The sequence below is a fragment of the Acartia tonsa genome, chromosome 1 (genome assembly GCF_053477335.1).
Source record: "Acartia tonsa isolate MP-2025a chromosome 1, ASM5347733v1, whole genome shotgun sequence".
NCBI classification, from domain to species: Eukaryota; Metazoa; Arthropoda; class Copepoda; order Calanoida; family Acartiidae; genus Acartia; species Acartia tonsa.
In genome coordinates, this window is record NC_137260.1 from 33,579,633 (window position 1) to 33,639,849 (window position 60,217).

The 60,217-nt window shown below is 31.3% G+C and overlaps 2 protein-coding genes across 4 annotated transcripts; both read left to right on the plus strand.

The window, feature by feature from the left end:
- Nucleotides 1–1,643: 1,643 nt before the first annotated feature.
- Nucleotides 1,644–6,361, plus strand: LOC145332883 (uncharacterized). Of its 2 annotated transcripts, XM_080177987.1 has the most exons (9): nt 1,644–1,725; nt 2,047–2,110; nt 2,775–2,864; nt 3,797–3,895; nt 4,032–4,130; nt 4,317–4,415; nt 4,917–5,021; nt 5,174–5,242; nt 5,641–6,361. In XM_080177987.1, exons 1-9 carry the CDS (start codon nt 1,708–1,710, stop codon nt 5,685–5,687), a joined length of 690 nt encoding a protein of 229 aa, XP_080034113.1. In that variant the 5' UTR covers nt 1,644–1,707; the 3' UTR covers nt 5,688–6,361. The 2 variants fall into 2 exon arrangements, with proteins under 2 accessions (XP_080034113.1, XP_080034118.1); XM_080177992.1 differs by lacking the exon at nt 3,797–3,895.
- A 12,145-nt stretch (nt 6,362–18,506) lies between these two features.
- Nucleotides 18,507–49,067, plus strand: LOC145317453 (uncharacterized). 2 transcript variants are annotated; one of them, XM_080158550.1, is made up of 18 exons: nt 18,507–18,770; nt 19,171–19,276; nt 19,774–19,840; nt 20,119–20,170; nt 27,916–28,214; nt 37,037–37,078; nt 37,943–38,011; nt 38,190–38,249; nt 38,433–38,525; nt 38,623–38,733; nt 38,849–38,988; nt 39,066–39,158; nt 39,483–39,580; nt 46,406–46,497; nt 46,593–46,673; nt 46,849–46,897; nt 48,074–48,133; nt 48,806–49,067. In XM_080158550.1, the coding sequence occupies exons 1-17, from the start codon at nt 18,722–18,724 to the stop codon at nt 48,127–48,129; spliced, it is 1,557 nt and encodes a 518-aa protein (XP_080014676.1). In that variant the 5' UTR covers nt 18,507–18,721; the 3' UTR covers nt 48,130–48,133; nt 48,806–49,067. The 2 variants fall into 2 exon arrangements, with proteins under 2 accessions (XP_080014676.1, XP_080014684.1); XM_080158558.1 differs by having other exon boundaries at nt 39,495–39,580.
- Nucleotides 49,068–60,217: the final 11,150 nt, after the last annotated feature.

Here is a 60,217-nt window from a genome sequence, read left to right on the forward strand (position 1 = left end):
ATTGAATTATATCGAATTATGAATTAACTATCAGAGCATAGGGCTGATGTACAGATCAATCATAAACCTAGAACAACTTCGCTTTTAATAAGACAACAAAAAAAGAAAAAAATGTAAAAATTAAGGTGCACAAAAGAAAGTTTTTTTTGTAAGAAAAGTTTGTCTCATTAATTTAATTTCTTTTTAGGTTTGCTACAATAAAACTACAGAGGAAGGAAATTTGTGTGGTAATTTTTAACCATTTTATTCTTGATCTGCAAACATTTTTTGTGATTCACAGAAATTTATAGAGCTTAAATCAAAATAAAAATTATCTGTTTTTTTGTACTATATTCGCGCCAATTCGTTCAAATTTTAATTTTGTTTAATGTCTAGTTTCATGTTCTTATGAAGGTATACCCTCTCCCCCCCCCCCCCCAACACCCAAAGTATTGCCCACTTACTTTGCTTCTTTGGGGTAAAAGAGGGAGGGGCATAATGTTCAAAATTATTTGCATACCTATTCGAGTTGTTCTGTTTTCCAATTTCTATATTAAAGATTCATCAACTTTAAGACGACTTTTAGATAAGTTACCAAACCATGAAAATCATACCATAAGTTTATTTATTTTAGTTTGTCCTTAGAAAAGAAAATAATTTTAAGCCATATCTCCTTTCAAAACCTAACAGCTTGATGTATTCGACTACAAGATCTCTTGAAAGTATATGATAATCTACAACTTGGCTTATTTGATCGAAATAGTTTACGTTGAATTTATTCGAATATTAACCTTGATAAAAAAATAACATACATTGTATAATCTTTAGAAATTTTCAATAAAATCTAAAATCAAGTTCATGGCAATGAAGTTAAGAAATGCTCAAAATTTCTATAGAGCCATAAAATGTTAATTTATCGCATCATATTGCAGATAGATTTTCGCGTATATAATAATGGAATATTATAAGAGTAAAACCAATTTCGTTAGCCCCGAGGGAACGACGCTGTAAATAGTTTTTCAGTATATCTGAGAACCGGTTCTAATCCACCGGATAATAATCTTTTTCTAGGCCACACTGGAAATATTTACTGCGTTACAGCTTACATGCAAAGCTGTCTAACCACTTAATTCGATTTTTATGTGTACTAGTTGATAAACAGCACACCAACAGTCTAATAATGGCTCTGCTAATATTCTACTGCAATACAAGGATAATATACAACACTAGTAACCAAAATAAAGAAGCTATAGCAGGGATATAGCAGAGAGAAAACTGAATCTACAACTCTCTCTTTTCTTATATCTTTCAAGCAACTAAGTGAAGAGTATCTGAAGAAAAAAATATTTGTGAAAAGTTGAATGTATTGTTTTCTTATCCTTACATCCCTGTTTTAAAGAAGCTCTAAACATCTCACTAACACACAGACAACGAAACATCCAAACTAGAAAACCCACCGATTGGGTCGTGTTAAAATAAGAAACAAAGGACGTCTTAGCTTTTTTTTATATATATAAGTTAAATATCGAACACCTGATTTTTATTTGTTGTTAATGGGTATAAATACCAGGCTTATTCCTCCCTAAATGCCAATGACCTTTTTCAAGCTTTAGGAAAGCTGAAGTAGAACATGATCCAATCCTGTGGTTCTCTTTCTTACATATAGAAACTCAGCACAACCACACAGAAACTGATATACAGTGAGGCAATTAACATATATACAAAGTTATGAAAGCCTTAAGCATAGTAAGTCAAATTATCTTGGGATGAATTTAAACAAGTATCGTACAAGTACTTAAAGCGAAACACAATAATTTGTCTTTAATATGTCTAACATTATACGATATAGTCACAGAATATTTTTTGATCATTAGTATAAGATCGAAAGTATAACCTTGTTACGTAAATTCGCATGCAAGGTTTGAAATTGATAGGACAAATTTATGAGCTATCAAATTAAAGTTTTAAATAAAGGCCATGCAATTAAAAATATATATGATGATTTTACTGAATATGAGAAGAAACACTGCATTATGCAATCTACAATTTTAAGTTTTCTCTATTAAGGTGTGTTTGATTTTGCTAGTGGACAGTAGTTTAACATGCTCTCCAAAGCCATCAACTACTCAAGGTATTTTTTCCTTAAAATTGTATGTCCTGAAAGTATAGGAGTAACAATACCTTATCCATTTTATAGGGTGTGGTGGTTGCAATACTTGTGAAGAAAACAATTAAACTTGTGTAGGCAAACCCCTTTTATGGGTTTTATGTTAAGTATTCTCATAATGCTTTCAAATGAACCCTCCTCCCCTTTCTCTTGGATTCTGTTTGAAACTTATGAGATTTTTAGATACAACTAAAAGAATTTTAAATCAAATTAAAGCATTTTCTTTTTCTATTGTTTGCTTGAAACTTTAATCATCTATTTATTGCCTACTAGCGGCTACGCCCCCGCTGAAATGTTTTGGTTTTACCTGGAATCATCATGATTTTATGTCTATTTTTACCATACATAGGTCTCAGGGCTCGGCACTTACTTTTGTCTTGATTCAATTATAGCCCACAGTGTATCGGGACCCATGAGAAGCTACCCGAGCTGTTCAGCGGCTACCGAGATCATTCGGTACAAAGAGACAGAAACACAGACAGAAACGCAGACAGACACACAGACAAACACACATCCTGATTCATGTTACTTTATTATAAATATTTTTTGTTAGTTGAGTTACAAACAATCCATATTTATTTTTTTATAGTAAAACTACATATACATAAATTTCTATCTTTATTTATAGATTTGCTTGATGCCTCCAGACAGGGTGATTTCAGATTAGTTAGGCATTACCTTGCTACGGGAGTTGATGTTAATGGAAAAGATAGCTTAGGTAAGAGATTTAAAATTAGCTGTTCAAATTATGATTTCTTGTAATCCTATTATATAAAGTAGTAAGCTTTTTTGTCTGTATCGAAGGAACTCACTTACCGCTGAACCTATATGGATCTCACTTTACAGTGAAGATTCTTATATGTCTAGGGAATGTTTAACTAGTTTTTTCTTTCTAAATCTTAAGAGTGAAAAACGGAGGAACTGTCAACTTCTCCCCCCCCCCCCCCCCCCGACTTAATTGCCTCTAGAGTCTCCTAGGGGCGTAACCGCTAGTTGTATATAGATAGTATGTATTATTTCTAGTTTTATTCTTAAAAAAAAACAAATATATTACATATGGCTTTGCTACAAAAGATATAATTTACAAAAGATCTAATTCACAAAGGATATACCCATACCAAAAGCCTAATCATATAAAAGGAATAATGTTACAAAAGCCATAATTCACAAACGCTCTAATTTACAAAAGATATATTTTACAAAAGATAAAACCCTACAAAAGACCTAATCCTGCGAAAGGTCTAATATAAATATTCTGCTTATTCTACAAGTGTCTCATTCAGTCAATTTTAAAATTGAAAAATTCTTCATATGAGGCAATATCTACTAACAGTGAAACAATGTAAAACTCAAATCCAAAAGCCGTAGGCACCACCAAAATTTTTGTATTTGACACCCCCCCCCCATTTAAAATTTAAATTACTCCCCCCAAAAATTTTACCCCGGGGGGTAAATTTTTTTTTTTTTTTTTGGGGGGGGGGGGGATTTACCCCTGCCAATAGATTTCAGAGGGGGTAATTACCCCCCCCCCCAAGCAAATTTAACCCCCCCGGGGTAAAATTTTTTTATGTACATTAAAATATCTTAAAGCAAGAAAGTATCTTTTTTTATTTTGTAACATTTTCCTAACATATAAAAGATTTGTTATAGGACAGACAAGCCTGCAAGTAGCTGCTTTTAAAGGATATATAAAGACTGCAGATGTCTTAATTGATTATGGAGCTAATGTTAATACCTCAAGTTATGATGGTAAATTCCAATATTTAAATATAGTTATATTTATTGTGATCTTTATAAAACAAAATAAAAGATGTCAAGAAACTTTTTAGTAATGAAACATTGAAATACCACTTTTTTCAAAATCAATTTTAATCACTATGGATAGGAGGTACTGCTCTCATGACTGCTGCAAGTGAGGGACACTATGGTATTGCAAAAATGCTGTTAGAAAATGGTGCTTTTATAGAAGCAAAGAGTAATGGAGGTAATATCTAAGATTTTATGCTTTTGCTTGGAGATAAGTTTAAAATTCTATTTCTAGGGTATTTACAAACAGCAAACAATCAAAACTGAGTGAAGCTATCTCAAAAAGTTCTTAGTATAACTTGTTCTTTTTATGTCACTATCGATGGATTACATTATTAATTTATCTATTTGTAACTATTCTTAGGTTGGACAAGTCTTATCCATGCTTCAAGATACAATCATCCTAAAGTAGTGACTTTGTTGCTAGATAATGGAGCTGATATTGATGCAGTTAATTACAACGGTGAGCAAGATAGAATGTAAAAGTATATTTAGATCAAACAAAACAATGTCTGTGGCAGGAACTAATAAAAACACCAATCCAAAAATCTATGACTCTATTATGACACAGCCATGTCAGGTATAGTTGATTTGGGAAATGTTTCATTGGCTTATCAATGTTGCGACATAGTTCCTGAAACATCACACATGTACATTAGTTTCTACATGGTATCAAAGAATATTCAATGTTAAGGGTTATTGAATAATATTGTGGATTAAGATTATCAAAGTATAAAAATTAAACTTCTTAAAGCTGTAAATGACTACTATATAGTAAATATTGTAAGCAGCTTACAGTGCCTATATAAAAATGACATCATATAATACAAATGACCAATGATAGGCCAGTAAACATTTTACCATTGGTCAATTAAAATGTATACTGGCCTATCTTGTTCGTTTGTATAATATGACACCATTTTTTTATAGGCACTATAAGCTGCTTCAAATATTTTGCATGTAGGCGAAACCAGTTTAATTATGGCTACCTGGGGTGGAAATCTAGATGTCGTGAAAATACTGTTGGCAAGGGGTGCTGATGTAAATGCCAAAGATACTTATGGTGATGGTTAGTAGTCAAATTTTATTAATTACAATTAATCAATGCAAAGCTAATGATTTTCTAAACATGTAAACAGCTTATTTTGTACATATTGTAGGTTGATGCTTTTATAATGGAATATATTCTAGAAGTTTTTCCATTAATTATTCTAATTAAAGGATTTACAGCATTGGACCTGGCAATTGAGAAAAACCATACAAACATAGCTGAATTGCTCAAAGAGAAAGGTAAACAATAAAATCAAGGCTCATTGTTTACTATATTAACTTTGATTATTTAAGCATAAAATCTAAAAACAATAATTCAAAGGAAAGTTTATATTATTGTCATATTTTACTATTTGTTTCTACATCATGAAATGTTCATCTATGTTTGATCTTGCAATTTTCTCTTATGAAAACTTGTTTAAAACCCTAAAACAAGACTATTTTCTGTGTGGGTCAAAAATCAGGTTATTTTATAGATATCAAACATCCCTAAATGAAATTAGAAAGTCGTCTCTTTTCTTTAATCCTCCATATTTGCTCAAATACCCCTTCTTCCCTTTGCATTATTTTTCTCAGATATAAGCTTAAATATTTGAATTATTTGATTTCAGTTCAAATGTTTTTTCTCTTTTTTTTAGGTGCTAAAAGAGGAAGCGAAAGTGTATCCAGTTCAAACACTGAATAACTTCAATTTACTTATGCTGGATTATAAAGCATACTGAAAAATATATTTTAAGGTTTTGCAGAAATTGTCCACAAAACAAGAATGACAACATTCACAAAAGCGAAGAATTGAAATGGTAGGATAAACGAACTTGTTAAGTGTCAGTATTCCAAAAATCAGATGAATATTATAATTATTACATACAGAAATTTGTTGTCAAAAAAGTATAAAATCAGCATGTTTTAATAGACGTACGGACTTTCTGGTAACGATTATAGAGTTGCTACGATTCCTAAATTGTTCCTAATTGTTAATGGGATCATCATGCAAAGTTTGAAATCGATAATACAGTTCTAACCTGTTTAATTATCGAAAAATTGCTAAACGTTTTACAAAAAAGCTAACCGTTCCAGTAGACGAAAAAAGTTAACTGTACGTGATAGACGAACGGACCGATCCTAATTACAGAAAAGCTTCGATTTTAAAAAGAAATTAAAAATGTAAGGAATAATCACTATTTGACGTTGGCATGGGTAACTATTCGGATTTTCCTTCATATTTAAAATTTCCTATCAATGGACAACTATCTATTGTAATATACATATATTTTAGTCAGTAAAAAAGCTTATTAGTAATTTGTGTTTTATCAAATATTAACTTATTTTCAAATCAATAAAAAAATTATTTGCAATTAATGATTGATAGAATTTATTAGATGTATTAAAAGCAACACACTCTTTTAAGCTTGAAAATAAATCATCCAGAAAATGTCGTCTTGGTTGCTGTAAAATCAAAAGTTGTATCAAAGAAAGTTAAGAATGTAGCGGGTTTCGACGTATTTTCACAGTAGCGTTTGATAGGGGCTAGAAATACTTCCATGATCCCAAAACTATATTTATGGAGGTAAAAATAATTTAATGGTGTAAAATATCAATGAACACTATATGCAAGTGCAGCAACCTCATTAATGTTTAAAGGTTTCCTTGGGAGTCACATCCCCCTCCCCTTCCTACACCCAATACTTATATTTTAAAAACAAAATTTAGGGAGATTCATTTTCTCAGTTGTAGATATGTCCCACAGACAACTGCAAGACCTTTGTCTGGAAGTTCTAACTTTAGTAATTTACACTAACTATTAATATAGCGCATCTGAGATAGCAGCAGTAGGAACCATTTGTAATGTCTTTAGTTATTACGCACGGTGTTAACTCGAGATTCGAATTACCTCGTCGGCGCGGCGACTAGCCGATGCACTAAGCGTTGAGCCACAATATGGGTTTTCATTCAATTTTTACTTTTTACATTCTAAAGATGTTTGTTGAGCCCTTATAAGTAAAGATTGTGGCTCTAATACTATTTGAACATTTTAGCTGTAGATTAATAGATAATGGTTAAGAGATAATCCTATTTTAACAATTTTCTGGTGTCTTTAAAAATTTAAAAAGAAACAACTGTTCTTTTTAACGCAGCTTCTTAAACACTAATGTTTAATTAGGGAGTAAAATCATTGTTCAATTACAGTTATTATTGTCACGGTTTGATATATGCGTAATAATATAATTTATAATACATTTATAATGAATAATCACGAAATCTCTTTAAAGTTATGGATAGGTTGCGAGATTATAAACAAAAGCTTATCTATCCTCCTATTATATAAAGTAGTAAGCGTTTTTTGTCTGTCTCGAAGGATCTCGCTAAGCGCTGAACTTATACTTTTTATAATTTTTTATATTTTTAATTTATTTTCTTCTTCTTAAATTTCTTTTCTTCATTTAAACTTTGTTTTTTTCAAATTCAAAAAGATTGTGAAACCTTCCTTCTCCTGTAGGGGCGAAGCCCCATAAAGGCTAATGTCAAAGAAATTTTTAAAAACAATAAAAAAAAAATTCGAAGGGTTTAGAAAATATAAATTAATATAAATAAATATAAACAGTTATAACAAGTTATAAAGAGTTATAAAATGTTATAAAGAGTTATATAAAGTTATAAAATACAGAAAATATCTTTTAAAAATGTAAAAAAAAATTTTTAATTCTCCCCTGGACCTTTAGGGAAAAAGCCCCTAGTGGCTAGGGGCAAAGCCGCTAGTATTATATAAAGTAGTAAGCGTTTTTTGTCTGTCTCAAAGGATCTCGCTAAGCGCTGAACCGATATTGTTCTCCTTTACAGTGAAGCTTTTTATAGATCCAGGGAAAGTTTTAAACTATTTTTGGGGAGGGTGTCCAAACACCCCTTCCCCCCAAAAATATTTTTGTTACTCATTTGAAACTCAAATCTAAAAGGGGATGGGGTCGAGGTGTGTAGCCGATAGTATTATATAAAGTACAACAAATTTTGGTCTGAAGAAACTATTGATAATCTGATCGAGATCTTCATATTAGTATTTTTCATTCTTCAAATACAGAGCCGCTACCCCATCCAATAGAGAGCCTATTTACCTATGTAAGTAATACTATGTCTGTCTGTCCTTCTGAGGCTTAAGAACATGTTAATCGCTGACCGATTTTTTTGTGCTTTTCGTTTGTTTTATGGTGTTAATTTAAGCTACCCTCCTTTAAAATAATACCACCACCCTTAAGTTTTTTGACATTTCCAGCGCTCTGGAGCCACCACTTTAGACAGCTCTGCTCTTTATTCAGCTCCTATTTACGCCTCCATCCACATAGACTAAATATTAATTTTAAAAAGTTAACCATTACTTTAACGTAACAATGTAGTGGTTAGCATTTATCAGTCTACTTAAGATATCTATACAGACACAAGCGTCACACAAGATTAACATCTCTTAAATGTGTTACATGATCACTACTGGCGTGCATATTGTTTTACCAGAGGGGTTTGCAAAGTGCAATAAAAAATAACTTACACCTACGTTAAACCTAAATCTAGGGGGGGGGGGGTGTAATAAAGACAACAAGAGGGGTGTTATTATATTGTCGTGGTGGTGGATACAAATATCAATTAAAGAGTAGCTACACAACTAAAAAGAATATAAATCTTGCATAGAAAGGAATATATTTAAAATGACAATTCTGAAATATTTTTTTTATGAGATATGCCTCCCTGCTAGCTGAATTAATCTTAGTGTAAAAACATTTATCTTTTTTGTGCAAATAATAATAGTAAAAATTAGTCATAGTAGATCAAAGTTTGGGAGGAAAGATTTTTGGTGCAAAAAAACATGCATGTTTTTACAGACGATATTTTTTACTGTATTAAATTATAATAGATAGCTACAACCATGTTTAGGCATGTTTAAATCGTTTTATTTGACTTCAACCCCAATATTGTACTAATTAGGTCTGATTTTAAAAGAGTAACATCTTTAAAACCATTCGAAGGATCTCGCAAGTTGCTTGACCTATATGATTCTTCTTTACAGTGAAGCTTTTATAGGTCCAGAGAAGGTTTATGTTTATAACTATTTTGGTGGAAGGTTATTACATCCTCGTGAGAAAAATAGCCCCAATGACCCCAACCCCCATCAAAACATGTGTTTCTTACGTTTTCAAAAACAAGAAAAGCATCCAACCTACAACAACTATTCTCTCTCTCTCCCTCTATTCTCTTATCTTTCTCTCTCTTTTATAGCAAATAATGAAATATTAATATAGCAATTTGCACATCTTACAGAGCTGTTTCCTCTATGATTTTACCCATTGTGTGACAGCATATTACCCACATCCTCTAGTCTGCTACTGTACTGCTATACTTGTATGACAAATTGTCATATGAATCGTCTATACATTATACACTTGTTTTATTCACACCTAACACAGAATCATATTATATGGAGTGGACATATAGAAGTACCTTAAAGAGCTATTAGTTTAGAAAATATCAAAATATAATAAAAAACAAGGATGACAACATCTTTAGATAGCCAATCAAAAAATCATAAATGGACATACGAACAAATTAACCAAATATGACAATCCATGTTTTCAAAAATATCAAAGCTAACGGGTTTTAATTTGAGTCTTAATCTTGGCTGCGAGTAGACTATATAAGAGGGAAAGAATTTTAATGTAACAGGTAGATTTGAAATCTGCATCAAATTTTAAGGTTTTTTTTCATAAAAATCATTTTTTGTAAAATTCTTTTTTTAAAAGCGCAAATATAATTTAAGTTAATCAATATATATATCGCGCGCTCACTCTCTCTCTCTCTCTCTATATATATATATATATATATCGTGCTCTCTCTCTCTCCTCTCTCTCATTCTCTCTTTATCTCTCTCTCTCTCTCTCTCTCTCATTCTCTCTTTATCTCTCTCTCTCTCTCAATCTCTCCCTCTCTCTTTCTCTCTCTCTCTCTCTCTCTCTCTCTCTCTCTCTCTCTTTCTCTCTCTCTCTTTCTCTCTCGCTCTCTCTCTCTCTCTCTCTCTCTCTCTCTCTCTCTCTCTCTCTCTCTCTCTCTCTCTCTCTCGCTCTCTCTCTCTCTCTCCCTCTCAGGGGCGTCCAAGCTTTTTATTTTGGGGGGGGTAAAAAATTTGTAGGGGGGGGGTAATTCGTGTTTGGGGGGGGTAAAATGGCGCGCGAAGCGCGCCGCAAATTTTTTTTACCCCCCCCAAAATTTTTACCCCGGGGGTAAAATTTGCTTGGGGGTGCCTACGGCACCCCCAGGGTAGGGGTAAATTTTGAATGGGGGGGGTAAAATGAAAAAAATTTTGGTGGTGCCTACGGCACCCCCAAAATCGTTTGGGGGTGCCAATTGGCCCATTACCCCCCCCCTTGGACGCCTATGCTCTCTCTGTCTCTGTCTCTCTCTCTGTTTTTCCATCATATTTTGAAATATTTTGATTTCCCAAAGGGATAAAATTTAACCTTTTCTTTTTATATAAATTTTTTTAATATCGGAGCTTCTCTAATTTATTTAAACCGATATTTTAGTTATAACCCCAAATGAAAAATGTACAAATCTTGGACAAAATCGCACCATAAGAAAGGAAACAATATAAAACATTAAATACCAGAGTATATGGACCAAAATCAAGTTTTATTAGTAAACATTGATCGAAACTTTTTTTCTCCAAATTTTAATTATATTTTATCATTAAAGTGCTGATCATGAAAATATTTTACTTGTTTCGCTAATCTTTTAAAAATAATTTATTTCCCCTTTTTCGCAAATTTATCTCGTAAAGTTTTTTAAAAAATTAAAGGACATAATATGTTAGCAAGAATCCTTATAATAAAGTAACAGGATGTGAGTGTGTGTGTCTGTACAGAAAGATCTCGCTAACCGCTGAACCGATATGCTTCTCTCTTTAGTGGGTAGCTTCTCAAAGCTCCTGGAAAGGAATACATAACTTTTTGAGGGAGGGTACCACAACACTTCCGCCCCTAGAAAAAACAATTACCCTCTCAATAAAAAAAATTCAACATTTTTTTAAACCAAACAAAACATGAATCAAAATCTCAACAATGTAAAAAAAAAATTTTGAATCTAAAATTTAAAAATTAAATTATCGAAATTTAAACTCCGCCCCTCATCCGGTGCGTAGAGGCCTCTAGGGGCTTAGCCGCTAGTATACATATATTGGAATAGCCACACATTAAAAACAAAAATAAATCTTATTTCTCTTTTTTACAGACAATCAGATGAAAAGACAAATAGACAGATAGATCGAACAACAGACAAAGAATTACATGCAGAAATACACACAGGATTACAGACAGACAAATCCACACAGGATTACAGACATAAATACACACAGGATTACAGACAGACAAATAGATTGATGTACAGCAAAACAGGTAAACAAATAAACTATAAACACAAACATAAATCAGATGATCAGAAGGTCAATCGAAGAGATAGAAAGGCAGACTACTTTTCCATTTTGAATTTTTATAAAAGTTATGAACATCAAACCAGTTTAGACCATAGGAGTTTCGGTTGTCTACAGGTAGGTTAGCGACTACATCATTTATTGAGGAAGAATGACAAAACTAAATTTTTAAAAATATATCAGACATTTAATACATTCCTACCTCTTTTTGGTTCCATTTCCCCAAGGAATACTCTCTAGCGGATTAAATACGAACTAATTAAATTTACTTTATTATAGTTAGTGTTCTACAATATAGACAAAGCCGTTGCGACCCTAGCATTTATTACGTCAAAGGATACATTGGCCAAAAGGTTTCAAAGTAACAGGATGTTTGTCTGTGTGTCTGTACCGAAGGATCTCGCTAACCGCTGAACCGATAGGGTTCTCCTTAACAGGGTAGCTTCTCATAGGTTCCGGGAAGGTTTATAACTATTTTTTAGGGGGGTGGGACACCCCCAACTCCCCCAAAATATGAAAAATCCCCCCGCTGCTAGTCCTTATACCAAAGTAACAGGATGTTTGTCTGTGTGTCTGTACCGAAGGATCTCGCTAACCGCTGAACCGATCGGGTTTTCCTTAACAGGATAGCTTCTTATAGGTCCCGTGAAGGTTTATAACTATTTTGGGGGAGGGTACCACCACCCTCCCAAGAGAAATCACAATAAAATCGAGAAAAAAAATTAAAATATTTCCGCCATATAGTGTCGCTAGCATAGACGCGCTGCGTAGAGACATGAATTTAACAGCTGATAACATAGACAAATTATTTCTCAAATTAGATATTTCAAATAAAAAAAAACATTTAAATGCCACTAGAGGCCACTAGGAGCGTAGCCGCTATCCTATAATATAAAGTAGTAAGCATTTTTTGTTTGTCCCGAAGGATCTCGCCAATTGCTGAACTGATAATGTTCTCCTTTACAGTGAAGCTTCTTATAGGTCCTGGGAAGGTTTTAAACTATTTTTTGGGAGGTAGTCTTCACCCCCCCCCCAAAAAAAAATTTTTTTTTACTCTTTTGGAACTCAAATTTAAAATGAGATAAGGTCGACTTTTCCCCCTCCTACATTAAGTGCCCCTAGAGGCTTCTAGGGGCGTAGCCGCTAGTATAATACAAAGTAGCTTGATGTCTGTCCGTCTTTCCGTATGTCCGTCTGTCTGTCCGTCCCTTAAGATCTTGGTAACCACTGAACCGATCGGATTCTAGTCTTCAGGGTATATACCTATTTGTCCTGTGGTGGTTTTAAGTATTTTCTTTGGAGGTGTGACATCCTCAACCCCCCAAAAAATAAAAAAAATCCCCCCTCCATTTTTTTGTTTATTGGGATCTTCAAAGGGCAAGAAATAGTCTGAAACACGCCAAATGCATTAAGAATTTCAAATAAATAGTTAGAAACCATCCAGAGAGATATTTGAAATTTATCAAAATGGAATTATTTCAGTGGTTAGACAAATATGAGCCTTACTTGTATATATAGACTAATAGACTATAGAAAGATTAAAAATGAGAAAGATGGAATAATTATTTGATAATTTAATTAATTTCATGTAAGTTTGAATTTCGCAAAGCATTTGACAAAACAGACAAAAGTTATAAAGAAAAAAAACAATAAAAATAATCGACTTCTTAATTATAGTAAATGGATAGATATACAACTATAAATATTATATTCAGATAGATAGATTTATAATTCCCCCACCCATGAATATAATCGAAGATAATTTAATAAAAACTTCTGAATCATTTGATATAAACCATACGTGGTGGCTGTTTTTTTATGGCAGGGTTTTAATCTTGATTCTTGTTATAATGTTACACTGTAATACATGTCTATGTAGAACTTGCTTTTATACTGTGATGCTACTGCAATAGTTCTCTTGAGAACTAACCTTATACGTCATGGGTGTCGTATAAGCGTTTTCAAGATTATTAAAGCTATTTATTGAAAACGAAGCTTTTCGTCAACTATGGTGTGTTGGTGTGTTGGTAAGTCTGCCTATTGTAATTAAAGAGTAGGTTATATTATTTTATACATTATTTAAATCTAGCGTGTTAAGAATCAACAATTTCAGAAGATATTAGCTAGGAATGAGGCCAATTATAAAATCAAGAACAGAACATTAGTATAACAATTTGAAATATGCTAATTACAGTTTAATTTGTTACAACCTTGTTTACCTTCAGGCACAACCACAAAGTATACATTCAGATAATCTAGAGCAACCTTGAGTCACGCTAAGCCAAATCTACCTTTCCTACCACCCTGAGCCTAAGCCAGCCGCATCCATGAAATTTCAATACAGCCGCTCAATTGCCGAGCCCAGAAACCTGACATGCTAAAATATTAAATAAGTAAATTTCACAGTATTTTTAACCCTTATAATTCAACAATAATCAACTCTGAAATATCACATTTATTTGTAACCATCTGACACCTTTATAAAAAGAGTATAAAATATGAAATATTTATTGAGCAACAAAGAACCAAATTTGTACCGCTCTTATCCTTAATCTTGTTATATCATTTTTATAAGATCGTGATAGAAAGATAGATAAATAGATGAATCAATAAAAAAAAAGATGTACTATACAATAGAAGACAGAAGTATGGACAACACCATATCAGGCTAGAGGAGTCAAATTCTTTGTCAGGCATGTAAAATTATTAGAGTAGGGAGAATCCCCTGGCCGAACAAGTGCAAATCAATGTTATGCATAGCTTGGACTTCTAGACAAAGGTAGTACAATCAAAGGGTCATCACCTTACATAATATCCTCTGTTTTTTGGACACAAACGGAGGCATTGGTCCCATTCGTTAATTATCCTTGCTTGTTGGACCTGACTTTATTTTTTCATTGTCAGCAGCCTCGTCTCTGTAGGTAATATTGGTTATAGATGTGAAACTTAATTTTAAACTATGTAAAGAGTATAAGGTCCAATAACCTGTTTCATTATTGAGCTATAGCTTTACTCGTATAACTTAAAACTAAGTAAAGTGAACGACTTAGTAACGGCAAGAAGATTATAAGGGAGATATAACTTTTGTCTATACCTCTATTTGTTCTATGCCTCAATTAAAAAAAAAATTCATACATATAGTAATCGAATTTTAAATATACACATGTAATAGTTAAATACTTATAAGAAGCTTCCCTTAAATATTGAATCTTCTTCGAAAAATTAACTTAAAATTCTAAAAACGTAGCATCAAATATAAAAAGTGTGAGAGAGAGAGTGAAGAAAAAAATCTAGAAGAAAATCTGCCAAATGTTGCCGCCAATCTGAGTGTGGGTAAGATTTGGCGGCAAAATCTTTGCTCTGGTTTAGCGGCATCCATGCGCAACTAAGTTTCATACCCAAAAGGAGAAGTTTTGAAAACAAAGGGTAGGTATAGATTTAAATAGAAGGATAGATATTTGGATAGAAAATAGATAGATATTTTGAGTATCTCAACAGATTGTCCTCCGAAAATCTTCTGTGATATGCTTTTGTGGCCTCAATATACTTTCTCTCTCTTTCTTCTTTTCCCTTCCCTTTTTTCTAACTCACCTCTGTTCTATGTAAGGGTATAGGTTTTAATATCTATTTTCTTTCATTACATTCTCAGTACCTTTTTTCTCTTTCTTATTTTCTTTTCTTTTTTATTTAATACGTGTTACATTCTGTATATTATCAATGACACACGCATACAAACATTACATACTACAAACTTGTTGTGGCTCCACAAATCTTTCCCAGTCTACTCAGTATCTCTATATCCTTATCTCACTACCACTTCTGCAACTTTATTTCCTTCCTGCTGTCTCCCATATCTCTTTGGTGTGTGCCTAAATCTTCGTGGTGATTGGAGGATATTTGTTGGAATCTTTGTGCTGTGAGTGAGGTTGCGCTGATTCGTAAGTCAGCTTGCCCTGCCCCTTTAGGCACCCATGGAAATCATTGCTGTGTTTAACCCCTTTGAATGCCCCCTTTGAAGTCCTCCTCTTAGAAAATCTCAAGCCCACTGTGCAAAGGGAGAGATAAATATATTCTGATAAGCAAATAGTAAAACTTGATGAACTTAATTCATGAAAAGGTTATTTTTTTTAATTTATTGCCTTTCTTTATTAAATTTATTTTCTTTTTGTCTTTGTATGTACTATGAGGGATAAGACATTATATGAAAACTAATATTCTTATTTAAGCTGAAAAGAAAGTTATATCATTATGAAAATATAACTGATGAAAAAAAATGTAGGCTAAATAGTTTTTGTTTATGCCTCTCCATGGCCCACTCTATGTGTGTATCACTCAATCTGCCTAACTTTGGTTGCCCAAGGTTTTAGTTCAGAGAGGGGAATGCATTGCATATACCACCCTCCTTAAAATTAAGCTATACCCATTCCCCCCTTCCCCATCCCATCTGGAATAGTTTAAGATTTTACTTCTCTTTGGTTTACAGAGAGTAAAGATTCTTCTGAGCCCAGAGTTCGATGTTTAAATAATTCACAATATAAAGAAAGATTAAATGGGCATAACCTAATAAGTAAGTTGATTATAAAATCATATGTTAGCTACTTATGTAAAATTGTTACATAGGTTTTAATTGGTGAGGGTTCCTGAAAATTTAGACACCTCCTATAAAATAAAACCAAGATTGGTTCATTGGGGTGGTAGCTTTAGTACATTTACAAGGGTTTTAGTTCATTATGAGGTGAGTGGATGAGTGTGTTAGCCTTAAGATAAACATTCAGTTCGAATAAACAAATTTAATAAAATAACAAACCTTTCTCAAATTGAATGCTAATTTGAGTAATGAAGCGCGTAAACAAATTTTCATATCTTGTTGGTTGTATCAGAGGAGTATAGTCCCCTTTGGATTGGTTGTTAGAAGGGTGATACCATCCCGTTTATTTACCATAGGGTGGATGCGCTATACCTACACTCTCCCTTGGCTTTCTGCTTATTATAGGTGAAACTTAATTAAGATGAATTCATGATATTATCACCAAACTAATATAAAGAAAGTTATTTTACTTAAAACCTTTTAAAGATTAGACTATACTCTGATATTTATTGAACTATGTGTGTGTGTGTGTGTGTGTGTGTGTGTTAGTGTGCGCCTTTATTGAATATAGTGAAGAGAAGTAAAGTGTTGGTTTCCGAGAGGTCCCCTTACCCCCCTCCCCCTATCGCAAGTAAACCTCAGATTTTCTAGATCATTGAGAAAAGGGGGAAATAGGGAAACTATTGAGTTAAGAATGGGAAGTGGTTTTCTCCGAAAATTTTGGATGCCCAAACACACACCCACACACATACAATGCTACCAAAGCAAAAGCGCAATCTGTGGTTTTCTCTAGGCTTGCTATCCTCCCTTCCACATTTCATTCCACCCCAAAATCCTTTTTTAGGGTCTCCCTGTGGTTGGTGACAGAAGGATATAGTTTGATTTTATCTGGCTCCTTCTCTGGGATACTGTGATTTATTTTCTTATCACCATTCATAATTCCTCATTTATTAAGCATTATAGTGACTTTTAATTTCAATTTATTTATCGACTATATGTTTTTTAAAAGTTGGTCATATTTCATTTATTATCATAAATCTGGTAAGTCGACGCTATGTGAAATGTTAAGCTTGCATTACTATCAAAAAACTGTTTACATCATTTAAAGGAATTTTAATTTTAATGTAATGGTTTTGTCTTAGCTTGAAAAAATAACCTCTCATACACTGCAGATTCAATTAAAGATTTCATATCTTGTTTTCATGCCAAATTTCAAATAAACAAGGCTGACAGCATCCATAAAATGAATCTCAACAAATCAGACAGACAAAAGGAAATTAATAACGCCTTCAATAATCAAAAATTTATAAACCTTTTAAATTACATGTAAATCTATACAAAAATTATTTAATGATTCTTAATACATTATATACTTTTATTTTAAGACATCAAATCAAAAATATATTAACCTTTTAAATTACATTTAAATCTATACAAAAATTATTTAATGATTCTTAATACATTACTATACTTTTATTTTAAGACATCATTATATAGTTGTTTCGCTGATTACTTTGTGCCTCGCCTAGAAATCATCATAAATAATCCGACAAATAGGATAAATATATCAAGTAAAAAAGAATTGCAAAAAAAGTTTTTAAAATAACTCGTTTTAAATGAACTGAACATACATACTTTCCGGTAATGATATTAGAGTTGCTACGCTAAATAAAGTGTATCTAACAAACTATTATAGGAATCATCACACCAACTTTGAAATCTTTGATACTATTCTTGCATGCCAAAATTAACAATAAACGCTTTTCTTTACGGACGTAGGTATGGACGGACTTATGGGCTGACCCAATTATAAAAATTGCTTTGCTTTTAAGAATAACAACTTTAATCCTATCCAGAGGCAACACAGTAACATAAACCAAGTTTGAACAAACCTAATACATTCAATTTCGATAGGGAATCGTCAATAAAGAGGAAGTTTTAGGTAATTTGCTAGCAAATATTGACCTTAAGTAGTTGTGCTGTTCTAGATCTCAAAATATTGAAAAATCTGTTCAATATTATGCAAAAGATTTTGAACGAAACGCCATTTTTTCGTTTCCTTGAAAAAAACTTTTCCATATACTATATTTTGAATCATCCCATTCCCTAGTTATAGAATAAATTAAAAATAAGGATGGGGGGGGGGGGGGATTTTAACCCTTCGATGCCTATACCTGCGGTTCTAAAGCACTGTAGAGCTATCCATTATCGAATATAACACAACCTAATTGCACTAAGGTAATAAATAAACAAATGAAGAACTTATAGCCCCCTCCACTAAATTTCAAAACTTTTAAAAACAATAGGGAAGGAACTTAGTGCTCAACGTAGAACAAATAATTTTGCCTCAAATTATATCAAACTAATATGCATTTTTAGTCTGAAATATATTAGTCTGAAATTACATAATCGATCAAAATTATTCTAAATTTTATTTGTTATATTTCAGAAAATGAGCATTTACTGTAATTATTTCTGTTTGAGAATCTTTTAAAAGATATTTATTAGTGAAATTCAGAATACAAGAGAACTTTCAAAGACCTTTAAGCTTCTGAATCTGATTAGTTAAAACAAATCAACCATAACCTCTTATTGGTTAAAAAAAAGACGTAGCAAAGCTTCTAATTGGTTAGATAAATCAGCCAAATTGTTAATGTAACCAGAAACAATGTCAGAGGTGTCGTCAGCGTTCAGCTTAGTTTCACCGAAAGAGAAAGGTTAGACATTTTATTTTTTAAGAAATAGAATACAATACTTGAATACAATGAAATATTCTCTTTCGTTTATAAGCACAAACTTCATAGAAAGAATCATCAGTCTTGTAAAAAGATTATCGCCTCTCTATCTCTTATGACAGCCGAATAAAAAAGCGCAAGGCAGGCAAATACAGTAAAACAATGGGCAACACTTTAAAATGGACATACATACTTTTTTGGTGGCGCTAATATTATAAAACTATTTGGGATTCATTACACAAAGGTTGAAATCGAAAAAAAATCCAACATGCTTAAATTTAGAATCAGAGCTATGAACGAATCGGCTGTAAAGAATGTTTAATGAACAGAATAGTTCGGTTAAACAGTAAAAGTAAAAATAATGATGTAAACAAATATTTAGGTGATCGTACAGAAATGGAAAGTCCACCAACCTTGTCTGATCCTTTACCAACGCAGCCCCATACTATTTCACCTTTAGAGGTTAACCCTACTTTATCAAACTATTGGTATGTTTTATCTCTTAATAGCAAGAAACATCTATTTATCTATTTATAATCAAATTATCTTTGAGTCCACCTTTAGATGTTAACCCTAATTTAATGAACAATCTATACATTTCTCTATTTATCTACATGAAACATTTTAATCTATTAATCTACTAAGCGCATTTTATCTACCTATCAATCTATTTTTCTGTCTATTGATAATCCCGCGTGACTATAACGTAACAATTGGCGCATCCGCTCGTTGGCGAGGTGATGGGTTCGAATCTCGGCTCAAATCGCATAAAACACGTTTAACGTTGTACCTCCTTATGCTATTACAAATTTGCGGCTTTATTGAAGAAGACAGGGTGAATGTCTTACTTTTAAGATCAAGCTACTTTCCCAACAAATTGAACCTATAGATTCACCTTATTTAAATGAAATTATTGGTCTAGTGGTTGTAATTTTTTCAAGGATTGGTATTCTTCATCTATCTATATATCTATCTATTAATGTAGGTGCTCCTCCCTGATAAGTTCAATGTATAAATGGCCAATGTTGAGCTCGTTTCATATGATGAATCAGGTAAAACTAAGATCTTAGTAACGAAGCTGCTATTTAATTATAATTATTCGTCTGTTTTGAAAATTTCTTCTAAACTTTTACCTTCACATTTATGATGTTATGGATGTTGTCTTCCTAGCTACTTCATTGTATGCAAAGAAATTGTTTATTTTACCATCAAAAATGTCTACACTTACTGTTTCAGTAAAAAATTTTATATTTCTTTGAATTTAATCTTTTTTAATGTTTCTTTATTATTGCTTTTATTTTAATTGACATAAAGTATTTTTTATGTTTAGGAACACAATAACAACAATAGTTTAGCTTACAATCATCTCAGAGAACATACAGGTTAGATTTAATTTATTCTTCTAGATGAAGCAAGGTTTTTACCCCATTCACATTTAATCTTGTTTTTAAATGAAACAAATATTTTAACGAGAATAGGAAAATAGGGATTGATTTTTTTTAAAGAGAGGGTTGACCAATTCATCTTTAATAAAAATCTGGCTTTGGTCTATATCATGCTTTCCTTGAAATTAGAACCAATTGGTCCAGTGGTGAGTGATTAGTGGAATCTTTGATTACAAATAGACATACCTGAAGAAACAAATTTACTTTCTTTACATTTCTTTTCGTCTCTAGAAATCTTTAAGGCCCCTGTCAACAACAAAAATATTTTAGCTCAGTCTTTCAATTCTATCTCTTTTTTTTCTAATAATTTCATATTTTCACACGATTCATTATTTTTTTTTTTAATTTCTTAAATAAATTTTTTAAAACCTAACGAATTTAGTTTTCAAAATTTAAATTAAAATATGCACTATTTGAATAGACAGCTATAAACATATCTCACTACTTTTTAAAATGCTAGCGGCTTCGACCCTAGCTTATAGGGGCTTTGAACCAAGAGGTAATAAAAAAAATATACACATGGGATGCAGCACCAAATAGTTGGTATCTTCTGCATCATGAAAAAAAATTTATGGGGAATTTTTATAGAAATTAGCCTAAAACCACCACAGAAACAGTAGGTATATTCCCTGAAGAGTAGAATCCAATCGGTCCAGTGGTTACAAAGATCTTAAGGGACGGACGGACAGACAGACGGACAGACATCATTCTACTTTGTATGATAGGTTTACCAATAAATACATATAAATTGTATTAATTATCAACAAAAATATTGTAAAAATATACAACTTCAAAATTAATTAGAATAATGAATTAATTTAACTGAAGTGAATTTAAAAACTAGTTGTAAAGTTTGAATAATAGGGGAGGGGTTGAAAAAAAAAGTTAGCAGGTTAAAGAGTTAAATTGGCTAAACTCATATTTGGCTACACTTATTTTCAACAAATTGTGACTATAGAGAAAATCCTGATGTTAATCGATATAGAAAATTAAAGCTATAGATTTTAGAACAGTAGGTCGGTGATTTATCAGATTTGCCTTCTTCTACATAATTCTAATGTGAAAGGAAAAATAAAACTAACATTATTAAATTTTTTAAGAGAAAGGAAAACTTAAATTTTACCTTATTATTAATTAGAGTAGCATATTTTATGCAAAATAATTTTAACCGAATAGATTGTATTAAAACTTGCGCAAATTTTGAGTTTATCCTGGTTAAGAGAATTGGGAATACTTATTTAAAGTTGCTGTGCCAGGGCATAAAAACTCCTAATTGCACGGACAGAGATAATTATATCTAAAGTAAAATAATGAATAGCGATGTAAAGTCAGAAATTATAACCTTGTCTAAGATAACCATTTTTTTAAAAGGCCAATCCGCGACAAAAGCTATATTTTTTTAATTTATACAAAAATAAAGTCGACTAAAAATTAATGTATAAATTTTGTTTTACTGTGGCTTAAAAATCCCATAATTTTCAACTTTTTGTACTTTTATATTTTGTTTTAAATTTTGTATCTATGTAACTATCCCAATATAAATTTGTATTCTAAATTAACCCAAACTTTTTGTCACTAAAGTGTTTAAAATTTTAAACTTCAATTTCCAAAGTTAACTGAAGAATTAAATATAACTGAAAGACGAATGAAAGTAAATATTTGACCACAAAAGAACTTGTATACCTACAGCTACCTATATTAGCTACATAGATATACGATAAAAATAACGCAATTCTTATAATGAGAAATTTAAAAGCCTTTTTCTTATCTCACCTTTTCTTTTGCTCTCTATATCTTACAAATATGTTTAAGTTAAAAGCTTTGCTAAAATCAAACTAACAATAAATGTAATAAATACCATATCAATTCTTAATTTATAATGAAATGTGGAATCGTTCATAAATTCTAAGGGCTCCAATTCTGTAGGGACTCGGGGAGTATTTTTTCTGGGTGTATGTAGCATCCTCTAAAATAGTTATGAACCTTACCTGGACATATTCATGGAAAGGAGAAACATATCGGTTCAGCTAGATCCTTTGCTACAGGCTAATACACAAACAGATATATCTTGTTACTTTAGACGGGGATTTATATATATTTTATCTATCTGTCTATGTATGTCTATATTCATGTATGTATAAAATTACCGAGCATAACGCCCTTTGGGACCTTAGATAGACGTCCCAACGGCATTCATATAGTCATACTGTATAAAGACATTTCATATGGAAAGTTGAGTTGCGCCCCTTACTTTTAGGGGTATCTCAAGAAGGATAAGGATTTATTTTACAGTAAGTGCTTATAATAATTTTGGGTAAGGGAATCTCCAACCTCAAAAGAGAAATCGCTACTAAATAAAACTACAATTGATAGTGAAGGATTGATTCATCCCTTCCTTCTTCCTTCAAGACCTCATATATGCCTATAGGAGCGAAGCCGCTAGTAGATACATGAAATATGAAGTATACTTTATATGATGCGAATTATAGAAAGATAGTATTGGTTAAAAGATAAGAAAATATTAACAAGATTTTAAGTCTATATATTTTAATTTTAAAGTCCATGGATGTCGTAATAACTCTGAATTTTAGCATCTTAAAGATTACATCCAATAATACAAGTGTATAAAAAACTAACAAAAATTTTTTTTTAGTATAGAAGCTACTCTATACTATGTCTGACCGTCAGTCCGTAACGTTATGGGGAAAATGTGATTTATTTGTTTCCTATAAAACGTAGAAGGCTGAAACTTTTTTGACAACATTCCCATCATTAAGGAGCATAATCAACTATAAAACATCCATATCGGTCGGACCTTTTTTCAACAGCGTTTTAGCTATTTTTATATTTTTTCACATATTTTCTTATATCTTTAGTGTTTTTGGTCCGATTTTCAAAAAACTTATGAATAACAGTATCAAAATTTAACTTTTCCTATTTCTAAGGGATTTTTATGCTTCGCTACTTCTGGATGTTGTCATCCTTATTTTTTGAAAACAAATTAAATACCTCTCAGAAATGCGGAAATACATCAAACCTATAGAGGAGCTACGCATATAATATAGTAAGATAACATCTGTGAAACAACGCTAGGTCACGTGGCTTTAATTCTATAATTGGCGGAATATCAAAAATTATTTTAGATATAAAAACAAAATTAAGATTTTGAAGGCTTAATGCGTCCTTTGATTATAAAAATAAAGAGCTAAATAAGGAGAAAGATGGGTATTTTCTATAAAAAAAAGTTAACATTAGTTAGGTCTGAATTTGTATTGACTTGATATGAACATGTCACAAAAATCATAATGAAAATTTCGTCTGTATTTTCAAAATAGCAGCCAAGAAAATTATATTTCCTTTAAATCGTTACAGACTGATGAACAAACAGACAAAGTGAACTATAGAGTAGCCTTACAGTAGAAAAATATAAGGATACTGGGGGAGGGAAAACAATCAACATAACATAAACATCTTCTACATCATTCAAGTGTTTTATCAAATCTTATAATTAGGTTGAGTTAAGTAGTTGGGGACGCATGAGTGTTTCTCTTTGCTTTAAGATTCAATGATTTATACATAAACCAATAGATAGATAGTTAAAATTGAGAGATAGATAGGTGTAAAAAAAGGAAAAGGTAGATAAATACTTGGGGGGGGGGGGCTAAGTCACCCCTATATCCCCCCTTCCTTGGACGTCCCTGGATGTACAGTTAGATAGACTAAAATAGATTGGTCGATGGATAGAAATTTTTGGATAGACATCAATAAAAAGATAGAAAGTATAGCAATTTTTCCAAGAACACAGTAATAGTGTCTGACTGATTATGACGTAACAAAAAAAATTAGCCAATGAGAGGCCACTATAGATTTTACCATTGGTCAATAACGGCCTCTCATTGGCTAATTTTTTTTTTGTTACGTCATAATCAGTCAGACACTATTACTGTGTTCTTTTTCCAACCACCACAAAGGTTACCACAAACAAAGGTAAAATAATATGTCTATTTTAGTTAGGGTTGGGTTTTTAGGTTGGATAGTTATAGCCCCACAGGGTCAAAGGAATGAGTTAGAATAAGGCGGGGGATGGACAAGGGGCGGGAGACCATGGAAGTTATAGGAGAGAGTGTACCAAAAAAATTAAATTGAAGTGTTTTTTATCAAATCTTATAATTAAATTTGGACAATATGTTCTTTTAGGTTTAGTATACATAATAGCATTTTTGTAAACAAAGAAAATATGGAGAGAACAAGGATGACAACATCCATAAAAGCGAAGCACTGAAACGGTAGGACAAACGGACATTAACACTTGTATAGTATCTGAACTGAAAAATCGGAAAATAAATGTATAAATGTCGAATCAAAATTGTAGGTAAATTTGTTGAAAAACTGCTTAAAAACAGGTTAATGTTTATGGACATACTTACATTTTGGGACTTGATTATAGAGTTGCTTCGCTTATAATATTGTTCTTTGTTGTCCCAGGAATCAATATACCAAAAATCAGATCAAACGGATAATTAAAACACTTGAAAATTTGTTGTTAAAAAAGTAGAAAAATCAACAAGTTTAAAATGGACGTACGGACATTCTGGTAATGATTATAGAGTTGCTACGCTTTCTAAATCGTACCCAACTACTACAGGAATCATCATGCAAAGTTTGAAATCGATAGGACAATTCTAACATGCCTAAATTAACGAATAAAAGCTATCTATCTCGGACGGACGGACGGACGGACGTACGGACGGACGGACGGACCGACCCTAATTATAGAAAAGCTTCGCTTTTAAAAAGAAAATATATAGAGGGGGAGAGAGTGAAAGAAAGAGAAAACAAAAATATAGGAGAAAGAAAAATGAATAAGAAAGAAGTAGTGAAGAGAACGCATGTATAAACGTTACAGGATCTCTGTTGGTGTATCGAAGAATCTCGCTAACCGCTTGACTAATAATATTCTTCTTTACAGCGAAGCTTATTATTGGTCCCCTGGAAGACTCTAAGGGCGTAGTAGCTAATCCTTATATAAAAGTAACATGATCTGTGTGTTTGTCTATCCGTCTTGTTGTATCGCAGGATCTCGTTAAATACTGAATCGATGTAGTTCTCCTTTTCAGTGCAGTTCCATAGGTTCTGAGAAGGCTTGCAACTATTTTGAGGGATGGTACTACCACCCTCCCAAGATAAATCTTAAAGAAAATATATAAAAGGATCGCTGGGCGGCGCCAGTTTCATAGAAACATGACAAAAAAATTGCTGATATAAAAATTATTTCTTAATTAATATATTTTGAAAGAAAATGTATTTCTTGACTCTTAAGGCCTCTAGGAGCGTAGCTGCTAGTGGAATACATGATTAGTAGACAAAAATAGTAGAATAAGAAGATAGATAGACATTGAAGGAGAGATAAAAAGGCTAAAAGGGAAAATTCTCAAAAAACAATCTAATAAAGTATTTATAAGATAAAACCTTTAATTTAATAATAAAATCCATAATAAAAAACACCATACTTACGGCATAAAGTTATTAAAGGAGAAATATTTACTAAACTTTTTTCTTTTTAGTTGCAGAGCAATCTATATTTCCAAATTTTCTATTGGGTTTGATTGTCAGTAGATAAACTTATTTTTATTTCAATATGGGAATTTTTTTCATAATAATTATAGAAAAGCTTCGCTTTTAAAAAACTAATGTTATAAGGGATATAGATAGAAACAAAGCTTATTTCTTATCGTCGAATGTATCTTTCCCCAACTTTTACATGTCAAGTGGTAATTATATTATCTTAGCATGCTATAGGGTTTATTTTATTTAGAGTAATATGTTGATAGCTGGATGAATAGATAAATAGTTAGTATAAAGATAGATAAATTATTAACTAGTTAGATAATTAGTTAAATAAATGGTAAAATCATAATTAGGCTTTTCTTGGGTCTAATAAAGAAATACTAAAACATTGAGATAATTTCTTGAAGCAATAACTAATCGGTCCAGTGCAGTCGTTTAAAAATTCGTTTACAGCATTAGAAACTGATATGACGTATATTTTTAGCTTCATGCAAAATGAAAAGTTGTCAGATTGGTAGCACAAAAGAAGGCAAAATAGTTATTCAGATAGCAATAAAGATAGTCAAAATAGCTAAAAAGATAGATAGATATTTAACATAAAACCTCCGTTGGCTCCGTTGCGCAGATTCATTTGAGTTTAGAATCTCCCAGAGGTTTACCATGCAACTTCAGTCACGTCACAATAAAACTATTTGAAAAGTAGTAAGAACAAATAATTATATTTATAACATATCTATATAAAATGATTTATATTGTACATAGTATTTATAAAAAAAAAAAGTATAAAGAATGAATCTTTGAAAAATGACCTAAATAATATACTTTAAATTGTACCTACTGTCTAATTTTAATTATTTTCTGTTTTTGTTGAGCACTATGGTAGATTTACTCAAAATCTGTCTTTTCTCCCTTATCTCTCTCTCGCTCTCTCTTTCTTTCTTGCCTATTTTTTACCCCTCCCCTCCTAAACATTGCTTTGCTCAATCTATTACCACACACACACACACACACACACACACACACATACACATACACACACACACACAAACACATACTCTCAAAACCATTTTCCCGGATTTTATTCCCCCACACACAAAATCTCCGAGAGTTGTGCTACCCCGCGGATTTATTTGCTCCGTGATTCGCGGATTTTTCCAACTGTGGCAAGGATTACTGTACTGTGATTGGTCAGATTTATGCCGCCACGGTGTGATAAGACAGATTTTTTGGGTTCGCGCTGATTGGTCCAGATTTTATGTGTCGCATGGTTTTCTGGCGGCAATTTGGATTGATTTTATCTGTGGTTTATGTAGGATGGAGAGAGAAAAAGCAGGAGAAAGGACAGTAAGGGGTATATTTAGAGAGAGAAATGTAAAATATAAGTTAACCAACGAATTTGACAAATGATAATTTATTGAAATACATAATTTAGAATGAAAAGTTTTAAAAGTTTGGTTGGATAAAATAACTTTTGTCTCTTAGTCAGGGATCGTAAGGGATTCGACAATAGACGATAAGTTGATACACTGCCTTAATTTTGATTAAGAACCCCTTCTATATCATAAAATATTATGCCATCACTAGTTTGAACCAACCAATCAAGATTTAATAAAATTACCCAAAGACTGCAAACAATTGAATAAAAGTTTTAATTTACAGTCAAATGTCCAACTTCCCTGCTTTAAGAAGATTAACTATTGAAAAATTATTAGCAAAGACACACAGTCAAAAACCAAACACTAACTTTAAATTGTTAAATTGTAGTGTATTAATATCATTATTGCTTTTTAACAGTTAAACTAAACTAGTATCATATCCTATTGTATAAAGTAGTAAGTTCTTTTTTGTCTGAAGCTAAAGATCTTAAAAACTACTGAACCGATTGGGTTCTCTTTTTTAAAGAAGATTATCATAGGTCTCTGGATGGTTTTAGTCTTTTTAATTCTTATAATTTTAAAAGTTTGGTTTTAGACTATTTTCCTATAAGATGCTAGGAGCGCAGTCGCTGGTATGAGATATAGTTGAAGAGGTGTGTACAAAAACTCTTTGATTTAATGTAAGATTTAAAAAGAATGCATTTTTTACCTAATCCCTAATAAGCATTTTTATTTTAGAAAAGTTACAGTTGCTTCACTTCAACCAAACAAAAATAATGGCACAGCGTGCCGCAACAGCTGCTGAAGAAACAGCTGATTCCTCGCCTGTGACATCATCATCAACCTCCGCTAATGCTGTACTCAATTTTGGAGCAAAAACTGATGCAACTTCAATATTTGGCGCGCAAACTAAATCCGTGTTTGGAAATTTCAGCGGGAAAAGTGAGGACTCTGAGGATTGTGTGAATAATAATAATAATAATGAGGAGAAAATTACTGTAGATGAGGAAACCACAATTAAACAAGAAAATGAAGAGGTATGATAAAGAGAAATAATGAAAGTAGATAGTTGCAGATCAAAATTAAGCCACCTCTTTATAGACAATCAAATAGAGATTAGTTAGCCTGGTAGATTAAAACATTGATAGGTAAGCATATCCAAAAGGAAACAATAATTTATTGTTGATATCACTTAAATGAAGTAGATATTGTTAAATACTTTGTTAATATCAAACTAACAATATGTATTCAAATACATTTTTTTTTCATGTTGAATGTATTATTCAAAGAATGTCTAAGCTTTTTATTTTTATTTTTTTTTTGGGGGGGGGGTGGTTGTAACACCTCTTTACCCCCCTGAGAATGCCCTGATTATTTCAAACTATGATATTAAATAATCAAGCAATAAAGTTTTGATAGAATTGTGTTTTGGATTAAGGGCTAATATATTGTGTAATAGCTTAGGAAGACAAAATAGATATTTAGACGAACCCCAAACTGTCCCAGTTTTGAGCAAGACGATTCCTGTGACGTCATATAAAAAGGTAAGGGGGGAAGAAAATCTCTTCCCATTTCTCCCATCTCTTTTGAAGAGATTTTCTTCCCCCCTTCCCTTTTTCTTTCCCGAAACGTATATGACGTAACTGGAATCGTCTTGCGCAAAACTGGGACAGTTTGTGGTTCATCAGAAATTTAGACATTCAAATGATAGACAGATATATATATAATCTGCCATAAGTCCCCAAATATATCTGATGATATTACCATAAGACTCATGTAAGATAATAGAGATGTTCATATGGCTTACTATGGGGAATATCAAGGGGATAAACAAGTAGATAGAGAAAAAAAAGGGGAAAACAATTATTGCTACAAGTGTTATCCTTATCCATTCAATTAAGTATCTTTCCATATATCAAAAATATATTTTAATACTTTATTTCTTTGCAGTTTTCTATCTTTTTTCTGAATACCCTAACTTAATATTTTTGTTTTCTATATTGTCAATTTATCTATCTATCTATATTTCACTTTGCTCTAATTCTTGATTTCCCCCGAGGGAAGGTGTATATTCTGTTATTTGGTACCTATGGATTCTCCAAACCATAGTTTGACAATAGATATTATACCTAAACAAGTCTGCTTATGTACTGTCCTACTAGAGTAATAAAACTTTTAAAGAATTCAGCTGCTACATTCTACATTTTGTCAGACCTCCTATAAGACAAACTAGTTTTAGACATGACCTACTTGCTCAAAAAGTGTTTATAGTATAGTTCTTAGTAACCTTTTTTTTATTATTCAAGCTTATTTTCAAGATACTTAGATATACTATGTCTTTAAGTTTATCTTTGGTCATTCTGTTTACAGGCTAGGGCTTCAAATTTAAACTAGAAACAAATGTTGAGCGCTTGAACTTGTTAAAGTAGGTTTTCACATTCCTGGTTTAATAAATAACTTAAAACTAAAGGCTAAACCTCTAACATTGTGTTTCATTTCATCTTAATAAAAATCTGTGTATAACTTAGGCTTAATTCTAATATATTGCTATATTGAAGTAGTACCATATGAGATAAGAAGATATACGTTTAAGAAGTTCTTAAGCAAATAGAAATTGTAAATTTTTGATGTTAATTAATTAAGCACGCATAATCATTTAACATATATGTCAATCTTTATTACATTTCAAGCTATCCTAACCTTTTATCAACAATTGCTTGTATCAACAATGCTGATACATGTGCTGTATCTGATTGTTTCTACTTTTTTTTACACAATTGATTTAAGAGATTTGGTGCTATTTGGTGTAATTCGCTGGTTTTGAGTTTTCCCTACCCTAACACTCGTCATTAAGAGTAAGATGCTATTTCTAAAGTTGGCAGTTTTTGAGTCTACCTGACCCTGTATTCAGTGGCGTGCGAAGCACTTTGTCTAGGGGGGGGCATTTTGAAGATTTTGTGAAATTTTGCCCCCCCCCTAAATCAAAGTGCCCCGGGGGGGCACTTTGCTTTAGGGGGGGGGGCATTTTGATTATATATACTAATTTTAAATAAGGGCGTTTTAAGGGGTGGGATTATTTGATTATGGGCCTTCTAGTCCTTATTCCTTCTTCCCCATCCCTATTTCCCTTTTATATCCCCTATATCTTCCCCCCCATCTCTTCTCCCCCATCCCTTCTCCCCACCCTGCAATGACCGAAGGGAAGGGAGCTAGAAACCATCTTCGAAAAAAAAGTACAGAATATAATTTAACCTCCCTCCCCCCACCACAAAACATTTTTTATGGGTGGAAGGGGATGTTATAAAACCTCAGCAGGAAAGTTGAATAACCCCATTAAAAAAAATTTTTGGGGGGAAGGAGATAAAAACACTCCTTTTGGAAATAATTTACCAAAAATTAACCTAATATGTAAAACTGATTTAAATATTTCTTTATTGTATGACAACAAGGATTACAACATCTTTAAGTAGCAAAGCACAAAAATCATTAATAAGAATACAGACAAGTAGATTTAAAGAGCATCTGTTGAAATAAATATATATTTTAGGTAGAAAAAGTCACAAATCCTTTTTCCTGCATATTGTGTGATGACAGTCAAAGTAAATTACATACTGGATGCTCGAATTTTATTTTTTTTAATATTATAATCCACAAAAAAATTTATCGTACCATAAAAACCAAAGATATAAAGAACTATGTAAAAAATAAAAAAAAATTACTTGTCCTTTCATCTACAGATATAAAAATCTCTTAGAAATATGGAAAACTTTGGGGTATAGTCTCTTTTGTGGCAACGCCTCTTAGGGGCATTTCTTCGTATTTTCATAGTAGCTTTTAATAGGTTGTTCTAGGTTAAGTTAGGTCAGGTGATTTCCCCGCAGGGTTAGGCAATTGGCCCCGCAGGAGCTATAAATAGGGGAAAAGCTACTGTGAAAATACGACGAAATGCACCTTAAGAGGCAATGTCACAAAAGGGACTATACCCGAAATTTAAAAGATACAAAAATAGCCAAAAACGTCCTGAAAAGCAGTCCGACATCCACGAATTTTTAATAGTTAATTATACTCCATAATGATGGGAATGTTAACAATAAGTTTTAGCCTTCTATCTTTAATTGCAGTTGAAAAAATCACATTTCCCCCTTAGCATTACGTACAGACAGCCATAGTGAATTATAGAGAAGCTAAAAAGTTATATCAACATATCCTACCCTCTTTAAATGGCACTTTAAAACTCTGTTAATTTTTCATTAAGTGGTGTTTCCAAGGATTTATAAGGGCAGTGCGTGAAGCGCACCTAAAAATATTTACTCCCCCTTTGAACTAAAATCAATTAAAGACAACAAGAGTGGCGTATTTTATCAAGTTAGGAATATAGAGTGTAGTTAGTTTTAAGGGTTTTTTAATGAAAATTGCCATAAAAAACATGTCTTTTTGTAAGGGTATGTAAAAAAAAAATGATAAACTTATCCTGAAAATAATATGACATCATATATATTTATTCATTTAGAAAGACATACAGTGTTGAGAAAAAGGCTTAGATAAATATCAACGCTGTTTCTTTTTTATATAAAATAACTTTTTGATTAAATATTTGTTGTTTACAAATGTTTTTATAGAAATAAAAAAAAATATACAATGCATGTGATAAAAAGCAGAAACCATTTGGAAGTGCGCGAAGCACAATTTTTTTTCTTCAAATATGCAGGGAAGGAGGGGTTTTTGGGCTATTTATTACACTAATCCCAAATAAATCATATAAAATTTTCTTATTCGTTGGCTCAACAACTTTGGGGACTTTAATGGAATTTTGATTGGTTGGTTAATTAAGTCGAGTTTCCATACATTTCATCCACTAATTGTAATCTATATAAGGGGTAATTTTGTTTATCATCATTGGGGATGTACAAAATTTCTTTGGTAAAAAGTTTATATTATACCAAATAAAATACTTCCTATTACCTGGTTTGTTATGTTCAGTGAAAAAAGATTATAACCTAATTTCTACACTAATTAAAAAATTTGGTAAGGTTAAATGAATAGTAACTGTCTGTTTGGCGCGAAGCGCCAAAAATTTTTTTTTTGAGTATTTCTTGATCTTTTTTTTGGAAACAGGGATAGTTTTCCTTTTTTTAGGGTAGGGGGCAAAAAGGGGCATTTTTGTTGACCAGGGGGGGGCAAAATGGGGCATTTTTCAACATTTAGGGGGGGGGGCAGGGGGGGCGGTGGCTAGGGGGGGGCAGGGGGGGCGTTTTGGTCGCTAGGGGGGGGCGATTGCCCCAAATGCCCCCTTCGGTTCGCACGCCACTGCCTGTATTAGTTCCACAATTGTCGTCTAGAAACGGATGGGTTATTCCATTTGTTATGGTAGATAGAAAGATTTTTAGATAGATAGATAAATTCAAGATCGATTGGAAGATAGATACATAACAATTAAAAACGTAGGAATAGAGAAAATCAAGGATATAAACTTAAGAAAGAAAAAGAGAGAGAAAGAGATAGATATGTAGGTGGATAGATAAATTCAAGATATGAAGATGGATTGATAGATACACACATCAATTGAAAATGAAGGAATAGAGAAAATAAAGGATATAAACTTAATTTAGAAAGGAAAAGAGAGAGAAAGAAAGATAGAGGTGTAGTTGGATAGATATATATTAAAGACATGAATATGGATTGATAGATACACACATCAATTGGAAATGAAAGAATAGAGAAAATCAAGGATAGAAACTTAATTAAGAAAGGAAAAGAGAGAGGGAGATAGAGATATAGGACTAGGTGGATAAATAAATTCAAGATATGAAGATAGATTGATAGATGCACACATCAATTGAAATTGAAGGAATATAAAAATCAAGGATTAGAAGCTTTATAAAGAAAGAAAGAGAGAGAGAGAGAGCATCTTTAATTTTTTTGTAGTTATGAGGATGCCTATTGGGTGTACTTTGTTATCAAGTCAGATAACGAAACCTAAAAAAAATACTTAGGACTCAATTTTAAACATTTGTCGTGTGAAATCATTTATTTGTACAACTTTTATCTTAAAGTTCTTTCATCTTTAGAAAGAAAAACAATGAAAGAAGATTTCTGTACAGCAGTTATGTTTATACCAGGGATCTGAAAGGATAGGACAATGGACCATAAATTGATGTAAAACCCCTAATTTTAATAAACAAAATTACCCTACTGCAGATGATTTTACAGAACGGTCTGGTAATACGGCTATAAATCCTATCTATAATACAAAGTAGAATGATGACTTTTCGTCCGTCTGTCTGTCCGTCTGTCTCTTAAGATCTCGGTAATCACTGAACCTATTGGATTCTACTCTTCAGGGGATATACCTACTGGTCCTTTGGTGATTTTAGGCTATTTTCTTGGGTGGTGGGACACCCCCAATCCCCCCAAAAACAAAAAAAATCCCCCTCAATTTTTTTCTCGAAAAGTTCGAAATTAGTTGTTGCAGCTCAATTTTTTTATTTTTTTTAGACTAGAGACTATGGGCGAAACCGCTAGTGTATTATATAGTAGCTATGCTATTAACAATTACACATAAAATAATATCAATAACAATTACAGAGCGTATCTTATTGGGCGTGAATAAGATAGCAAGCGACTGACCCAGTTGGATCTGGAGGCATACCATTGGCATACAATTAACATTAAATAAACAAGTTGAAACTATATTCTGTTGCCAATAGTCTGATATTTCTTACGATATAAGAAATGAACTGTACATGAAACATTTAACAACCTTGTACTGATAACGTTAAAATCTTAAAACTTGGTCCTGTGTTGATATAATAACATCATCACAGTTATAAGGGGGATGGATATATAGACTATACATAAAATGATATTTAAGACATGTTGATATTTATACGAAAATTAGTACCAATCGATGATGGATTTATTAATTTCAGACAAGATATGTTTTTTTTATAACTTTATCTTTTTGACTTTATGAACACGATGAAGGAGAAATAGTTTTCATTCATATGCTATTCCTAAGGAAATAAAAAAAAAATAATCTCCAATTGCAAAAGTACTAAATTCTGCCTTTGAGTATTCTTTTAGGTGGTGCGGGGGGTGGGGGGTTTAATGGCGAATATTGTAAGAAAATGATTTGATTGTGAGATATTATTACCAAATAGTCAGATTCGCTCCTTCCTAATAAAGATGATAAAGCAAGATAAAGATATAAAGTGGATTCCCAAAGATAAGAAATTACATAAGTATGATAGCATTGTACCAGGGTTGTCCAGGCTGTGAGCGTACTGCCATATTGTATGATTTTAAAGAAACCAGCTAGATGTAAAGATAGGGATAACCAAATCAACAATGTGTTCTATCACAAATTGGTTTTGGGAGGGAGATACACATCTCCCCATAACCTCCTTCTCCCCCCCCCCCCCCTCCTGGAAATCAATTTATCGGAAGAAGGGAAAGTAAGAGGAGGGAAGGGATGGTGGTAGTGTAAAATACTAAAGGGAATATTATCTTTGGGGGATGTTTTTATAATGTAACCAAAATAACCAAAACTTATTTTTGCTAGTAAAAAAGCCATCTTCCTAACTAATAACTATTTCAATCTGATAAAGTGAAACACTAAGATAAAGTAATTAACATTTAATTTTGTCTCACTTATGATCATTCTTGACTAACGTAGGCAAAATAGTTATATTCAAGTTAAATTTGAAAGACATAGAGGTCTTATATTAAATTGGTAGGTTTAAAATCACACACATGGGGAAAATGGAAAAGAATGGGAGGCGTGAACCCATATTATCAAAAAAATCACTATGGTCAATTTGAGCCAAAAAATGGCAGCAAAAATAGTGTCTACTGCTGCTATAGCAGATACGTAACATTTCTAGTACGCGTTTGGAGAAATATTTTCTCATATTAGGCGCGATTTACTTCAATCATTTATAAGTTATAATTCTTAGACAAATGTTAAGTTATAAAATAGTTGGTGGACTGAAAGCTCAAGTTAAGCTCATTTGATAATACAATTTTATCTTATAGACCCCCCAAACTATTGCATATATTTAGAGCCAAAACTCGAACTCACGACTTCCCGCAAACAAGCGGAAACGTTATTAATTTTTATTCACCAAGTAACCCATAGTAAGTGAAAACGATAGCTATGAACAGATGTTCAGCGTATGTATATAATATTATTAGGAGCGAGACTTTTTTAACGTCACGTCTTTACGTGTTTATGTCTTTTCGTCTGTCAAAGAAATATAAATAGATAGACTGAGAGAGACAGGGAGAGAGGAGGAGAGAGAGAGAACAAGAGAAAAGAAGGACAGAGAAGAAAGTTAATTGCGAGAAAGAATAGTTATTTCTCGCATCGTATTATAAACGGCTTTCCGCAGATATAGAATGTACAATTATAAGATTAAAACCAGTTTTTTAGCCCCTAGGTGCCGTAGTCACGGGCTAAAAAACTGGTTTTAATCTTATGATTTATACATTTTTATATTCGTAGAAAGCTGGATATAATACGATGCTAGACATAGTTTTTTCGTATGGATGAGAACCGGTTCCTATCAACCGGATTCGAATGAATACAAGAAAAAGATGTATTACTAAAATTTCAAGAAAAAGGAAAGATTGACAACATTAATGATTGATATCTTAAATACAGCAATTAGATATCATTACCCTCCCTTACTCTAGGGTAAATAAAAACAATTGGAGAAATGCCAGTGATGCCTCTCGAAATAAAAAGCTTGATACAATGAATAGATAGATTAGTAGTTTGAACATTTAATTGATACGAAGAAATACAGACTAAAAGATAGACAAACAGAGAGACAAACATGTGTATAGTTAGTTAATCCATGTATCTTTTACATACATAATTCTTTATTTGTTTTCTTAACAACAAATGTCCAACCCTAATTTGGCCTAAGGTGACAATCAATGTAGTTCTGTGTTAATATTAAATATTGGGTGCTTGTTAGGTATTTATACAGAGACGAAATTTCACCAAAACCGGAGGCCGTGATTCAGTAAATTAATTCCATTTAAAATTGCTGAAAATTCGGATATTCTTGTGACTTAATGTTGGCGTAAAACTTGTTTTGTGAAGTAACTAAAGAGAAGTGGGTAAAAAAGGGGGAAGAGAAGGAAGTGGGTTGTGGAGTATTTTTCACTTAGAATTGTTTGTCAGAATCCTGGTCCATTGTTCCTGACTTAAAACGCTTTAAAAAATTAAAACTTACTGAAATGAAAGGATGATTTTTAAAGGAGCTTCACGCGTCTTGCAAATTCTGCTACATTTCAAAAATGAATTTAGCCTCTAAAACCTGAATCAGGAAAACGAAATAATGACTGTATAAATGATAAAATCATCATATTATTGCCCAACTGTGAAGCGCAACACATAATTATTGATGATTATGGAATGTTTATTTATGGGTATAATCTGGTGGCTAAAGCTGATACAATATTGCTTATTTGATTATCTTGTTTATTTATGGCACTCTTACCATTACATACAGTTGTATATCTATATCTATATTCTATCTATTTCATATTAGATATTTAGACATATATTTTTTTAACCATGAATCAAAATTCCAATTAATTAAATATCCAACACCGATAAAACCAACTCAACATGCCAGACGGACAGACCAACAAACATTAACAAATCAAAGATAATAATGCATTTTATTTAAAATTATTTAATTCCATACCAAAGAATTTAAAATACATGTTGCTGAATATTTACACTTTATGACTAAATTGCTTTTCTTTGGTATAGTGCCTTATCGACCTAGGAATCAATATTCATAAGTAAAGTTACTAAAAATAAATGATTTTTGTTGTTTTTTAGATTGATATAGACTCAGATACAGAAAAAGATAATAATTTACAGGTATGTATCTATGTATCTATCAAAATCATATTCCTTATTTAAAAGGAAAAGGATGAACGTATGTGTGTGAAAACTCGCTAAACGCTGGATCAATATGGTTCTTCTTTGCCGAAAAGCCGATTTTTTTTATATAAATTTTTCTCTATCTATCCATTTCCCTTCTTTATCTATTTACCTCTATTTCTTTAACAACCAACAATTCTAATTATATTTTTGTTTTATCTCAACTCTTCTTACTTTTTAAAAGCGAAGCTTTTCTATAATTATTAAAAGCCAAGCTTTTCTATAATTAGGGTCGGTCCGTCCGTCCGTCCGTAACGGATAGCTTTTTTCGTTAATTTAAGCATTTTAGAATTGTCCTAACGGTTTCAAACTTTGCAAGGTAATTCCTTTAGTAGTTAGGTACGATTTAGAAAGCGTAGCAACTCTGTAATCATTGCCAAAATGTCCGTACGTCCATTTTAAACATGTTGATTTTTTTTCTTTTTTAACAACAAATTTTTATGTGATCTAATCATCCAATTGGTATGATTTTTGGTATATTGATTCCTGGGACAACTAAGTATAATGTTATAAGCGAAGCAATTCTATAATCAAGTCCTACAAATTTAAGTATGTCCATAACCATTATCCTGTATCAAGTAGTATTTCATCAAATTTGTTCTCAATTTTGCTTCGACTCTTATATATTTTTATTTTTATTATTCAGTTCTGACACTATATAATTAAGTATATATGTCCGTTTGTCCTACTGATTCAGTGCTTAGCTTTTATGGATGTTGTCATCCTTGTTCTTTGTACTTTATATTTTATTTTTATGGTTCTGTGTATCTATTATAACATAATTAATAATTTTTTGTTTAGACAAAGTTGAAGCCCAAGTTTGCCAACTTCTCAGTTCTCTCCTTGCTAAATAGACCAGATAAATTACAAGTGAGTCATATGAAATCAATTAAAGTTGAATCTTTTATTAACATATCTTTTTATTTAATTATTACAGCATAATTTGTTGATTTTAAGACAGTTTTTATTTTGTTTAAGCAACCCTTTTACTTTTTTAATTAGGGAAATTTAACTCAAGTGTTAATCACCAAATATTTTCATAATTTAGGAAAAAAGTAAACAAGAAGACTCGATAACAGAGGAATCAAGCTCGTCAATAGAAACAAAGGTCTACAAATTTATCATTTAAAAATAACAAGAAAAAGTATATCCAGCAATTGCAAGCTTTTTTAATAAAGCAATTAAACTTATAAACATATCAAAGTGTTTAAAACTTTGAATTTATTAAAAAAATATTATATCTTTCAAGTAACTAAAAGCAAAAATGGTTATACTTGTAAATAATTTGTAGAGAGAGGATCCTCCACCAGCCTTGTTCAACAGAGCTGCAGCCGCTTCTATGCTTCCTTTCAAGTTTCATCCCATGTTTCCACCTCTTTGGCAAGTGAGTATATAAGTGCATATCAATCTAACAATTGATTAATGAGAGATTATCTTTATATCTATTTATGGTCTACCTATTAATAATTTTATTAATGAAGGGTGCAAAATTACCTGGAGGTCCTGGCAGCCACATGGAGCTGTCCAACTTTCTGGAGCCACGATACAATCCTATCAACTTTGCTGCCAGCTTTCCTCTTCTTAGAAATTCAGTAAGATATTACTTTTATAATTTCTTTTATTATTAATTAACTTATTGATTCTTTACTCGGTCCATCTTTAGAAACATTATTTGCTTCATCAATCAATTATTTAATTATTTACCAGGTAAATTCAGTAGCTGGCGGCAGTGCCCCCCCGGGGCTGGAAATGTCTTCCTGTTGCTTTGCCTCCACAGCCAGAGGAAAACAGTCTTGTGATGTCTGCAACAAAACTCTCAATCAAAAACAGAATCTCAATGACCACAAGTAAGATTTTATAAAGTATAAATAAAGTTTTAGTTTAAAAAAAAAAATATATAAACTACTTGAATCTATAATTTCAGTGTGCATTGTTTGGACAAAGTATTTGAGTGTAGTCATTGTGGTAAAACATTTAAGAGGAGCTCTACTCTATCTACACATCTTCTTATTCATAGGTATGGTGAATTCTTTGCTTATTGGATTAAATGCAAATGTGATTGGAAAACTGACTGATTAAATAAAAATAAATTGAGATTTTTCTATTGATCTATATATATTTGCTTATTTTGATGTATTTCAATTGCTAAGAAACCCGGAGACACTCCAGCCTTCTTATTGTAGGCTTTTTGTAAATCAATCTTTTCATTATTAGTTTTTAATTGAGCTTTATTTTTAAGCAGCTAGTTCTATTTTATTGTAAGATAAATGTAAAACAACCAATATATTTGTTTTGAAACTAAAAGTATATTATAGACAGAGGTTATCAATTTTACTACAAGCCCATGTTTCAGTGACACCAGGCCCTATCCTTGTCAGTATTGTGGAAAGAGGTTCCATCAGAAGTCAGACATGAAGAAACATACATATATACATACAGGTAGATAGAGACTGTTACGTGTCTTCTAGTTATTCATTGATTTTAAACTCAGCTTGATAAACAATATAAGATATGCTGCTGGTGGAAGTTTGAGATAGATTTATAGGAAGACAAAAAGTTAGAAAGAAAGATAAATAAGGGTAAATAAAATTGATTTATATTGCAATAATAGCATATCATAAATATTTTATATTACCATTCTACATATTTTTCTTTCAAAACAGCTAAATTATAGAATATAGATGTATAGATGAACCATGTGATAACGGCATATCATTGCAACAACAAAACAAAAAGAAATAAAATAACTAAGTTTTTAAAAATTGCTAGGGTTCTTATATTATCTATTTATTGGGGAAAAGTATTCACACCTAAACTCATTGATAAATTAACATTCTAATGTTCACATGTCTCTTGTAGGGAGTTTAGAGCTGTTTTATTACATAGCAGCACTGAATTATATTCTGATGGTTAGGGTCAGGGTGGAATGCATTAAGTTTCCTCATTTTCTCTGCATTATCCCATTCGTTGGCTTAAAACTTTAATGATTTTTAGGAAAACTTGATTGCTGGAACGAACTAGCATAGTCTAAAACTTCCATCAAGAGTTAATCTAAATAAAGGGGTAATTATGTCAATCAAAATTGAGGGTACGTTATACTTAAGTCAATATAGAAGACTTTTATTGTCTCTTACTTTCATCTATGGTCTATAGAATATATTTATGGTAGCTTGGTTTCAATAGTGAGAGTCAGCTCTTACCAAGATTGCGAGGTATAATACTTGATTTTGATATACCTATCTAATATTAGAACTTTTGGCTCATACTTTTGTTTGCCATCTATAGCTATATCACATACCTATACATTTAAACATTGTAATCAACGCAACAACAGCTATACACTTATTTATAGATATCTGTCTTTTTTTGAGCTAAGCTATTCTATAATTATTAATATTCTCAAATTGTTTTAATTTCTGCCATGTAACAGTATTCTGATAATGATATTGTCTTATATTGATACAATAAAATGATCTAAATCATCACAAGGAAACTTGGTCTCTAATATCTATTATCTAATTGTGTCTCCCAAGACATTGTCAATATATTTCTCCCATGAGACAATATTAAAAGTTGGGTCTAAAGTCTAAAGCCATAAAAATATTACAGCATGGGATTGGTTTAAAACGGCCACAATTATAATGTTACATTATAGTATTGAAGAACTTTAGAAATAGGTTTTATTTACTCAATACTATGGTAGATAAATTGCTTAGATAAGTCGATAGATTTATCTTTTATATATAAACTTAATTTTTTGACTTTCAATCTACTTATCTATCTGTCTAACTTTCTATCTAACTATATTTCCAATCATCTATATATCCATAAAAATAACTACGAACATGTTTTTATTTCTATCTATTTACAAACCTATTAAATAAACTATCCTTATAATATATCCTATTATATAAAGTAGTAAGCTTTTTTTGTCTGTCCCGAAGGATCTCGCTAACTGCTAAACCGATATTGTTCTCCTTTACAGTGAAGCTTCTTATAGGTCCCTGGAAGGTTTTTAACTATTTTTGGAGAGGGTGTCTTCACCCCCTCTCCCAAAATTTTTTTTTTAACTCTTTTCGAAACTCAAATTTAAAATGGGATGAGGTCCCCCTCCTACCAGTGCCCCTAGAGGCTTCTAGGGGCGTAGCCGCTAGTATACTATTATTGTATTATATGTATTATAGATTTCAATTAGTCTATCAATCTATTAAACTGTCCAATATCTTTCTTTACTCCTGTCTATCTTAATATATATAAATCTATATCTATCTATCTATAATATGTTGATAATATAATGACATTATTATCCCATTCTGTGCTGCTATACAATTCTTTCATAATTATTATTTCACCCAAGGGATCACACACACACACACGCACCTCTACATATACACAGACATACCTTATATATTTCTTATTTGTTAAAAGGAGAGGGTTTTATCTATAATACAAAGTAGCTTGATGTATGTCCGTCTGTCTGTCCCTTAAGATCTCGGTAACCAATGAACCGATTGGATTATACTCTTCAGGGTATATACCTATTGGTCCTGCGGTGGTTTTAAGCTATTTTCTTGGGGAGTGGGACACCCCCAACCCTCCCAAAAACAAAAAAGTCCCCCCCCCGTTTTTTTTTTTTTTTTTTTTTTTTTTTTTACAAATTTTACGAATTTTATGAATTTTACGAATTTTACGAATTTACGAATTTTACGAAATTTACGAATTTTACGAATTTTGCGAATTTAATCGCAAAATGTTTTCCTGCTGGGTAGGTGCGAAAATTTGTGATCCGTTCTGCTGGGTAAGTAATAGAAGATGTAATTATACCTCTTGGGGCAAAGCCCCTAGAGGCTAGGGGCGAAGCCACTAGTACTGAATAAATTAAACAAAACAATTATCATTTTTTACTTTAAAAAAAAAAACCTTTCATTCGTGGTGGGGTTGAAGAATCAATGCCTCCCTTAGAGTTCACCCTAGAAATTATAGGATAGACCATTAATCTATGCTATAATTGTTCTAGATTATATTATCGTTCATTTATATCATTGCTTTTTGTAGGTTTGACTTCATCAACATAGTATTTGATATTATTTAAATTTTTAAAATTCTCATGGTAGTGCTTTTTTATAATGGGATAATTCCATACTTTTTATCTCTTTTGATAACATATCTCATACTTTTATATTTTTAGTAGCGAAGCTACTCTATAATTCACTTTGTCCGTCCGTCCGTCAGTCAGTCCGTCCGTAACGCTATGGGGGAAATGGGATTTACTCAGCTCCTTTAAAAGATAGAATGCTGAAATTTTTTGACAACATTCCCATCATTAAGGAGCACAATTGACTTTAAAACATCATTGCCGGTCGGACCGCTTTTTAGCAGGTTTTAGGCTATTTTTATATTTTTCACATTTTTCTCTATATCTTCAGTGTTTATGGTCCGATTTTCAAAATTTTTTCAGTTATAGATATCAAAATTAAATTTCCCATCGTTTAAAGAAACATCCATAAAGACCAGACTGCCTTTTTAGCAGGTTTTAGGCTATTTTTATATTTTTCACAATTTTCTCCATATCTTCAGTGTTTATGGCCTGATTTTCAAAATTTTTTTTAATTATAGATATCAAAATTAAATTTCCCGTCTTTTAAAGAAAACAAACATGACGGCCAGACTGCCTTTTTAGCAGGTTTTAGGCTATTTTTATATTTTTCACATTTTTCTCCATATCTTCAGTGTATATGGTCTATTTTTCCTATTTTTTTTAAGTTAAGGTGATAAAAATTAAATTTTTTGTTGTTTTAAGAAAACAACCATGGCGGCCAGGCTGACTTTATTAAGGTTTTTGGCTATATTAATATGTTTTACATATTTCCCCATATCTTTGTTTTTTTTATCCAATTTTCAAACTTTTTTGGGATATCAGTATCAAAATAAATTTTCTCATTTTTATGAGCATCTTTTATGTAATTTACTTTGACCATCGTCATCATACATAATAAAACAAGTTTTCATGTTTATTTTATCCAATAGATATATTCTTGATTTTAATGAATACCCTTTTAATCTACTTGTACGTATTCCAATCTACGATTTTTTGTGCTTCGCTACTTATGGATGTTGTCATCCTTGTTTTATTTGTGATTTGAAGCTCGACAAAGTGTGACGTCATAAAAGGGAGAGATAAGGGGAGAAGTGAGAAGGGAACCCCCCTCAAAAGAGATGTATTTATTGACGTCACACGCCTAATTTTTTCGGACACTTTGTAGAGTCTCTTGTTATTTTTTTTTTTTTTTTTACACTATTTCTCATCTAACCATTCCCTTCTTTTCTCCTTATCTCTTTACATCTATCATCTAGATTACATTTATCTCCCCAATAACAGAAAGTCATTAATATACTGTAATATGAATAAAATGGTAGTTAAATGGCGAAAATATGTAATTAATATCAATAGATTGATTTTTGGGGATGAAACTCTCTTTAAATAGACTCAAATATAATTGTTGGTTTTATAGTTATTCAATGACATACTATGACAATAGAAATGCTGCTTTTGCTGGCATGCTTCTGTCTTGTCATACTAGTATTAGAAATGATTGAATTTAAAGATAATTGTAAATGATTTATTTTTATTATCTTTCATGTATTATATTAATGGACAATTATCTCCTTTTCGCAACTTGCTATGTTAAAGTTCTTATCAAATTTCAGCAAAATCAATCTATCTTTTTTCTTTCTTTATCATTGAAAATTTCCCCGATTTGTTAATGATTTGTCCCTGTTTGGAATCTGAAATTCTTTTGTTACAATAAATTGTGCCAAATTAATTTTAAACTACAAGGAATTTTAATGGTTGAATAGATGGATAGATAGATAGATTGGTGGATTCAAAACAAGATAGATGAATATTGAATAGATGAATAGTTGACTAAAAATTTTTTAACTTATAGATTGATAAATATTTGCATTATGAAAAAAATATTTAGAATAACACAGTTTATTTAAACATGTTATTTTTATTTGATTTGTCCAATACACAGTGTTTCATTGTTTAATTTTAGCAAATCATCAGTTGGTTTTTCAATAAAAAGACATGATATTTAAATGAGTACTTAAAAAAGGAACATTTTGCATTAACAGAAAGAAAGATAGATGTCAGATAGATTTGGATAGATATATAGATAATCTTTGGTCCTTAGCTCAACAATTGGTAAAATGATTAGGGATATTTTATTATCGTAGTAAGGGAGATTAAAATTCCCCTAGAAAACTTTACATAAAAGTTGAAAAATTAATCTTTCTTTCATTTTAAGAAAAAGTATGATATTCAAAAAGTAGATTTAAGTTAGGAATGTTAGGTTGTTAGTAAATTATAAATTAATGATTTCCATTGATTTTTTTAACATTTCGATTAAGTTATGTTTTAGTTGATTTTAGTATTTTTCAAAAAAAGAATTATAAAAATCAAGTGTAAATAGATTGGAAGAAAGACAAAATGATATACTAGATGCTTAATAGTCATAGGAATCTTCAAAAACAATTATACAGGCACTTTATTTTCATGACATTATGACATTTCTCTCATAAAATGTTCAACACCAACAAATCTTTATTCATATCTGGATAATGGGAATCATATTTTTGATACTCAATTGTCATAGAAAACCTTTTTACATTTTTATCAAATAAGTGGTAGGGAAATCACCTGTTTACTAAACAATACTGACAGACGAATATCTAGAACCATAGATCAGCTTCACTACTATAAAAGAAGAGGAAGAAGACTTGAAGAGACACTGGGGGAACAAGTGGGGGAGTGATAAGGACATTAAGAGAAGATTAAATATAATTGTTATGAGAATACACAGATGGGGTTAGTTTACATTACTGCAAAATAAGATCTAAAACTAAAACCTAACCTTTCTTGTGTGAAGGTTTCAGATTAGATGTCAAATAATAGGTTATCATTTAATGACTTTAACAAAATATAAATCTATAAATAACTTTTTAAAACTAAGTCTTTATGTATTGGAAGTTTTTTTTACCGAAATTGGTTGCTTTTTATGAATATACACAGATGTAGAAATAATAATCTTCATGCTAATATGTAACACTATATTTACAGTCAGATAGATAGATAGATTTTATATACAGATAGATAGAAAGATGGGTAGAATGACAAATAGATAGACATGCAGGACAGTAGATAGAAATAGATATGTTGAATTTGATAAATAAATATATTAATTTATCTTTAGAATTAGATAAGATGATAAGTATACTGTTGAATCTAAATACAATATTTCTAATAGTTGAATTGATGAACAACTTGATAGATTAATAGATATATATTAAGAATCACAGATGCAATAATAATAATTTTAATATACTCTTTTGAAACCAGATACACTATAACTGTTGGGTATTTTTACAATGCTACTTATTCATCAACCTAAAAAAGATTTACCATTACTTCTAGAATCCTATATCTACTATATTGAGATAGCTCTTCTCTACAGTTGATATATTAACAACCTTTACTTTGAAAAGGAAAATTTGTGGGCTGTAACACTTTAAAGAAAGACAAATGTAATGAGATGGCTTCCTTTTTCCTACCATATAGAAGGGGAGGGTAAGGAAGGGAGTGTTTGAATTATAAGCTCTTTGTTACCAAAGGAAGAATTTTAGAGAAAAAGGAGATAATTTATCTTTATTGTTCTATCCCTCCATTTCTGCTTGCTACAAAAAAAGACAATAAATAATTATAACTAATCATAATCGAAGTTATAAATTTGCTTTATAATAAGAACAGCAATATACTAAGGAATTATTACACAATAATACGAAAATTGAAAATATGGTAATAATTTTTGGGTAATGATAGAAAAGGGGAATAAAAATGATTATGATCATTATATTATATTTGATTATTATTCAAAGAGCAACAGATACACTACTTATAGTTCACTTGGAATTGCACCTAAAAAGTAATTGCACCGACTCACCCAAGTCCCTATCATTTTCTGCGGGCCTCAACCTTGCAGTTGTAGAACATAATTAAGCTAACTATAAGGAACCTTATCTAACTCAACATTTCCCAACCAATCTAATAACAAACAGTTTGTGCGATTCCATGTTAACCTTTATTTATAAAAAAAATCTATCTATCTTCTTTTTTTCTCTATATTCTAAAATCTAGGTCATGTTTTAGACTTTTTTTAAGTCAAAGGGGAGAAATGTAGGTCTTCTTATTGTTTGTCTATTTAGGTGAGAAGCCGCACAAATGTGTAGTCTGTGGAAAAGCATTCTCTCAAAGTTCAAACTTGATAACCCACACTCGCAAACACACTGGATATAAGGTATTTAGTCTTTGTTATATTTCATATAACGAATTTTCATTTACTCATCAACTTTAGAATTAGTAATTTTTATATTTAATAAAATCTATTTTTAGCCATTTTCGTGTGAATTATGTAACAGAGCATTTCAACGCAAAGTTGACTTGAGACGACACAAAGAAACTCAACATACTGAGGTAAATTTAACTTTGCGCTTTTATTTGCTGACATTTATAGTTTCTTTATTGTTTTCTTTTTAAGAAATATATCTGTTATTGCATAAAGCTTATACTGTTTAGTTATTCTCCATATTACTATATTATATCTAAAAATGGAAGTTTTATAATTATGTGATTTAAATTTTGTATTCAGATGCAAAGCCTTGCTACAAGTCACCCAAGACCACTTTTCTCTTTCTCTGGTAAGTTAATTTTGTTAGTAGCAAACCTACTATATTACTAAGCTATGTCCTTATATTTGTTTGTAAAGTTTTACTATTATATTGACTCATGTTATTTTAATAATTACTTTTGTTTTTTTCATTAAAATTTGTTTTGTTTGTTATGCTACGCTTCATATAGATATAAATGTCCTTGTTGAAATAAATTTATAAAAAAAAATTTAAGAAAGGGGTTCCCTAAATGACTATAATGTCGTAATAATGAAATAATTGTTGTCTCTAATTCAGAATATACCCACTGTAAACCATATCCAAGCTAATTTTCTATCTTTATACTAGTACTTGTGGCTTCGCCCCTAGCCTCTAGGGGCTTTGCCCCAAGAGGTATAATTACATATCTATTACTTACCCAGCAGAACGGATCACAAATTTTCGCACCTACCCAGCAGGAAAACATTTTGCGATTAAATTCGCAAAATTCGTAAAATTCGTAAATTTCGTAAAATTCGTAAAATTCGTAAAATTCGTAAAATTCATAAAATTCGTGAAATTTGTAAAAAAAAAAAAAAAAAAAAAAAAAAAAAAAAATGTGGGGGGGGGATTTATTTTGTTTTTGGGGGGGTTGGGGGTGTCCCACCCCCCAAGAAAATAGCTTAAAACCACCACAGGACCAGTAGGTATATTCCCTGAAGAGTAGAGCTCATTCGGTTCAGCGGTTACCGAGATCTTAAGCTTCAGACGGACAGACAGACGGACAGACAGACATCGTTCTACTTTGTATTATAGATATCCATTAAACTCTCTGTCCAAATATATATATATATATATACTAGCGGCTTCGCCCCTAGCCTCAAGGGGCTTTGCCCCAAGAGGTAATTTTAAAAAAATTGAGATGCAACCACTTATTTCGAACATATTTAAAAAAAAACATATTTTTTTCTGCGAACCATAAATTTATGGGTTATCCATAGGTAACGCTTTTTTTTCAATCTTTTAATTTTTTTATGTGGGGGGGGGGTGTTCGACCCCCCAGAAAATAGCTTAAAACCACCACAGGACCAGTAGGTATATTCCCTGAAGAGTAGAGCCCATTCGGTTTAGCGGTTACCGAGATCTTAAGCATCAGACGGACAGACAGACATCGTTCTACTTTGTATTATCTTAGATAACTATCTCATAATCTATTTATCTTTTTAGACATATCTCGTTTAAATCAACTTGGCCTCACCCAGCACCAACTATTTAACCCATAGAAAGGTATATATTTATATTTTTTAATTGAGAATAAAAATTGAAATAATTTAATTATAAAAAATATTTGATTGTTAAAACATCTACATAGCATTCATTTAACTAATGGCTACGCATTTAGGGGGGGTTGAGGAAGAAGGTGGGGGGGGGGGGTTAAGTCTATCCTCCACTTACCATTTTAGTTTAAAATTGAAAAGTAAAAAAAAAAAATTTTGGGGGTTGTATTTTATCTCAGGAGTGTAGAACCACGCATTGAAATAATTTATAAATTTTTCTGCATCAAAACAAAGAAGAACAATACCGGAACAGCTGTTAGCGAGATATTAAGCTAAAGACAAATAGACAGACATACATCATGTCACTTTTATACATTTATTTAAAAAGATGCTCACTCTGACTGCATCGCCATACTGATGAAAAAAATATATGACCACCGCTACTTTTTTTTGCGGCTACAACAATCGACTTAAGCCCAGCAAAAAACGGTGGATCCAACTCTATCTAAGGGATCTATAAAGCCGTCGAATCGAGCACCGGCTCCCCATCGCCACCTGCTAATTTGTAAAAAAAAAATTAAGGACTATATTTCGTGCAATTAAATATGAGATTATTTTATTTTACATATTTCTCTCATTAAATCACTGTTAATAATTGAAATATATTTTTGTTTTATTTCAGAATGAAGTTACTTTTGTTCAGTGTTCAGAAGCTAGTTATTAAAATTATAAATATCAAAACTGTCAATTAATTTCACATTTTGAGCATTTCTTGATTTTTTATGTTATAATGTTTAGATACAATTTTTACAGGGTTTCATTTGACTAAAACTATTTTAGTTTTCAGGTAGACAATTTATAACTATTAATATTCAAATTGAGACTTTTTAGTTAAAATAAAAAAATTGGCAAATTTTCTTGGGTTTTAATGATAAATAAACATATCCCAAAATTGTAATTTCAAATGAAATAATAGTTATTTCTCGCATCCGCGGATATAGAATGTACAATTATGAGATTAAAACTAGTTTTTTTAGCCCCGAGGTGCCGAAGGCACCGGATAACAAAAAACTGGTTTTAATCTTATGATTGTACATTTTTATATTCGTAGAAAGCTGGATATAATACGATGCTAGACATAGTTTTTTCGTATGGATGAGAACCGGTTCCTATCCACCGAATTCGAATTAATACGAAAAAACGTATTAAACATGCGTGTGCTGTAAACAATTATAGCAATGCAAGAAACAGTCGTACTTGATATTAACAAGTAATTAAAGAGTAGCTGCACTTAAAAAATTTTAAATTCTAGTCATTTCTGTATTAAGAATAAAAATTTGTAATAAAATCAAGTTGTTAAATAAATAGATATAGCTTTTAAAACTGTTTTGTTTTTTGTTAATCCTAAGACCTCCTTCAAATAACTACTTGACTGTTACAAATAATTAACTCTTATATAAACATCTCGATTCATAGTTCATAGTTTTCAAGATGCCACACTTGTCCCTATTATTTGTTTCAAAAGAAGGTGTATCAACTTTTTTTTTTATAGCTAGCCGGTTCTTTTAGTAAGTAGTAGATGTAAAATTTTTCATAGAATTCAGATATGCAATCGGTTTTTTTGTAGACCTTTTATTTTTTAAGTAATTTAAGTTTTTTAAAAAAATAATTAAGTCGGTTTTAAGGTACTAAAACGCAACAAAATAAAAGAAGAAAATGGCCAGTAAGAACAAAAATAGTAAGATCTTTAATTTGACACCTTACTTTTAAAATTCTGTTGAGTAATTATTGAAAAAATCTATTTTTTTAACCTCGGTTTAATAAAAACTTTAGACCTAAATATTTTCTCAAACAGACATAAAAAACATGGGTTCATATATACCTTTAGAATCAGAAAAATATTACGAATCCATTGTAAGCAAAATTGAAAAAAAGTAAAAAAATAAAAAATTAAACAAATGGCCAATTGTATTTTTTGTTCTGGCAACACTATCGTCTTCCCTTTTTTACCCCCTCTTTACCCCCTCTATACCCCCTTCCCATTTTTATACTCAATTCAAGAATTAAGACGTTGCCTGTACAATATAATATGATATTTTCATATAATTCCTTTTATTGTAGTTTATATACTATATTGTAAACTTTTTTTTTCAATTTTGCTTACAATGGATTCGTAATATTTTTCTGATTCTAAAGGTATATATGAACCCATATTTTTTTACCTGTTAAATAATAAAATTAAGTTCAAAGTTTTTATTCTCGTGGGTTTAAAAAAATTGATTTTTTCAATAATTACCTGACAGAATTGAAAAAGTAAGGTGTCAAATTAAAGATCTTACTATTTTTGTTCATAATGGCCATTTTCTTTCTTTTTTTTGTTGCATTTTAGTACCTTAAAATCGACTTAATTTTTTTTTTTAAAACTTAAATTACTTAAAAAATAAGAGGTCTACAAAAAAACCGATTGCATATCTGAATTCTATGAAAAAATTTACATCTACTACTTACTAAAAGAACCGGCTAGCTATAAAAAAAAAAGTTGATACACCTTCTTTATCAAATCATAAAATTATTCTAAACTTCTAAAGGGTACAATCTTTTAAACAAAAGTGGTCAGTGACGTAAAGCTTTTATGAGGATTTCTGTGACAATAAGGAATAATTCGAAATCAACTTTATAATTACTAGAACCCGTAATGTATTTTGATCATGTTGACTTTTTAGCCCAGTTCACAAAAGACAAAGGTCAACCTCTGGAAATTTTAGGTCGACCTATAGAAGCTTTAAGTTGACCGATTTTATAAAGGTATTTGTGGGTTGAACTTGTTTAGGTTGACCTACAGAAAAAATCGGTCGACCTTTAAAAGTTATTTGTGAACTGGGCATTTATCTTTTTTACACTAAATATTTAGAAGATAATTGCCCTATAAACCTCATGATTCTAGAACAATTGTGTATTAGTTTTTAAAAGCGAAGCTTTTCTATATATAGGGTCGGTCCGTACATAGCGGTTAGCTCTTTTTGTTAATTTAAACAGGTTAGAATTAATTGTCCTCTCTATTTCAAACTTCCTCTAACAGTTAGGTACGACTTAGAAAGCCCAGCAACTCTATAATCGTTAGAAACATGCTGATTTTTAACTTTTTTGACAAAAAATTGGATGTTAGCATTATCCGATTCATCTGATTGTTGATATACTGATTCATATTACAACAAGGCACAATGTTATAGGCGAAGCATCTCTATAAGCAAGTCCTAAAAGTATGTCCTCAAACAGCATCATGTATTTAAAATGTTTTATGGATGGTGTCATCCTTGTTTTCTTTTCAAATATCATTAAATTGCAAGGATACTAAGATATAAAAATTCTGTTACTTGGTGTGATAATCTCTTTTTCTCCCTTGAGTAACTTCTAAAGAATTTTAAATACTTTTTTATTCTAATTTACTATTTAGAGCAGGAATAAGGTATAACCAACAAGCGAAATGAATCTATAAAAAATATTTAGGGGGCAGATGGAAAGGTCGTCAATTCTACTATGTGTTGACCCCCATCGACAGGCTGCGAGTGAGAGAGCTGAAAGAGGATTTGATTGCTGTAGCTACGGTTGACTGTGGCAGAGAGTAGCTGCTGCTGGGATGACTGATTCTTACTTTAAGTCGCTCAGTTTTCTCGATTCTGTATTGTTAGTTACGGCCTCTACTTTGTCTAAGCTGTTTCAATGAGTATTGCAGTGTCAACAGCTTCTAAAAACTACTTTTCGGCGAATTGCTTCGGCTAATGGTGGCTGTGGCTTACTGAAACCCACGTGGATTACAGTAAAGCTTACTTGAGGCTTAGTAAACCCCGCGGCTGATAAAACTGAGGCTTATTATGTGGCTTATTGAATAGCTTACAATGACGCGTAATTGATTATAAGGCTTGAGTCATCCGCATGGTTGAAGGAGGATGTGGCGGCCGAAACCTTGTTATGAATACATAGATAGAAATATCACTTTTCTCCTTCAAATAATTTTTATATTTATTTGAATTCAATACTATTTTTTGGTCAGATAAATATAGTTACTATTTAATGAAAAAAAAAAAGAATTGGTTTATCATGTTGGACCGGAATCTACCCGCAGTTGGACCGGAATCTACCCGCAATGGACCAGAATCTACCCGCACCGAGAGAAACTACACAGCACTTTTTTTCTGGACTGTCCCGTCACCACAAACTTTACATCAAACTACTTCACAGAATTTCTACAAAATATGGAATTTAGTAGGAGTTACCAAAAACGCTCACCAGAAACATTATTAATGTAGTTAATATTGAAATTACACTTGTGTTTTTCTCATCTTTCAGTCAAGACTGAAAAAAAAGCTTCCTTTAAATTCAAATCTACTTGAATTTATTTCCTTTCAAAGAAGATTTGTGCTTAAAAACAAAAATTATAAACTAGGATATGAAAAATTAACATCATTTCAATTTGACCCGGGATAAATGTCATGCTTCGAGTATAGAAAGAAAACTACCTGCAAATGAGGGCATTTTTAAAAAGTGTCTGTTTATTTAAATTCGTATGTAATATAAACTGCGAACCAAAAAAATAGGCAAATCCGAATTTTCAAAATTGCAGCTTCATTATTCATTTGGGACGGATTTACTGTAAATATAATATGTAGATGCATCTTTTTGTTACAAGTTTCCACCGTTGATTTTTTATTAATCACCACCAATGAAGCACAAGATCTCAAAAACAGCATTTTGGGTAAAAACTGGTGAACCAAAAAGATATGCAAATCCAAAACAAATCAATGGAAAAACGATTTTTTTTGCACTTTTCTTCTATTTTAAAGATTGATTCTGCATTAATTATTATGAAATGTAGTATAAGGTAGAAATTAATGATTTTTTAAAATAAGAAATATTAGAAAAAAAGAAATTCAATCCCTATCACTTTAGAGGTCAGCTGCTGACCTCCAGTTTAATGGATGTAGCCTAATACATGTTAAAGATAAAAATTACCCTGAAAAGTATACAAAAATGCTTTTTAATGTGTTAAAAAAAAAAACATTTTAAAATATAAAATGTAGATGCATCTTTTTGTTACAAGTTTCCACCGTTAATTTTTTATTAATCAGCACCACTGAAGCACAAGATCTCAAAAACAGCATTTTGGGTAAAAACTGGTGAACCAAAAAGATATGCAAGTCCAAAACAAATCAATAGAAAAACGATTATTTTGCATCTTTCTTCTGTTTTAAAGATTGATTCTGATAAATTAACAATTTTTAAAGGGATTTATGCATTAATTATTATGAAATGTAGTATAAGGTAGAAATTAATGATTTTTTAAAATAAGAAATATTTGAAAAAAAGAAATTCGACCCCTATCACTTTAGAGGACAGTTGCTGACCTCCAGTCTTATGGATGAAGCTAAATACATATTGAAAATAATAATTACTACCAAAAGTATACAAAAATGATTTTTAATGTGTTAAAAAAAATCCATTTTAAAATCTTGATTTTGAGGATGATGGCCTTTAAGATGCTCCTATTGGTGATGATGGTGAGCCAAATGTTATTTAAGTACATGCCCATTACAACAACTTGTCTATTAACCTATGTACCATTTTTTGTAGTCATAGCAATCTCCAATGGAGCCAACCGACAAGAAATATAAACATCTTCTAAAAACGACAGTATTTACCTTATGCATTTGAGTAATTAAAATTGCAATTTTTTGTTTTTTAATCCTGCTTGGCTGGAGGCTGCTATGAATACAAAAATTGGACCATAGTTCAATATATAAGTTGTCATCATGGTCATGCACTTTGATAACATTTGGCTCACCATCACTACCCATAGGAGCATCTTAAAGGCCATCATCCTCAAAATCAAGATTTTAAAATGGATTTTTTTTAACACATTAAAAATCATTTTTGTATACTTTTGGTAGTAATTATTATTTTCAATATGTATTTAGCTTCATCCATAAGACTGGAGGTCAGCAACTGTCCTCTAAAGTGATAGGGGTCGAATTTCTTTTTTTCAAATATTTCTTATTTTAAAAAATCATTAATTTCTACCTTATACTACATTTCATAATAATTAATGCATAAATCCCTTTAAAAATTGTTAATTTATCAGAATCAATCTTTAAAACAGAAGAAAGATGCAAAATAATCGTTTTTCTATTGATTTGTTTTGGACTTGCATATCTTTTTGGTTCACCAGTTTTTACCCAAAATGCTGTTTTTGAGATCTTGTGCTTCAGTGGTGCTGATTAATAAAAAATTAACGGTGGAAACTTGTAACAAAAAGATGCATCTACATTTTATATTTACAGTAAAATCATCCTAAATGAATATTAAAGCTGCTATTCTGCAATTTCAGATTTGCCTATTTTTTTGGTTCGCAGTTTATATATACTATACTTTACACTTACAACAAACACACCAAATCTTTAGACACACTTAAGTATTTCACCTCAACTTCATCTCACCTGTAAAATCTACAGGTGGGTATTGATAAATTTTTATAAGTGTAGTAAAAAAAAGAATGATACCGAGGTTTATTATACTACAATATTTGTGAAAACTAGATAGACAAATAGAAAGATAAAAATGTTAATAAAACATTTCCAAAATTAATAAACTTACTAATCACCTACTTTTCTCACTTATGTCATACCATCGGAATTTTCATTGACAATTTAGTGTACATTTATTAACGGAGAGGGGGGGATTTAGAATGGGCTAGTATTATAGCGAAACATAGGACGAGCAAAATAAAATTATTTGAGTTGAAAAAAAAACACCTTTGTCTTACTTCTATATAACTATTACATGCTTTGCATTCAAGTAACTTAAGTACCTTATAAGAAGGTGAGAGACAAAATTAAGAAACAGGTTTAATCTCGAAAACATTCTTTACTGACAGACAGATCACAGGGACCAACAACAGATAAGTCTTAAAGAGTAGCTTTACTACAAATAAAAATTTAAATATGAACCATTGCGTAATTTTTAACTCTTCAATAACTATTTATGTCAGAGGTTTCGTGATTTTTAAAAAAATTGTTTGCTTTAGGTTTTAGCTAGTTTTGATTGCAGGTTAACTTTGTTTTAATATTTCTAGGTCAATTTAATTGTCTCGTCAATAACTAAATATTTGTATATTTTGGGTACGGTATAAAAAACACAAACAATTCTTCCAAAAGTTAAAACTTACTCCAAGGAGGGGAGAACGGAGGTATTTAAGTTAATAATATTACTTTTTATTTTAACTAGCGGCTTCGCCCCTAGCCTCTAGGGGCTTTGCCCCAAGAGGTAATTAAACAAAATTAAGTACTACTGGTGCTCTCCGTAGTTAATGTGAACTAACTTCCCCATAAACATAAAAATGTTTTTTTTGTTTTTAGGGGGTTGGGGGTGTCCCAACTCCCAAGAAAATAGCTTAAAACCACCACAGGACCAATAGGTACATACCATTAAGAGTAGAATCCGATCGGTTCAATGGTTACCGAGAACTCAAGGGGCGGACGGACATCAAGCTACTATGTATTATAGATATGAAGAGCAGTATAATTTACTGTCCTTTGTCGCCTCCCTCGCTTCAAATAGCTTTTAGAACATTTAGACTTTCGCTTTCTAAAGTATGCCTTATTGTTACAAGAATCTTCATACAAAGTTTAAAATTGATAGGAAGATTCCTAATTTAATCAAAAATTGGTTGTAGTTACCAGCAACAGACTGAACCTAAATGAAGAAAAACTTTGCTTTAAAAACTACTAAAATGTAACATTTGTTTCTCTATAAATTTCAAAGCAACCATAAAATTGTTGAAATAGGATTAGAGCCTTTTAACTTTTCTTGCTCACTTAAATATAAATAAAAAACAAGTGAGACAACATCCAAAGGTAGCGAATCCTTTAGATGAAAAATAAACAGCAAAGCGAATAAAAGGAAAATAGATAGACGGACATAGTATGTAATGTCAGTTGTCTTATTTTAACACAAAATTTCAGCACTTTATCTTACAAATAGAAAACGTTCTTTAACCCTTAAAGATCGGGGTGGGGGACTCTAAGAGCCCCTCCCCCTCTAGTTTTTTCAATGTCGTTTTTTTGTAGGTAAGATAGAGATCTGTGACTTGATGACTTTTTAAGTTTAGTAATTATACGTCGGCAAGAGTTGATTTTATAAGGATATCTATGTTGGTCGTGGTGTCCGGTCAAAGTCGGTTAGGTGTCACCAAAATTAGAAAAATTTCAAAATAAATCTTAATTTTTACATTTTGACTTTGGTGTATAAGGTAGAGACCTAATTTTTTTAGGTGAATACTTAAATATCAATAAACATCTGAGATAAAGTGGTGTTATAATGGTTTGACCGCCTTCTGGCCGATTTTATGACCGATTTTTTTGTCCGGTTTTTACTATAAACATATATCATGAATAACGTGTCTTCTATTACATCTAGATACCTAAAACATTTTTGGCAAATCCTTGAGCTATAATGAACTTCCGTGAAAAGTAAGATCATGACCGTTTGACCACTCCATGGCCGATTTTCTATTTCCTACCTGTAATTTTGCCGTTTTTAAGCTGCCAGTTGCCGAATTTTGAAACAGCTCTAGACCAGCCAATTTTTTTTTTATGTAGTCTTTTATTATGATCAGAAACAGATAAAAATATTAGTTGGCGCCGCCAACCGCCGTAACGGCCGATAATGGCGGTTTCCGTTATTTGCCATTTTTCGGCGATGGTCAGGTAAGGTTACTTTTTTGTTAATAAAATAAAAGTTCAAACTATAATTTGGTAATCCTAGCTTTTAAATTGGCCGCTCTACAGCTGTTTTAATATTTAGCGGCTAAGGAGCGGTCTGACAGCTATGACTAGAAAAAATAATTTTCCCTAAAAATACACACGAACCACCAGAAATTTTTTTATATGTATCTATCTGTAACAGGGGCCGAGATAGAGGAGGGGGGGTTTTAGAGCCCCCTCTCCTCCCCCCCACCTATTAAGTTGGAAGTTGGGGTCCGATCTGTAAGGGTTAAGAACAAAACCGATGGACAATATGACAATATTGTAGACGTGCAATGTGCATAAAAGTTTAACTAAAATATCTAAAGTATTATGCCTTCTAGAGTTTTACAACCAGACTGATGGACCAATTATTGTTTAAAGTAGGTAGAAGCTCATTGACCATAAAAAAAACATCGCAGAAAAATATCAGCCCTCTATCTATAAAAGCAGCCGAATAATTTTTTTTTCTCCAATATTAATCAGACTAACGGACAAAGTGAATTATACGTTAGATGATCATTGGCATAGGGAATGTTCGCAAATATATTATGCTGTTTATCTTGAATAGCAGCTGTTCACCCTAAACGTAGCAGACATATGGACAATTAGAATTACAGAATAGCTACGCTACTAACGTATTAATCATATCGTCTCTTGTCCCTTATCATCTTTTGTTGAAAAATAAAATTAGAAAATGGGGTCTTTTTACATGGGGAGTAATAAAAAACTATAAGAGTAAACTTCCCTGAAATATAAAAACTAGACAGATACCTATAAAAGATTTCCTCAAACAGTAATTACTTTATCACTCAGACATACCTTGGCGTACCCTTATAAAATTCATTAAAGACGTAACGACGGACCAAGTAAACTATAGAGGAGATATTTATTGGTCCATAGTAATTCAGTAAAAAGCTTCATACATCCTATTACTTTTATATAAGAATAACAACTAATTTAACTTGCTTGGGTAGTTATAACCGATTAATTTATTTAATAGAATAAAACATTAGGTACAAAATATATTGCTTTGAAACGTATACTAAATAATAAGATGGTATAAAGCAATAATACTAAAAATCTTGAAAAACTCGTATCCTTCACTTTATAATCTCTTGTTAACAATACAAAACTTGTTCAGAGAGATTTATCACAAAATTATTTAATATATTCATGTTCAAATGTCCAATTCAGGAACACGTCTTTTCTAATATCACATATGAAAATGGATTTCAATTTGTCTTAATTCATTTGTTCAAATCAAATCCATTTTTTATCGGAAATGCACTTAAATAAAAATCACAAAACATGGTTTCTCGTCAATATGCAATCTCTTGGAAACAATATAAGTTTTCATTGTCGGGGATATATTTGACAAAAAAAAAGAATTTTTGTCGGTAGATTTACCAGCCAATGTTCTTTTATCTGCAATTAAATAAATGGATATCAAATTAGTTATTTATCGCATCTTATTATTGTCAGCTTTCCGTGGATATTAAAATAAAAAAAAATATACGATTAAAACCATTGAATTTTATGAATTTTATTTGAATATTTGCGAAAAATGTCTGTAATACGATGCTTTACATGATTTGGATGAAAATAAAAATTAATAATATTCTGTATTTTTACTAAATAAATTTTTGGGGAAAAAAAGAACTATACTTCGCTGGTACGAGATTGTTCGATATTTAAAAAAACACGTCTTCATTCAGGACAACAAGGTACAATTTTACAAGTGAAGCAGCTCTGTAATCAAGTCCTAAAGTTGTAAGTATGTACTAACAGTATCCCTTTTTTTAGAGCTTCGATTTTGTGGTTAAGTCATCCTTGTTATTATATAAGATTGATGGAAGAAATGGAGAGTGTGTGTGGGGATAGAAATACGACTTAGTTGGAAAAAATAAACCCTTGGAGGATTGATTGATTGGAGGAGCATAGAAAATAAAATTTACCTGTCTATTGTTCGTAAATGTAAGTTATATTTGTTTCTGAAATACATATTCTCTGTTCTAAATCACTCTACTGTTTTGATTATCTGAAAGATAATAGCATGTAATCTCACTAATAATAGCTGTAATATTTTGCATAAATGTATAACTACACATGTAAAAGAAAGGAAATAATATAGAAAGTGCAATTATAAAATGTAAAACTTTTTAAGATTAACTAAATTATTCACCATACTTTTAAGCTAAAATTCTTTTAATTTCAAAATTTTAAAAGAAAATCCAAAAGTTACGCAGCAATAACTATCTTTTAAAGAAAATAATAATGGCTGCTTTCTCAAAAAGTGCCTATCAAGCTCCGCCTCCTCCCCCTCTTTTTTCCAATAACAAGTAGCTTCTTTTTTCCTTTGTGTAGCCCCAGCGGTGCCTAACCCTGCGGGGGCTCGGTGCTTGACATGGTGCTATGAAGAATGAGCCATAATAGATAATAAATTATCATAAAGTAAGAAATCAAATTTAGAAAAATGTGTTTTGCAATAGGTATTCATTTTTTGACATGTACGTACAGTCATTATATAATCAATGATTTTTAAATTTTAGCAATTCTAGTTTTAGATTTATAAAATTCTTCATTAAGCAAAGTAGGTATGTAATTTTTATTTTTATTTTCGGGCAAATATACCCTAACTCTAAAGTAAATACGTTGATATAAAAAAATGACTACTAAATACATTTACAATTACATTTGTTATTTACAATATTACATATGAACTGATAAAATATGACCGGGAGAGCACTATAATCTCATATTTAATTCAATTGATTTTGAGTAAGATAAGAATTAGTTTGTAATTTAAATTGAACTTCCTAAATAGTTTTTTTTAAAACAATTTGCAAAGTTATATTAAACATTTAATTTATAATTAGGCTTATATCTTTAGATTTTATGATTTGCAAAGTAAAGGATAATTCATTAAAATCAAAATATAATATTTCCTAAGTAATATTACTATTAGATAGGTATGTAAATTTTAAGGTTTCAATTTGGCGTGTGCATAGGATTTTAAAAGATGAATACACTCACAATAATATAAAATTTAAATGGTTCACACAGATCTTTGAGAGAGTGGCGGAAAAATTTAAACTAAAACAAATATTTGTATTTGATTCAAATAAAATAACATGATGGAAAAGAGTTATGAAATATTTAAAACATTATTAACAAATTCATTATTAGGTACCTTATGACTTAAAAAAAAACAAAATGTAGACTTAGGAATAAATTAACTTTGACATGGGTATTCAAATCAAAGTAATTTCAAAATTGCAGATTATTATTATTTTTAC

What these genes read in the sequence shown, in the direction of transcription:
- LOC145332883 (XM_080177987.1), top strand. An exon ending in AAAGCCATCAACTACTCAAG is followed by an intron (nt 2,111 to 2,774) that starts GTATTTTTTCCT and finishes CTTTATTTATAG; the next exon opens with ATTTGCTTGATGCCTCCAGA. An exon ending in CAAAGATACTTATGGTGATG is followed by an intron (nt 5,022 to 5,173) that starts GTTAGTAGTCAA and finishes TTCTAATTAAAG; the next exon opens with GATTTACAGCATTGGACCTG.
- LOC145317453 (XM_080158550.1), top strand. Translation starts at nt 18,722, where the DNA reads ATGTCAGAGGTGTCGTCAGCGTTCAGCTTAGTTTCACCGAAAGAGAAA. An exon ending in AGTTTCACCGAAAGAGAAAG is followed by an intron (nt 18,771 to 19,170) that starts GTTAGACATTTT and finishes ACAAATATTTAG; the next exon opens with GTGATCGTACAGAAATGGAA. An exon ending in CGTTTCATATGATGAATCAG is followed by an intron (nt 19,841 to 20,118) that starts GTAAAACTAAGA and finishes TTTTATGTTTAG; the next exon opens with GAACACAATAACAACAATAG.